Source organism: Lathyrus oleraceus, chromosome 1, assembly GCF_024323335.1.
Source record: "Lathyrus oleraceus cultivar Zhongwan6 chromosome 1, CAAS_Psat_ZW6_1.0, whole genome shotgun sequence".
In the NCBI taxonomy this organism is placed as follows: domain Eukaryota; kingdom Viridiplantae; phylum Streptophyta; class Magnoliopsida; order Fabales; family Fabaceae; genus Lathyrus; species Lathyrus oleraceus.
This window is the reverse complement of record NC_066579.1, coordinates 289091508-289163596: the sequence shown is the minus strand read 5'-3', so window position 1 is coordinate 289163596 and position 72089 is coordinate 289091508. Positions and strand designations below refer to the sequence as shown.

General features: G+C 36.1%; 2 protein-coding genes and 1 long non-coding RNA gene across 3 annotated transcripts; all 3 read left to right on the top strand.

The window, feature by feature from the left end:
* Nucleotides 1-35762: 35762 nt before the first annotated feature.
* On the top strand, nt 35763-36336 carry LOC127130931 (uncharacterized). The gene is made up of 3 exons (XR_007806496.1): nt 35763-35914; nt 36001-36121; nt 36215-36336. It is a non-coding gene; the product is annotated as an uncharacterized LOC127130931 (long non-coding RNA).
* A 24709-nt stretch (nt 36337-61045) lies between these two features.
* Nucleotides 61046-64205, top strand: LOC127130922 (ATP-dependent Clp protease ATP-binding subunit CLPT1, chloroplastic). Its single transcript, XM_051059879.1, has 6 exons — nt 61046-61366; nt 61447-61488; nt 62274-62383; nt 62799-62978; nt 63080-63210; nt 63923-64205. The coding sequence occupies exons 1-6, from the start codon at nt 61122-61124 to the stop codon at nt 63962-63964; spliced, it is 750 nt and encodes a 249-aa protein (XP_050915836.1). The 5' UTR covers nt 61046-61121; the 3' UTR covers nt 63965-64205.
* Nucleotides 64206-71157: 6952 nt separating this feature from the next.
* Nucleotides 71158-71745, top strand: LOC127103672 (uncharacterized). The gene has a single exon (XM_051040917.1). It carries the CDS (start codon nt 71158-71160, stop codon nt 71743-71745), a length of 588 nt encoding a protein of 195 aa, XP_050896874.1.
* The last annotated feature ends 344 nt before the right edge of the window (nt 71746-72089 follow it).

Below are 72089 nucleotides of genomic sequence, written 5' to 3'. Positions count from 1 at the left end.
CATATACTGAATAATAGGCAGGTTGGTTGTCTGCTACAGTTCAGTATATTTCTCAGTCTGCTTATCAAGAGGATAACAGACCTAACGTAAGGCTCATTGTGTAAATGTCAAATTGGATGCTTTGACATTTATGAATGTACGTTGTTACTGAAGTATGGACAGATTGGTCCTGTACAGTACAGCAAATTTGTACAGTCTGTTTTCAGGAAGATAACAGACTTAGCATATGGTTTATGCTTTGGATGTCAAACTAAATGTTGTGACATTCACTCCTGGCAACATATGCTAAATTGTAGGTTGTTTAGTTTTTCTGTTTCAGCATTTTTCTCAGGCTATTCTTCAGGAAGTCAACAGCTGAGCTAAAATCCAGGAAACCAACAACTAAGCTACAATTAATGAACCTAACAAATAGCCTATTTGTTAGTAACCTAGTTGTGGAATTTAGGTTAACTCGCTTGACCTTAAATTCAGGAAATACAAGTACAAGGCCCAAGTACTGCAATATAAAAGGATGACAATCTTTCTTTCAGAACTCGGGGATTTTAGGCGTGAAGATTGTGTGTGTCCATCATACTTCACTGCTGTATTTTTGTGTGTCCTGTATTAGGTGTATCTTGTGAGCCAAGCTATTATCACTGAGATGATTGCATTGGTATAGGGTGTTCATTGAGTTGTAAGTGTTGTGTCACTCTAAGCTTTTAAGCGTGAGTGCTGTGTATCTTGATTAAAGCTGTTAAGCACAATCAAGAGTTGTTTGAAGTGTGACTTCAAAATTGTTTTTAATCTTAATTAAAGGTTGTAATCACTGAGGTGATTGAGGGGGAGTGAGTAGGAACTCTGATCTTAGTGTAAGATTGAAATTGCATTGGGTAGGTATTAAGTGATAGGGTTAAACAGTTGGTTTAAGGTCCGAATTAATACTACTAATAGTGGATTTCCTCCCTGGCTTGGTAGCCCCCAGACGTAGGTCATGTTGGACTGAACTGGGTAAACAATTCCTCGTGTTATTTACTGCACTTACTTTTTAAGTTCTGCATAATTCTTGTCTGCGCAGAATTGGATGTCATAACAACCCGTGTGACATCGAAAGTCTGTTAACTAGAATTTCAAAAAAAAATATAATTTGTTTTTAAAGAAAGTGAACATTCACAATGACGAAAGGATACTTAGGAGATCCTCAGTGCTCTCCCAAGGGTGGTACGATCCCCAACAGGGTAAGATTTTTGTCCATATTCCTGGCATGACTGTATCTCCTCCCTCCGGAACCCCTTGTGGTGTATCCTACCAAGTGGATTACTTGTTGAGAGTCACCTCTCTTCCCTTCAGTAGAGTAGCAATCTTTCTTCCTCAGCAGCTTGGATCTCTTTGGGCAGGAGCGGTATTTGGTGGTTGATCCCGATAAATCCTTTATCTCCTCGGATAGATTCCCCAGTAGAGTTGTTGGTATGGTGGACCTTGTCTGTGATAACTCTCGTCCCTAGCTGGAATGATTGATGATTCATCCCTTGCAGAGTTCTTTGCTTCCTGGTATCTCTGATCCCCAGCAGATTGGATACTCCCCGGTGAACTTGGCTTTCTCTCTTGAGATGTAGTACCGGGTGGTTGATTCCTGGACCTGGTTGTGTTAGATATATCTGTTTGTCAGCATACATCATACATAAACCACGCACATACATGCATAATTATAACATTCAGATATTCATGTTGCATTCTTTGCCATATATCGTTGTTTGCTGTCTCCTGCTATTTGGTGATATACTTCCCCAAGCAGACGTGTGTGTCTGATCTCTCCATATAGAGTCAGCTCCATAGGCAGAAAGCGTCTATCCTTTCTTCCATATTCCCCACCGAGTAATATCCTCGTGGATGTCGATTGTTTTTGTTCCTTCCTAACACATATATTGGGATGGTTTTCCCCATTGAGTTATATCCTCACCGGGACAAGTCTTGATTTGGTGTGCCTATCTAGTTTGATCCTAGATCGGTCTCTTGAGACTCTTTTCCTGTTTCCCCGTGGTAAATGAATAATTGCTCAATAATTAGTAATTATTATCCCCGACGGAGTCTGTGTTTCTCTACCCTCATACCGGTAGTTGTAAACCCTATTTCTTCCCTTTTTGCAGAGTAACTATTTTTGCTCATCTTTAATTGGTGACAGTTATCTTCATCCAATATTCGGTGATGATATCCCCTCATCTGCTTGGATAATTGCCCTGATTACGCAATTTATCCCCAGCGGGTCATCTCTCGTCTACCTTGTTGTTGTTGGTAACGATTGTTTCTCCCCTGAATTGGTCATCATTATATACCTAGTTTCGGTATCCCGATGCCTTTTCTTTTCGGTCGATTTATCCTTTATTAACCCAGTAACCGGTTGTGGATAATCGTCCATGCGATTATATTATCTACGTTCTGACGGTAATAGATAGTATATCTCATGCACTCTCGGGTGTGAAGCCTTTTGTTCTTCCCTAGTTGAGTAAGATTCGTATCCCCTTTGTGGAGTCGAATATCCATCCTGTAATCGATTTTGCTTTTAGCCCTCTTTTCGATGATGAGTGTTTTGGGAATATTCCCCAATTCACGCCTTGGTTGGTCACCTATTATATGCCCAGTAACCGGTATCCCTAGTGTTCCTTCCTCTCTGCTCCCTATTATGACTTTTTGTCCCCTGTGGAGTCAAAATCCCTGAGTTGAAGTATAACTTTTAGGTTTTCCTCAGACGTTTTGAAGTTTTGATATCTCCCACCCTTATGCCGGTCTTGGATATTCATCTCTTCCTGAGCATGTTGTATCTCTCACCCTCATACCTGGCGTTCAGATCACATGTCTCCTTGACCTTATTACCCAGTAACTGGTAATACCTCGTCCCGCTGCTTCCCCAGGAGAGTCTTTTTAGACATCCCCAGCGAAGTCCCTTAGTGGATTGTTTTCATCCAGATTTTATCCGAAGTATCCGCTGTGGATAGTTTTTGCTGTATTGGCATATTCCCCAATACATGCACCTTCGAGTCAGCTCGAGTCTTTCCATTGGATCTTTTCCCTTTGGAATTCTGTTCGCCACGCTTTGAGTCGTGACCTGCTCGCGCATTTTTATCCCTTTTCTATCCCCAAGAGAGTCCCCAGGGTCTTGGTCCCATGGAGTGAATTGCTCATATGGATTATCAGTGGCTTCTGATTTCTTTGCTTTTGTTGACACATATCTCCACAGAGTGCTACCATTTTTTATACCTACATTTGCATCATGAGGTCTCTTAGGGACCAAAATTCGTCTCTTTGTTATTATTTAAGCCCATTCTACCCCGTCGAGATGAAGATTTTAACCTTCACTTCTTCGGCTAGATTGACCTTAAATAGGGGCATCTATAAGACCCCAATTTTGACCCTAAGATCCCTCATGGCATCATAACATTGCATTTGCATTGCCTCAAGGATCTTTAGTATCTTGGTTCCCTTTGCCTTTGGGTGGGACTCCTTGTGATTGGTTTGAGATCACCAAGCATGCTTGAATTATACATCATTGTTTCTCTTACTTTTGTTTACTAACCAAAAGCACAAAAATGTGTCACTAACATCTTTTGTTTGAAGCTTAAGTATCATCCAAGACACTTTGTGGGTTCTATTTAGATGATCAGTCAACACAAGGGAATGGCTTGAGATACTTCCAACAGGTTCAAATGGGGTCTATTCGTCAGTCAAAACGTTAATCGTGAAGGAGCAAAAGTTTGTTCATGAGCTGTCATGCTCGCTAGGCGAGCAGAATGGGTCGCCTAGCGAGTCCCAAGAAAAGCCACTAGAATCACCTACGCTTAGAGGAATTTCTTGAACTGTCATGCTCGCTAGGCGAAGCCCACGTATTTAAAAAAACAAAAAAACGAATAAAAATAAAAATAAATAAATAAATAAATAAAAATAATTAAATAAATAAATAAAATATAACAGAAAAATTTTGGACTTGGGCCTCTCTCATTTGAGTCCACAAGTCCATAAAAATTAGGTTATAAATTCAGAGTTTCAGTGAAACAAAATTATATTATATTCCTATTACCCTGGCAGGGAAAAAGATAGTGAGAGAAGAGCTAACAGAGTTCAGAGCAACCTCCTGAGACTGAAGGGAACTCATCGGCAAAGAACCAATTCCCTCTCATATAAACCCTCAGATTGCTTTGCAAACCCAACCGGGCAATTCAATTTCATTCGATCTCTCCAGTCAGGTTTGCCCTTATCCCCATTACTCTACGCTTTTAATTTGAATGCTCTGAATTTATGAGGTATTATGGGTGAATTTGATACCCTTTTGATGCATGTGTTTGACAAGAGGTTTAGGCCTCCTACCCTTGGTTGCTTTTTGTGAGCTTTTTGTGAATTTTAATGGCATGATTCATGTGGTTACATTTTGATTTGGGGGCAACTCTGGATTACCCTATCTTGTTTCTCTAACCTGTTTGTTGAGTTTTTTTTTGTGAGGGCTCACATGACTCTTGCAGAGATGGCTTGCCTGGTGTTCCACTTTATTTGTGGGAGACCACCTGGAGGTTTATTCCGATTACCTGTACTGACTCACTTTCTTTGATGGTGCTAGCTTGAGAGATCTCTGGGTTTCTTATTCCTTTATTTGTTGTTGCTTCGGATCTTTATCTGTGTGGTTGATCTCTTAACCCCTTTTTCTTTCCCGCATTTTACTACTTTTTGCCTAAAGACCTCCATGAAGAGGCAATTGACGGATAAAAGGGATCAATAATCAATTCCCCGTTATTCAGTGCGTCATTCTTTAAGATCACACTACATGTCGATGCTTCAGAACAAAAACCCCAGATCTTTTGTCCGGTCAGTCAGTGGAGAGGGTTCCACCTTTCTGAACCCCCACTTTTTGTCATGAGCTCACCCTGTCCAAGGTTAAGAGCTATGAGGTCTTATCCTCATTACCCCTTTTGCATGAGCGTTCCTAAAACCCTAAACAACTCATTGATTTTTCTTCTCCTAAGAACACGTTATCTCCTTCTACTACAGGTGAGTAAGTCTCCAAAGGTCGAGCATCCGGTAGATTGCGTAGTAACGTCGTTCACCCCAAAACACAACCCTTACCCCATAGGTGGTCGAACTACGTTTTGCTCTGATTTTCATCCCAGATGAGATACGTAGGCATAAGAAGTGATGTCTTAGCGAGCACACTCCTCTTTAACCCATAGGTAGCCGAGCTACGAAGACTCTGATTCTTAGATTCAGATGAGATACGTATGCAGTGGATGCGACGTCCGTGCGAGTCATTTTCTTTTGACCCTTCTTTTAGTAAGTAGTACATTAGATAAACATACACGCTTTTCTCATCCCTTCAATCATGTTTGCACAAATAATTTTTCACAAAAACAACAACCTTTGCAACAAATGTGAAAAGGGCTCCCTAGGAGTACCTAGGATGCTTTGGGTGCCTAATACCTTCCCATTGCATAACCAACCCCCTTACCCAGATCTCTGACATTTTTTACTAGTTTTTGATTCGATAAAACTTCTAGGTTTTTATTCGCTTTCTAACCATTCCTTTGGATAAATAGAAGTGCGGTGGCGACTCGACTTGTATGATTTACCTTGGATTTAGTTAATATCTCTAATGGTAACGAATACCCCGCTACAGGGACAAACGATGTTATTCTTGCCCAAAATAAAATCATTTCACAACAAGTTGAACTCTTAACTCAACAAATAAAAGAGTTGAGAGAGCCTTCAAAAGCTAAACAAATCGCTTGTTGTGAGCTTTGCAAGGGTGATCATGACACCGGGTTTTGTCCACCTCCCGGGTTCGAAGAGGTAAATTACATGGCGAACCAACGAGACTACCAACCGAGGCAACAACAACAACAACCGTATCAACAACATCCTCAAAATCAACAACAACACTTTCAAGGGAATCAAGGGTTCCAACCAAGGGCTAACTATCACCATAACCAAGGTTATGGGGGTGGTACTTCTAGCCGTCAAAATCCTTACCAACCTCAACAACCGCCGGTCGTGACTTCAAAGTTAGATGAGACATTGACACAATTTATGCAATTGTCGATGGCTAATCAAAAGAGCAACAATGCGGCAATCAAAAATCTCGAAACTCAAGTCGGTCAACTTGCTAAACAACTAGCAGAACAACAACCCGGCCCATCTTTTTCGGTGAACACGCAAACGAATCCAAAAGAGCATTGTAAAGCGATAACGACGAGAAGTGGAAGGGAGTTGATTAGTGAGAGTGAAAAAAGAGAGGATGATAAAAAAGATGAGGAGAAAAAAAGAGAGGATAGCATTGATGTTGAAGTTGGGGAGTGGAGTGAGGAAGAAGTTGAAAAGAATGAAAAAAATGGTGAAGTAGAAAATAAAGAAAGTGTGGAAGTTGAAAAAAATAAGAGTGATGAAGTGAAGGTGGAGGGAGTAAAAAAGAAAAGAAAGAGGAATTCTAGAGTTTCTAAAGGAAAGGAGGTAGTGGGCGCTACTCCAATCCAAAACCTTTTGTATCCACATGCTCCATCTAAGAGGGAGAATGAACGACATTATGCCCGGTTCATGGATATATTCAAACAACTTCAAGTGAACATTCCGTTTTCCGAAGCATCGGAGCAAATGCCTAAGTATACGAAATTCATGAAAGACATACTTACTAAAAAGCGGAGGTACACGGAATCGGAGACAATTGTCCTAGATGCTAGTTATAGTGCAATCATTCAACGGATGCTTCCGAGAAAAGAGGTTGACCCGGGACGAGTTATTTTGTCGGTTACAATTGGTGATGTCTATGTCGAAAAAGGGCTAATTGATTTGGGGTCAAGCATTAATCTAATACCATTGTCTATTGTGAAGAGGCTTGGCAACATTGAAATGAAGGCCATCCGGATGACTTTGCAATTGGTCGATAAGTCGACTACCCATCCTCATGGGTTAGCCCAAGATGTATTGGTCAAAGTTGACAAATTCTTCTTCCCGGTTGATTTCATTGTGATTGATATGGAAGAGGATGATGATGCTCCGCTTATTCTTGGCCGACCGTTCATGAAAACTGCACGCATGATGATTGACGTTGATGACGGTTTGATGAAAGTAAGGGTCCAAAATGAAGAAGTTACTTTTGATCTATTCGAAGCCATGAAGCATTCAAAGGATAGTCGTGATAGCTTTCGCATTGATATGATCGAAGAGGCAACTTTTCGTGATAGCCCCGGAAAACTGAAATCTAAATGGTCCAGGCCATTTCGTATCAAAGAAGTCAAAGAGAATGGAGCTGTTGTCATTGAGGACTTGGAGAAGAAAGATAGTTGGACGGTTAACGGCCAACCTTTGAAGATTTATCTTGGCGGTCTTGTGGGTCGCAAGAGCTATGCAATCTGCTTGGATGCTCCTCTGTGGGCATCTCGAACCGTCGAGCTTATCCGATGTTAAACAAGCGCTTGTTGGGAGGCACCCCAACATTGTAAGTATTTACAGCTTTGTGTTTAATGGTATTGGTGTTCAAAGTGGTGGAACCTTGCTGAATTGTGCTGTGCAGTGCTGTTTTGAAAAAAACAAGATCCTGTCATGTTCGCTAGCTGCTCGCTAGGCGAAGACAGTAGCGAGCCGTTCGCTAGCTCTTCGCTAAGCGAACGTTACGTGACAGAACTTTATTTTATTTTTCAGAGGGCCACTCATTTGGGCCCAAAACCCATTTATTTTGTTTTAGTTTGAACATAGGGTCACGAACTCACTCTCACTTTCACACTTTTCACTTCCATCTCACACAAAAACTTTGAGAATCATCCTTGTGCAAACCCTAACTGTTGCATTTCAGAATCAATCAACCTCTTCAATCAGGTTTGTTATGTCTCCATTCCTTTGTGCTTTCAATGTTGTAAATTCTGAAGAATGAGTCATTAGGGTTGAATTTGGGAGATTGGGTTTAATTTGTTTGGGTTTGCATGTATGTTTAGAACGATTTCAAGCATGTTAAATTACTTTGTTTCTGGAATGGGTATCATTAGACTTTGGGTTTTCTAAAATTGGATTGTTAACAGTGGAGAACTCAGAATCCCGTAACATTCGCTAGCATCTTCGCTAGGCGAATCTGTGGCGAGCATTCGCTGTCACTTCGCTAAGCGAACCCGTAGCGAATCTTCGTTGGGTCCTCGCTAAGCGAAGCTGTAGCGACCATGACAGTATCTGGTTTTTCTGTTTTGATCTTTAATCTGTTTTATGGTTGTGTGTTGTTTCTTTTCTATGATTTTACAGATGGCATCCAGGTCAAGTGCTGCAAAAAAGAGAAAGGTCGGGAGCACTTCCCGCACTGTGCCCATTCAATTTGACAATGATAAATTCGTTGGGGCGAAGTAAGCCGCACGTTATGTAGCATTGGAGAAAAGGAAAATCTTACCTGAGAAGAGGTTTTAGATCAACGAACAAGGCGATTATCGGACATTTGCAGGGTTGATAAATAGCAAGAAATGGGACAAGTTGATCTCTCCACCTGAAAGCTATGATATTGATATAGTGCGCGAGTTCTATGCGAACGCGCTGCCAAATGACGACGAGCCTTTCACTTGGACTACAAGAGTGTCAAGACGTCGGGTCGCTTTTGATATGGATGTTATTAACCGGGTGCTTGGTGAACCGCTCCATCTGGGAGTTAATGAGAGGGATGCATGCCACAGAGATCTGAGGCTCCACAGGAACACTGATACTATTTCTGCGGCCCTATTGTTTGAGGGAAAGTCGGTTGAGGTGAACCCATCTGGGGTTCCTGTGAGATACCATCGGGAGGATATGATTCCCTTGGCTCAGCTGATCTTGATGCTAGTTCTGACTAACATTAAGCCCAAGTCACACACGTCGACCGTGCTGATCCCAGTGGCACACTTGGTCCACTGTATTCTAACTAATGTACAGATCGATGTGGCGCGAATCATTGTGATTGAGATGAAGTCCGTGGTTGAGAGCAGGATGAAGTCGGGGGCGCGAGTTAACTGCCCCCTTGCTTTTCCTTGTCTCATCATGGCTTTGTGCCTACAGTCGAGGGTGAAGCTACCCTCCCGCAGTCAGGTAAGGATTTCGTCCGCAATCGACGATCGATATATGGACAAGTACTGTAAGCCGAAGAACTTCCGAGGTAGTACAGCTGCTGATGATACCGGGGCTGCTGATGGTCCTGGTGCTTTTTCTCAGGGGTTTGATCCTTTCCAGCAAGCTGTTTGCAATTACAATTGGGATTGGATGGCGGCGACTTAGCGCGCCATGATTGATATACATGACTCTATGCACGTATTACAGTTGCAGGTATGTGACCCTTCTAGAGAGCATCCTATGATGACGCGTGAGCACTTCCTGCAACATGCTAGCTGGCCTGAGGACATGCCTGTTTTCGGAGAGGGGGAGGGTGCTGGTGCTTCTGGTTCTGGTGGCGCTGATGATGCTAATGATGATGATGATGATGATGGTGATGATGATGGTTCCGGTTCTGAGGCCGGTAGTAGTGAAGAGGGTTCTGAGTCCTATGAGGACTAAGTTTTTTTTTATGTTATGTTTTATTTTCTTGTATTTTCAGATATTTGGTATTTTGGTTATGTACTTTTTGGGGTGTTTTGTCCCCCACGCACATTTTAACATTTTGAAGTGATGGTTGTTGTTTATGTTTTAAATTATTGTGTTTGGTTTGAATTTATTTTGTTTAATAAATTTTTGGTTGTTGAGGGTCAAACCTTCTAGATTGGTTGCTCCTCAAAGAAGTATACAATGAAGGTGCATCCGAGCTTGGATGGCGATGATAAAAATAAACAAGCGAATAATGCTAAGGTACATGGTTACCTCCGGTTAGAATTTTAGAATGCATTAAGAACTTTACTCTTTTCGTAATTGAATATTGTTCTTTTTGCAACATAATTGAATGAATGATTCACCTAGGGCTTAGAACCACAAATTGTGAGGAAACCTCCATTGTACACTAAAATGCTGGATTCTAATAAACTGTGTTGATTCATTTGATTCATGCTTTGTCTTTTATTATTGTGAATTTGTGGAAGCAATTAGAAATGATCAAGGCGCATGTTTTCTTTCGAGCACAACCAGTTCCAAATACAACTTACCCGTGAGCAGAGAGTATTCGTGAATCCCTTTGAGCTTAAACAGTTGAATCTCAGCTTGAAATAAGGCGAGATGTCAAAATCTTTTTTCTTGAAACCCTGAAATTTTTGATAATTGTTCTTTTGCCGTAAAAAGTCAAGAGCATTCACTTGGGGTGAGTAAAAGATAAGTTGGGGAGAACGAAAATGAGAATCGGTAGGTGCCATAACTCTTGAATAACCGAGCAAGCATTGAAAAAAAAATTAGAAAAGAGAAACATTTGTTTTGTGAATACGATGTGAAAAAAAATATGAAAATGAATGCTTGCTTGGAAGAAAAATAGTGAAAAACAAAATTGAGTTGTGAAATAAGAGTTGTGAAGGTTTCAAATGAGAAACAAGTGGAATGAAGTTGAGATGTGTGAATAGCTTGTACAATGAATGTCTCTTTTGCGTCGGCAAGTTCATTTTTAATGGCCTTAGATATGACCCTTGTTTGTAAACCTGACCAAGCTACAACCGGAAAAGACCTTAGTGATCTTCGTACTTCCGCATTTTCATTTATAATTGTTAGACATTATATGAATTGAATTGACTTTTGCATTGTTTGTTGGAGAGTGAAATTGTCCCCGCGGTTGCAAACGCGTAATTTCTTCAATCCTTATTCGAAGAGGAGAGATAGGGTGATTCATTCAGGATAACATTGTTGTGGATTGATACATGTTTTGCATTGCTATAAGGCTTTAGTTCTTGTGTATTGTGTTATTCTAACCATTGGGAACTTGTGTCTGGTTGATTCTCTTGTGTTTGAGCCATTTTATTCGATTTCGGAGAAATCTTTTTCTTTAAGCAAATCCTCTTGTCCTTCAAGAGGCATACTTTGCTTAAGGGAAAGCAAGAATCTAGTTGGGGAGAGTTGTTAGATGCCCAAGTTTGCTTATTTGAGCTATCAAATGTGGGCATCTTTCACTCCTTTTTGTTGAAAAAGTGTTCGAAACCGCCCTTGCTTTTGTTGATTTGTAATACTATGTGAAATGATCTTGGTACCTTTAATTTGTGTGTTATTGTGCAGGAATTAGGCATGAAAGAGTAGAAAACTAAGGCACAAGAAAGATGGAAAAGGAACCAAGAAAGAAAGCAAACATAAGCAAGCTCGCTAGGCGAGTGAGGTAGCGAAGTATTTGCTAGGCGAGCACGCAGCGAGATGCCAGCAAACACTCCCAGACTTGGACAGAACCAAAAAGATCAAAACTCGCAGTGGCGAGGGAAGTAGCGAAGTATTCGCTAGGCGAGCATCCAGCGAGCAAGTAGCAAACACTTCCAGTAGCAAAAAGATCAAAACTCGTTGTGGCGAGGGAAGTAGCGAAGTATTCGCTAGGCGAGCATCCAGCGAGCAAGTAGCGAACACTTCCAATAGCAAAAACATCAAGACTCGCTGGAGAATGAGAGAAGCGAGGGCTTCGCCTAGCGAAGGATTGTTCGCCTAGCGAGCATGACAGCTCAACAACCATTTCTATAAGTAGTATGGGCTACTTTTTGGAACATCTCTCCAAGATCTTTTATCATCTTTTTACTTGTTTTTTGCCAAGAGGTGATTTTTGTGCCCTAGAAACCCAATTTCTCATTCTTCTTCTTCTCTTGACAATATTTTACAAAAAGAAGGTGGATTCCTATCCAATCTCGATTCTTCGACTCGGATGTTGATCAACCTTCTTCCAAAACTTGTTGTTCAAGCTACCATGAAAATGAGTAGCTAAGTCTTTCATTTTGTCAAGGTTAGATGTAGATGATCATAAGCTTTGTATGTATATGGGTTGATCTTCATTTGTAAACTCTTTGATGATGAATGTATGGTGAAAACCTTGTTTTATTGATAACTCTTTGTGTTGGTTTATTATTGAAAGGTGTTTTCCAACTCTTGACCTAGGTTTTCATCCATCCTTGTTCTTTAGCTAGAGATAGTTTAGAATGAGTTTGTTCACTAAAAAGTTAAACCTAAACGTTGTCATTTTGATAGATTGTGTGAGAAATCAACAATGGATCAAAATGGGAAAACCCACAATGTGTGTTAGAAATAAACACATTGGGAGGATTTTATGAATGTGTTTATCATCTAATGGAGTTTATGAGTTTTGTTTGATCGAACATATGCATGCAAAGTGATCGTCGAACCCTAACTTTGACAATCTTTCTCAAATCGTAAAACCAAAACTTTTACCGCAATTTCTTACTTTTTATGCAAGCTACCGTAAGCGAAAACTAAAACCCCCTTGTTACTACAAGTTAAGAACTTAACAACTGTCGAACGGCGACAATATCACATAATTCCTGTGGAGACGATAACAAATCCCTATACTCTATCCCTGTTCCAACAATGCATAATAATAGGAATGTCAACAACAGTCCAATTATCGCAATTCTTTCCATGCGTCACAAAATTAGTGCAGTCTTCCTCTTCGTCATCCTCTAGCACAACAACTAAGTGTTGTTCATTGCCATGAATGAACCCTCCTCTACATAAGCTAAGTTGCATATCGTCTGATCTAGCAGCCGACGATCCTTGCTGAAAACCCAGACCGGATCTATTCTTGTTATCGGAGACCTCTACCACTCGCCCCCACTGATCAAAAATTCCTTCTTCAACAATCTTCCTTGCATCTTTCAATGAGGACATAGGTGCCCCAATTCTCTTTTCATTAGCAATTGACAAAGCTTGGAACGGAGTTCTAACCTCATCCTCAGCTTCAACATAAGAGAAAGATGACAGGTGGCTAACCAACAACGCCTTCTCCCCGCCAACAATGACTAATTTTCCGTTCTTAACAAATTTGAGTTTCTGATGCAATGTGGAGGTAACAGCTCCCGCCTCATGAATCCATGGCCTTCCCAACAGACAACTATAGGCCGGGTGGATATTTATTACTTGAAAAGTAATCTGGAAGTCACTCGGACCTATTTTCACTAGAAGGTCTACTTCACATATCACTGTTTTGCGTGAACCGTCAAAAGCTTTGACGATTACACCACTATACCTCATAGACGCTCCTTGATATGACAGCTTTGATAATGTTGACTTTGACAACACATTTAACGATGATCCGGTGTCAACAAGAACATTGGATAAAGTGTCATCTTTGCAGTTAATCGAGATATGCAAAGCCAAATTATGATTTCTACCCTCCTTAAGGAGTTCTTCATCACAGAAGCTGAGATTGTTATAGGAAGTGATGTTGGCCACAATATGATCAAACTGATCCACTGTAACATCATGTTCCACGAACGCTTGCTCTAGAGCTCTTTGCAATGCTTCTCTGTGCGCTTTTGAATTCATAAGCAGAGACAATACTAAAATTTTTGAGGGGGTTTGGAGCAGTTGTTCCACCACATTAAACTCACTTTTCTTTATTAACTAAAGTATCTCATCATCATCATTAGTCTTCAAATTGCTGGATTCACCAGACTGACGCTTCTAAGCACTAACTGGATCTGCTGCAGGCACTTCCACTTTCTTATTGACTATTGAATCTTCCACATCTTTTAGGAACACCGGCCCAAACACTCGACCATTGCGGGTCACTTTAGTAACATCATCAATGCTCACGACAGAATTGGTGTAGGTAATGGAACCTCTTGGCCATCCTTCACCATAGTTGCATTATACTGATAATGAACAACCTTATCAGATGCGTACGGGACTGGACCCGCTAACCGTATAACTAACGGTGATATCGATCTTCGGTTGATGCTGTTACTATTGTTGCTATCATATTGGATTACCACCCTCTCTGGGTTCTTAAACACGGGAACAATCACATTCACATTGTCATCTATATGACGGGATTGAACAATCTGGATCATACCTTCATCCATCAACCTGGATGTCTCTTTTCACAATCTCACGACCTCTTGGATTAACACTGCAGATAGCACAACCATCATGGTCATGCTCACATTTACTAACCAAGCAAATATCCTTATGCATCGTCACCAAGGACCATCGAATAAAATGGACATCAAACACTTTGAACTCCTCAGGGTAGCCGTCTACCGTGTTAACAGATGAATTTCCATGAGCGGGCAGTGGGTTAGCTTTCACGTTAGGTGCACGGTCCTCAAAGGACACCATCCCAATCTTCACTAGCTTTTGGACTTCATATTTGAGAGGGTAGCAGTTCTCAATGTCATGTATGGGTGCTCCTTGATGAAAAGCACATCGGAGATCAGGCTTGTACCACCATGGAAGTGGTTCAGGAATTTGTGGCGGATTTCTTGGTTGTAATAGGTTCTTGAGAACCAGTGATGGATAGAGCTCTGCATATGTCATAGGAATCGGGTCAAAAGATACCTTCTTCCTCTCGAAAGTTTATTGTGGTGGTTGTTGTTGTTGACATTGTTGTTGCTGAATTGGTATTGATTGACTAGCTAAAAAAACGGGGATTACGGAAGATACTTGATAATGATGTTGATGGGATGGTTGACCTCTTCTGATTGGAGGCCTCCTCTGCCTTCCACTAGAAATTGAGTTGGCTTCATTGTCCTTCTTCTTACTGAAATTGCTGCCATATCTTTTGCTGGACGGTACCTCCTTTTTTGACAACCGTCCTTCTCGGACACCTTCTTCTAGCCCCATCACCATGTTTACCATTTTGGTAAAATCACAGGGGGCCCTGACGATCATCTTCTCATAGTAAAATGAGCTAAGGGTCTTCAGAAAAATCTTGGTCATCTCCTTTTCCTCTAAAGGAGGGTTAATTTGAGCAGCGAGTTCTCTCCACCTCTACGCATACTCCTTAAATGTTTCCTTGTCCTTCTGAGATAGTGATCTCAACTGATCTCGGTCGGGAGCCATATCAATATTGTACTTGTACTTCTTTACAAATGCTTCACCCAAATCGTTGAAAGTGCGGATGCTCGCACTATCCAACCCCATATACCATCTTAGCACAACGCCGGTCAGACTATCTTGGAAGTAGTGGATTAACAGTTGATCGTTGTTTGTTTGGGTAGCCATCTTGCGAGCATACATCACCAAATGACTGAGCAGACATGTGTTCTCTTTGTATTTTTCAAAGTCAGGCACTTTGAACTTCACCAGAATCTTCACATTCGGCACCAGACATAATTCCGTAACACTTTTCCCAAAAAGGTCCTTTCCTCTCAACGTTTTCAACTCCTTGTGCAGCTCAAGAAATTGATCTTTCATTTCATCCATTTTCTCATATACGTTCGGGCTCTCCGATGGATCAGAATGATAAATGGTATCTTCCACATGAGGTAAGGTATGCACTACAGGCGGTGGCACAGATATGATCGGGCTAGATGCAGATATGGAAGCAAATGTCGGCACAAAGCCCTCAGGCATGAAGTTTGGAGGCATTCCTCGCGGGAATCCGGCAGGCATGGCAGGCGCGAAATGAGCGGTAGCAGCAGGCATGGTAGAGGTAGCCACCTCTGAAATAACAGTCCTCTAAGGAGGAGGAGTTGCAGGTGTTGGAGAAGACTGACTCTGCGCGGCTAGAACTGACTCCATCATGGCAGTCAGGCGGGCGGTCTCCTCTTTCAGGTCTCTATTCTCTTTCTCAAGATGTTCCATGATTCTGGAGTGATTGGCGCGAGTATTGTACCGATGAGTCAGCTTGGCTGAAGCACATAAAAAACACCAATGAGACATCTGGCGAAAGAGAAACCTGCTTATGCAAATGATGCATGAAATGCAATGCTTGATTGTTTTTATTTTCAAAGAACTTACTATATTATTTGCAATATATATATATATATATATATATTATATATATATATATATATATATATATATAATATATATATATATATATATATATATATATATATATATATATATATATATATATATATATATATATATATATATATATATATATATATATATATATATATATATAATAACAATTACAACAATTTGATATGACCATAAAAATCTCTTTTATTTATATAATTGAAAGGATTACACTGAGTACAATTTCAGAAACCAAATGAAAAATACAAGAGAAAAGGAGACTAGTCATCCTAAGGATCCCTAACAACAACGTCAGAAGATCTGGCCGCAGGTGCGTACTTCCTTCGAATGCGTCGAATCTCGGTCTCAAAAGAAGCCTTCATCCGAGTCTTCTTGAGGACAAGCTGATCAACAATCTTCTTCCAAGCAACAAAAGGTTGAGTCATGCTAGAAGATGAAACCTCTGGCTCTCTCTGTCTCTTTGTCACTCGATCTTCAAGTAGATCAATAAGTGCATCCTTGTCCTTAGACTCCAATTGCAAATCCTCATGCTTTTGGCTCAAAGCACGGAAATGCTCTTCCCACATATCCTTCTTTTGCTTCATCTTAGTGAGTGCGTCTTCCAACTCCTCTATATCTTGGTTAGGGAGAGTTAATGGCTCAACCACAACCATAGACATAGGTCTCTCATAAGGATAAGGCATCTTCAACTCCAAAGCTCTCTTCTTCACCCAAAGAGTGTAAGCTTCCAAACTTACACAATTGCGCGGACCAAGCTCGGATCTTCCTTTCCTATGCCAATCATGCATTATCTTCTGCTTCAAATGTTGGGGATCTTTACCCTCTTGATAGAAAAGACCTTCTAACAACATGTTATTAGGTTTGTCTCTCAAGGGGAACCCAAGTTGACGACGAGCCAAAGCAGGGTTGTAGTTGATTCCTCCTTGTGTACCAATGAGAGGCATATTAGAGAATTCACCACAACTATCAATAATATCCAAACTGCTCAAAGAAGGATCATACCAAACTATATCATCATTAGTGAGAGACATAAGTCTCTAAGACCACCGTAGACATTGTTTGTTCTCCATAAAAGTAGGTGTCTGAGGCAAGTGCGAAATAAACCACTTGTACAGAAGAGGGACGCAACAGACAATCGTTCCACCACCCTTAGAATTCCTTAGATGCAAAGAAAAGTACATATCATCCAACAAAGTAGGCACATGATTCCCAATCAAGAAAATTCTAATAGCGTTAACATCAACAAAATCGTCAATATTAGGGAACAAAGCTAATCCATAGATGAGTAACACAAAGATAGCTTCAAAAGCATCAACACTACCAGCTTGAGCAAAGGCGATAGCTTCCTTGATGAGGAAATCAGATGGAAACCCAAACAATCCTCCTTTCTTCACCCAATGAGCCTCTATTTCAGACTTCTTCAAGTGAAGAGCTTCAGCAATAAGATGAGATCTGGGAATCTCTTCCAATCCACTAAATAGAACCTTGTTAGAAATAGGTATTTCCAAGAGATGGACATACTTCTCCAACGTAGGTACAAGCTGATAATCAGGAAAAGTGAAGCAAAGGTAGAGAGGATCATAGAACTGAACCAACACACTCAGAAGTCCTTCAACCACATTAGCAGACAAGATAGACAGAAGCTTCCCATGATGTTGTTTGAAGTCCAAGGGATCTAATATAAAAGATGCTAGCTTCCTTACCTCTTTCAAGTCAGGACATCTGAAACTGTACTTCTTAGTGTTCCTTCGCCCACAATCCATGGTCTGAAAATATTTGCAAATAATACCTCAGTTCCTTGAAATTTTCGTGTGATGAATGTTATGATGCGCATGAATGCATGAATGCAACAATCACAAAAAAGGGATCACACACAAGGTACACAAACAAAGGCCAAGTGATGAATCAAGTCATTGTCAAGATCAATCATCAATTTTGGTGGATTGTGGTTTTCACCTTATCAACACCCAAGTTCCATTGATATTGACAAGACTTGATTAGATCAACCAAGAATCAAGGGTTTGTTGTAAATCACGAGCATGGAGTATGGGTAAGAACCATCCCAAGGGAGTGAACTAAGGATAAAAACCTGTAAATCATGTTCTAAAAAGTTCCCAGAGTCTTAATTCCATCTATCGGATATTATAGGTTAAGATGACTGACTCATCGACCCATAATATTCTCAAGAGAAACTCGTCTGAGTGTAGTATCGCGTAACAACTATTATCAAGTATACACTTGAACAGTCTCTGCACTACGTCCTAAATAGGCCAAGAGGGGTTAAATGTGCTACGGTCCTCAGCTTTTCGGACCCCAAATTAGAGATAGTAATTCCTAACCACAAATACTTGTGTGAGATTTCCAAATCCAAAAGGGTCTCCACTGAGCAGATGGATCTCAAGCCAACTTGTTAAGGACTACTCCACACAAGTCGAACATAACTATACCATCCTCCTATCTTAATTGCACTCAAGTTTGGGTTAGAACTTATCTCACCACTCAGAGATCACCAAGCACAACAAGCAGATTATATCATACAAACAAATATACATACATCAAACATACAATTATATACACACACAAAAGTAGGCTAAACCCACTGGAGACTACTCCCCAACAAAGTCGCCACTTAATTTTTGTAGCGGTAAATTCATGATCATCAAGCTATGGATAAGCAAGACATCAAATAACAAGAGTCGCCACCGCGCTTTTATTGTTTCCAAGGGAAAAGGGAAAATTATGAACAAAACCCAAAAATAAGAAGTTTTCAAATCAAAACTAAAAAAATGCCAGAGATTACAGGTAAGGGGGTTGGTTACACAAAGGGAAGGTGTTAGCACCAAAGTGTCATAGGTACTCCTAGGGAGCCCTTTGTATGTGCATATGTACTTTGTACAAATGATGTTTGCAAGCAAATAGAATGGGGGGATGAGAAAAGAATTCATTAATTATATTTTTGTGTTTGACAAGACCTTCGGACTTGTGCCTACGTACCAACATAAAAATGAGGGATAAAAACCTCGTAGTTCGTGATACAAATTTCAAAGTGGATGCATTACTTTAAACAAAAATTAGGTTTAAAAGGCACAAAGGCCTAGAAAATGGTTTGAATTAGTTAGTTCTTTTTGGCTTTTGAAAATTTTAAGTCAAGTATAATTAAGTTTATTTACATGTTTATTTAAGAAAAGAAGTTTAAAATGCAATGGCATAAGGCCAAAGTTTCTAGTTTGCAAAAGGGTCTAAGTTTATAAAAAAAACAAGTAGAAACAAAGAAGTTTTTAAAAGGAGGGAAAGATTTTGAAATTAAAGAGATGGGGAGGAGATGAAGAGACTAATCCTAAGCATAAATTTAAAAGTTAAGAGTTGAAAAGATCTAACCAATGGGATGCAATCCAATAGACAAGAATGTCATATAGAAACCCAAATTCTCTTGGACATTAGAATCAAGCAACAAACAAGACACACAATATTAACTTAAAGAGCAAGGCATCAAATAAAGATAGCCACATCCAAGCTTAGCCATTTCATAATCTTCTTCAAATTTTCCCATTTAGCAGATGAATTCCATAATGCCATAAGTCACATGTTCAAAATAACAACTTCATAATGATCATGTTGTAGATGAGCTCAAATGGATCTTTAAAGGATGTATCAGATGAAGCACTTGGTTACATGAAAGTTGGCATTGGCCAAGTTCTTTGCATATGAAGTGTTGTCTAAATTCTAAGTCCAATTGTCTCAAATCAAACCAACAACCCACACAAGATGTTTTTTTAGGGTTTTTGTTCTTATTATGTACATTAATGGCCAAAGACCACACAAACACACACAATATACACAAATAAAATATATCACAAAATATGGTCCAAATGGACAAAGTGAAAATGACATTAACTAAAACAATTAGAATGGTATGAATAATGGCAAATGAATAGGGCTTAAAAATAAAGTGCCTTAAAGTAAATAACTTGAAAGTAAATTTTAGTTGTTAATGAGTTAGAAGTTAGTATTGCTTTTGCTTTTTCTTTTAAGTCATTCTTTGGAGAACACTCAACCTACTTATCACAATCATGGATCCTTGAACCAAGACATCTTCCAAAGGAAGGAAAAAAGGCCAAATTTCCACACAATACCATGAAAGAGGGGAGACTTAGAATCTCACTAACTAGAATGTTATGCCTTTTGTGTCAAAAATTTAGCGCTATGTTAAGCAATCGTAATTGGACTTATGTAGAAGTCATAACTATTTGAGGTCGGGCAATAGAATTTTGGTGTTAATGCATGTTAGAGACATAATATAATTGACTATGCTCACGAAACATACCACACACAAAAAGAATATGCAAAAGAGGTGGCCTAATCTCATCCATACTTATGTTGATTTTCAATCAACTAGCCTTAGGACATTGAGATATCATAGGACCATGGCATGAATGTATAAAGAAAGGGAATAAGATGAAGAGGGAGGGGAAATAGATAAAACTCAAATTGTACAAAGGAGTACTTTTTACCAAATTAAGATCATTCATTCATTTTGGGAGACGGAATGTACATTCCATCAATCCCCTAAATCCAATGATCTTAATCTAGCAAAGTTAAATCAACTTTGACCAAGGCCCAACAACACAAGTTAAACTCATACAAACAATCAAAATGGCTCAAGACAATTATTTGGCATTTATTCAATTTAAAAAATACTAAAAATAATGCATTAAATTAGATATGGTTTGTCAAATTCCTAAAACCTCATCAAAACACCAAATAAATGGCCATGAGATTTATCATAGGTCAAACAAGGTCAAAGGACCTTGGAGAAAAAATTTCAGAATTTTTAGAGACTTAAAAGTATTTTTAAACAATTAAAAATATTCACAAAATCAATTAAGTCATGAAAAATATTAATAATGATCCAAAAAATAATTTTAATTCAAAATATGAAAGAGGATTTTATTTAAATTTTTTTGGTGAAATTCTCATATTTTTTGGATCAATATTAAAATTAATATGAATTAATAAAAATAAAACAAATAAAATGAAATTCAAATATTCATAAAAAAAACGTGGACCACTTGATCTCCCGCATTAATTAAGGTGGCAGATCAAGTGGCCATCAGCGCGCTTTCCACCATAGTCACTAGTCAACGCGTAACACAAGTGGTAATTACAAGCAACGCGTGAGATTAAAACATTTTGAACAAGATCAATGGCTATGAACCTATCCAGCATATCACCGGCGCTAAACCTCCGGTCACTTTCTCAGGTGAGCCTGGTCCAGTCATCACCATTACATAAATGAAAAAGGAGGACATGATCTGAAAGAAAAAATGGCGTATAGCACGAATCTGACCTCAATTTTAACCAACTCCAAATATATAGAAAGATATGAGGAGTTGAATTTTGAGGTGTGTCAACTGAGTTGCTTCGATTTGACCTCAAAGCAACTCAATCTTCTTGCCTACATTGGTAGGACTTTAGACAACCAAAGATCCAAGAGAATTGATGAGAATTTAGTGAGAATCGAAGAGAAGAAAATTTCTGGAAAACACCTTCAATGTTATGCAGAACTTAATCTTGCTTGCTTCAATCCTTGCTTGATCACACTCAGGGAGCTTACATAAGTGGTTTGGAAATGGAATAAAGCTTTGGATCCTGGATTTTCTGAAACCATGCGCAGCCCTAGCAAACCTTGTCCAAAATGAATGAAATAGGACTCTTTGGAAAGCTTAGACCAAAGGGAACAACTCTTATGTTTAACACTTTTCCATTTGGAACTTGGATCAAGGTGAATCTTGAGGTGGAAGTTTGGAAATTTCAACATGTTGAAAAAATTTCTAAGTGTCAAACCATATACCTCAATGTTCCACCTTACTAAACGTTTTATGTGAGCTCCAAATAAGAAAAGTGTCTTCATCAAAGTTGTATCTCTTTAAACGACCTAAAAAATGGTCACAAATTTGACATCATTTGGATTTAGAATGAGAGAGTTATGCATTTTTGAAGTTGAGGAAAATCACTTGTTCAATGGTATTTGTCCAAAATGACCTATAATATATACTCATATCACATGCTCATAAAAGTTGATTTAGCTCTCACTCCAAACATCAAAGTTGAAGTAGACATCTTTAATTTTATTGTGAAACTTGGAAATATTTCATATAATAAAAATTGATCAAGTTATGGCCTTGGGAAGTTGACTTTCATATTAGGGTTTAGACAAAATGACCTATAATGTTTCAACATAGAAAATGACTTTCCAAGAAAAATTAGCTCTAGACTTCAACATTAAAGTTGTTTGTAATGTCATTTAGAGTAACTTTACTCTTGGAATAATTTTCATATGGTGAAAATTGTAGGAGATAGGGTCTAGGGGGACCCATTTTTTATCAGATGAATTCATCTGGCCAACCACCATCAACCAACTTGCTAACTTGCAATTCTCTTGACTTTTTAGGCTCATGGTAGATCATATATGCATAAGATGATGAATTTTGAAGTTCCCCTTGATAAATTTGATCAATTGATGAGGAAGCTTGTTGAAGAAGTTACTCAAGATACCCACACAAACTAGGGTTTCCAAGGCAAACCAACTCCAAACTCTTGAAGAAATATTGATCAAAATAACATGAAAAGATCATTGGGACTCATATATGATGCTCAGAGACATTGTGGATCATTTATTGGTTGTGCTCTTAGCTATGAGGGTCTCAAACCCTAGATGTGAACTTGATAGATCAATGGTGATCATGCCCTTCCTACAAAAGAGTTAGGCAAATACAAAGACATATTTTTGGCGTTTTGGTTAGTGAAATGATAATATACAAGTATGATACAATCACATGTTGCTTGGTGATCTTTCCTAAAACAAACCCAATGAAAGAGGGGTAAGGAGGATGCCAAGGTATGATCCCAATGCTAATGCATATGATGAGATTGTATGAGGGGTCTTAGGGTCAAAATTGGGGTCTTACAGTATGCCACTAGCTCTCATGAAAGTAAAAAAGGTCAAGTCTCCATATAATACCATGAAGAATGAGAGACTTACAATCTCACTTACTAGAATGTTATGCCTTCTTGATCAAATTTAGCTTTATGTTAAGCAATCGTAATTGGACTTATGTAGAAGTCACAACTATATGAGGTCGGGCAATAAAAATATAGGTGTTAATGCATGTTAGAGATTTGGTACCAATAACCAAACTCCTAAAACATACCACACACTAAAAGAAATGGGGTAAAGACCTATCTCAGTCTGGCTCATGTTAATTCATCTGACACAAGGTCATTGATGAATCAACTAGCATTAGACATGAAGAGATTCCATTGGTCAATGATGGATTGAGGAAAAATAAGGATGAAGATGAATAGGGAAGGGGAAATAGAAACACAAATCAATCATGAGAGGAATTTCATCTGATCAATACCTTCATTTATTTTGGGAGATGAAATGTACATTTCATCAATCCCCTAAATCCAATAGTTTTGATCAAACAAAAGTCAAATCAACCATGACCAACGCCCAAATAGAAAGTCAAACATTACAAGACCATAAAAATGGCTCAACATAACTTTTAAACATTTAATCAATTAAAAATCACATTTTAAAATGAATTAAAATGCACTTTAATTTGGACAAAACCTCAAATCCCTTCAAAACATCAAATAAATGGCCAAGGGATTTATCCTAGGTCAAACAAGGTCAAAGGACCTTAGACAAAAAATTTCACAAGTTTTAGAAAGTCAAAAGTATTTTAAAACAATTAAAAATATGCACAAAAACATTTAATTCATGAAAAATACCAAAATTAATACAAAAAATAATTTTAATTTAAATATGAAAGAGAAAAATATTTAAAGATTTTTGGTGAAAGTCCCATATTTTTTGGATTAGAAATGAAATTTCTATGAATAAAATAAAATAAGTGGATTAAATGAAAATTCAGAAAATACAAAAAAACAAGGGTCATTAGATCTCCCTCATTAATTAAGGTAACGGATTTGATGGCCAAGCGCGCGCTTCTCACCATACACCTCAGTTAACGTGTCATAGGGATGGTAATCACAAGGAGCGGACAAGATTAAAACATTTCAAATGGATCAGAAGGTTGGGAGAGTGCCAACACACCACCGGAGCCCTAGCTCCGGTCTTCTTCTCCGGTGGACCTCACCGGATGGGTCCACCACCAACCTTCACCAAAATAAAAAGTGTGGAAATGATTTTAAAGGAAAAATTCTCAAGACCTCGAATCTTACCTCCATTTCATCCAATTCCAAGTATATTGAAAGATACATGGATTTGAAATTTGAGGTTCATGATTTGAGTTACTTCGATTTGACATCAAAGTAACTCAATCTTGTTACCTACATCGGTAGGATTTCAGACAACCAATAATAATAAAAAATAGTTGAGAAATGAGGGAGAATCAAAGAAGATAAATTTTAGGAAAATCACATTCGGGTAGCTTCAATTCAACTTGATCTTGCTTCCAGTTTTCCTTGAAGGAGAATTGCCATCCAAGGCGCAGCGGAATTTAAAAATTTCTCCATTTAGTGATCCTTACGAATGGGCATGATCAGTGATAGAATCGTTACCTCTTGTGGCGATTCAAACCTTTGGTGCAGATCTCTTGAAACGACCAAAACCTTGGATACAAATCCACGGGGCGATCACGAACGTTGAACGATGACAACGTCTCTACTCAGTCCACACGAACGGATTCCTTCAATCGCAGTGCTAGCTGTTATGAATGAAGGCTTTGAGTGAGAGAAAGAGGGAAACAAAATTCCAAGTCTCTACTTGAATTTCTGTCTGAGTGGAGTGGAGTGACTATGCTTCTACCTAAGGGGTTCTATTTATAGAACCACTTGTGTGGGCTTCAAGCTAAAAAGCCCACTTAAGTGTATTTTGGCCCATATCTTATAATATGCCCAAAATCACTTAAGTATTTGGTACCTTACCATATTTCGTCTCCCACTTAAGTGCACCGTACCTTACGGTGTTCCTTAGTTACTCTATCTCTCATCAATCCGTCCTTTATGTGTGACCCTATAGGTTTTCACGGCGTTGGCAATTATATTAAATCACGCATTTAACATAATAAACAGTGAGCGGTATCTAGCAGCACATCACTGCTACCCAAGTCACGAAAATGTCATGTGATCTGACAAAACCTCATGTGATAATAATTATGTGTATAATTACCCCTTTGCCCTTATGTCTATATTGAACACAAGGTATAGACCGTGTCACCCTTGTCCAGTTCAATATTGGGCCCATAGACATTTATCCTGTTACGCGGGATTGGAAAATTCCATCTAGGACACTCATGTCCCTCAGCATGCTTCGTGGAGTACCCATCAACTGTCTTTATGGTTATCTAGTTACGGACAATGTTGGATCAGCAATAAAGCACTCGACTCTACATCTAGGATCCATAGTGGTTTCAGGTCGAAGAGTGGTATACACTATTATCACCATGAGAATAACTTATGACACTTTGCATAACTTTCTATATAGTATTCTCATAGCGGGTCAATCCGGTATAAATATTACTCCTAATATTCATACCTATGTTTAAGACTTGATAACTCTTTATCCATGATCCATGAGATGTGATCATCAAGCTACAAATATAATAGTCTTAATGCTTTAATGTTATCCCACTTCACATTAAAGCTCGACTACGGATACTTTAAGAACAATGCCCTTATGTTTAATGTGTTCTCATGATTAAGTCACACTTAATACATTAAACGGACTATCTATTCTAGGGACTTTATTAATCAACCATAATAAAGAAAATGCCTTTTATTATTAATAAATAATTCGATACAAGTACCAAAAGTATTGGCCTCTAGGGCTTACACCAACATTCCTTGGCTCGACTCTAGAAGCTTGCAGGAAGTGAAATGGATCAATGAGAGGCTTGGATTCTTGGAGTTTCAATCTCAAAATAGAAGGAGAAATGAAACTCAATTTCAAGTGAAATATTCAAGTTTATCCTTTAATGGAGGCTAGGGATGCAAGAGTTCCAAGCTTGGGCAAAAGGGATCCTCATTCTGATCACAATGGACCTGTATTTATAGGGTTATGCATTGCTTTTCACACACTTGGAAACTTTTCCAAATTTAGCAACACTGGTGCATGGATGCATGGGCAATGATTTAGGCCCAATTCATGACTTGATCTCACTCCAATTAGTGCATAATGGATCTTGAAACAATAACATGTAAGCATGCAAAAGGAAATGGTCGATTGAATTCAAATCTTGCCAAAACAAACCTATGAAAAGAAACATACGCAAGTCCCTCAATCTTTGTCCAAATGAGGTAATTTTAGACTTTTTGGAAAGTTGACATAAAGGGGAATAACTTTGATGTTAAACACTTTTCAATTTGAAGCTTGTATCATGATTAATTTTGAGGTGTAAGTTTGAGAAATCAAACATGATTGAAAATTTTTCTAAGTACCAAGTCAAATGGCCACTTCTTCCACCTTGAATAACTTTTTCTATGAGCTACAAATGAAAATGTTTTCTTCACCAAAGTTGTACATATTTCATCCATCTTAAATTTGGTCACAAATTTTACATAATTTGGATTTGGAATGAGGGAGTTATGCATTTTAGAAGTTGAGGAAAATTGCTTGTTCAATGGTGATGGCCCAAAATGATCTATAATGTTTCCTCTTGGCACATGCCCTTGCAAGTTGAATTTGACATTTCTAAAAGAATAAAAGTTGTAAAATACATCTTGAATTTGACCATGAAACTTAGATGGCCTTAATATCATAAAAATTGAGCAAGGTATGGTCCTTGGAAGATAACCTCATAACTAGGGCACATACAAAGTGACCTATAATGTTTCACCATAAAAAATGACTTTCCAAGCAAAACTATCTCTTGATGTCAACATGAAAGTTGTTTGGAATGTAATAATAAGTAATGTTTCACTTGGAATCATTTTCATATGACAAGAATTGTAGGAGATATGGTCTAGGAAACCCTAGTTTTAACCAGTTGACTTTCTCTGGTCAACTTCTTTGAACCAACTTGCAAACTTGAATTTCTCTTGATATTTGGGACTTATGGAGGATAATATATGAATAATATTATGTATTATTAAGTATCACTTGATATATTTGACCAATATTTGAAGAAACTTGCTGAGGAAGTCACACAAGATACCCAGATGAATTAGGGTTTCCAAGGCAAACAAGCTTCAAACTCTTGATGAATTCTTGATCAAATGGGAAAATTAAGAACATGGGGATACACATATGATGTATAGAACCATTGTGAAACATCTCTTGATTTATCTCCTTGCACTGAGGGTCTCAAACCCTAGTTGTGAGCTTGAAAGGGCATTGGTGGATGCACACACTACCTATAAAAGAAACAAAGCTATTCATAGACATATTTTTGTATTTTGGTTAGTAGACAAAGAAGAATGAAGTATAATATAATAAAATGTTCTTGGTGATTTCTCCAAATGCAAACCTAATGAATAATGGGTAAGGAGGATGCCAAGGTGTAATCCCAAAGCCAATGCAAATGCTGAGATAACATGAGGGATCTTAGGGTCAAAATTGGGGTCTTACAGTTGGATGTTTATAAGTTATCAGAACTTCAGAAGCGGGTGGTATAGAAGATGATCCAACCTCTAAATCTCATCCAGATGAAAAAGATTCTAAAGAAGCTCAAGATGGCTCTTCAGAAGCATCACAATCCAAGAAGACCTTCAAGTACGAGTTTTCACATCTAGAATATTTAATTATTAGAAATAAAGTTAGCCCTAGAAAGACAATGTCTGATTTCAGATAAGAACATTCAATCTTAGTATTGCTCTCCATGATTAAACCTACTTCTTTGGATGAAGCATTTTCTGATGATGGCTGGATTGTGGCAATGCAAGAAGAGCTGGATTAGTTCCAAAGGAATGATGTCTGGTATCTGGTACCCAAACCTTATCAGAAGAACATAATTGGAACAAAATGGATATTCATAAACAAGTTTAATGAGCAAGGATAAATGGTAAGAAACAAATCTAGACTTGTAGCTCAAGGCTATAGATAGCAAGAAGGTATAGATTTCTCTAAAACCTTTGCACCTATTGCAAGGTTAGAGGCATTTAAGTTACTTTTCTCTTATGTTATTAATCATAATATTATTTTATACCAAATGGATGTTAAGAGTGATTTTTTAAATGAAGTTATATTTGAAGATGTGTATGTCAAATAATCACCTGGATTTGAGGATTCAGTCTACCCAAATCATGTTTTCAAACTCAAGAAATCACTTAATGGACTCAAACAAGCTCCCTAAGCTTGGTATGAGAGACTAGGTAATTTTCTTTTACAAAATGGTTTTCAAAAAGGGAAATTAGACACTACATCTTTATAAAGACAGTTAAAAGTGACATCTTTGATTCTACTAATGCTTTCCTTTGCAAAGAATTTTCAAAGTCAATGGAGGCTGAGCTTGAGATAAGTATGATGGGAGAGTTAAAGTTCTTCCTTGGAATTAAAATCAACAAATACAAGGATGAAGTCTATGTTCATCAGACAAAATACATAAAAGAGCTTCTGAAGATTTGGACAAATGGTTTTATAGTGTCCCAATTTACCATATTCGTAACACATGATATCACTGTATTCTTTCTTGTGATCTTTCTTGGATGGATGAGTATTTCTAAAATTCACTAGACCTTTGTCAGTATGCTTGAGCTTTTTTCTCTTAAGATATCTATTGTAGCGTCTGACGAATAAACCCATTTCTTCCTTTTTCGGAAACTTCTTCGTCATAGTTGTCACTTTCTTCCTTTGACTTCTTCTCTCTAGAAGATGAATCTTTGAAAGAAATATCTTGTTTCTCTTCTTTATCTTTCTCTTTATTTTTCGAATTTACTTCACTATCGGTGAGTCGTTTCATCTCATTATCATGCTCGACTAACTTTACAAGCAGTTTTGTAATGTCCAACTTGATTAAATGGAGGAATCTAGTTTGCATGGAATGCACAAATTCTTTGGGTTCCATACGAAATAATTCAAACTCCTCTGTAAACATATTAATTTTAGAATCTTTAACATCTTTTGTTCCCTCGTAAAGAGTTTGGAGAGCATCCCACATTCCTTTAGCACTCATAGGATGTGAAATTAAATAGAACACTTTAGCACTAAGTGCATAAATACGTATGTTCCTCGCTTTCAAATCATATGAATCCTTTTTTGTTTCAGCATCATCCAAATCTTTAAGATGTTTAACAACGTCATTAACGCCCTTGGGAATATATGGTCCCTCAGTGACGGTACACCATAAATATTTTTCAACCGATAACAAATGTACATACATAACCAATTTCCAATAAGTATAATTTTCTCCTTTAAAAACAGGTGCTCAATGATACGCTCCCTTAGGATTGTCATCTTCCGACTTATTCACAAACTTTTGGATGTCGATTAGACATAATCAAAATACCAACTCTTAATGCCAAATGTTGGGTGCGAATATGGAAGTAGAAAAACATTCTAGAATGGGGTGAATAAACCCAATTTAAAAATCAACCATCATTTTCAAAATTAGAGTGTTTTCAAAAATAATTTGCGAGCAGAAGATTTGATGCGAAGATAAAAATTATACAGTTTGAATTTTGATTAAGTTAACACGTATCATTTCACAAATATCAAAGATAAATATAATGAAACACTATGTGTGGATTGATTCAATTGTGTAATTCACAAGAAGTGTTTACGCAATGATTCAATGAATGGAATTCTAATGTCAATTTGTTTTAGATTATTAATCACCAATCTAGCTTAACAAGTTATCCAATTCCAACAAAATCAAATGCTTACGTAATAAACCGCTACTAATGAACAAATGATATAATACAATGGAATTGAAGAACCTAAGCATGCAAATACTAAGAAATAAAATGCAAGAGTAAGAGAGAGATATGACATCGAGTTTATAGTGTTTTAGCGTTCATCCTCACTTTGCTTATGTTCACTCTTCAATGGTTTCCCATTGAAACCTGCATAGTTCCTTATTATTTGACAAATATTTCCAAGAGTTAATACAATAACCAATCTAGAATACAACAAATAAAATAAATCTCTCGTTTAGTTCTTGACTTGTATATAACATACTTGCCAAACTCTTCTATGTAATCTTTACTCAGATTACATTTTCTGAATCTTCCAATATCACCAATTCTGCTCCAAGCCTTCGTTTGTAGCAATCAACCCTTTGATCCTACCGATTCCTTGAGCGGTGTATTGTCTGAAGATTTGAGAAGAACTCTACCTGATTCGTAGCCTTACACACAGTCAATACTAAGACTATTTTGGAGAGAAAAACCTACTTATTTTCAATGGAATTTTTCACCACCATTGACAATCACCCCAATCTTGCTAACAACCTGAAAAACTCAACAGGATCTCCAAGAACAGTTAGTTTCAAGGACACACCTCCTTCAATCAATTACAAATCTCTGGTTATCTAGATCTGAACCAAAAGAAGTTCAAGATGCAAGAATTTCGTTGTAAGACTTTGAACACTCAAAACAGAGGAAATTGATTTTTCACTAAAATCACACTGAAAAATTATGATCAAAATGATAAATGTTATGTGAGAAATAATGACAAAAAGGTTTTATATGTGCTTGAGATTAAGCACAAAAAATGGTTGAAAAGTCAGTTAGATCCGAATCAAGAGCAATCTATGATTTGAACCAAATGAGCAAGTGAAGTGGAATAAAAGGAAAATAGAATTTTAAAAAAGTATCAGTTGATTCAAATCATAGAAAAAAGTTATTCGAATTATGAGCCACGTGATTCGAATCATGTACAAAAAAATGATTCTGTTCAAATTCCACAACCCTAAAAAGGTGGGTGATTCGAATCATGTTCAAAATTTGATTTCAATCAAATAAAACAGAACTGGACATCGGGAAATGATTAGAATTAACTGTAAAAAATGATTCAAATCAAATGACCCAGTTTTTCCTCTGTCCAATTTGATCAGATAAAATGTGTGTAAACTCCATGATTCGAATCAAACGTGTAAAATCTCAAATTTTCATGGTTTCAAAAGCACTTTGATATTTTACTTTGAATGAAACTCAAATAAAAAACAAAAAATATTTTAATTCCACTTACTCGTGCAATTGTAAAAAAAATCACATGATCAAGATCAAATCTTACTAAAGCTCTATGCGTGCTAAAAACGAATATTTTAAAACTTGATTCCGAGAAGTGAAATCATGAAGGAGATTCAACAAATCAAAATAAAATCAAATATGAAAGTTATAAGACAAGCAACAAAATAATAAGATATAGATTCTCCCCCTGAATGAATCAGGGACATGCAACTACAAAAGTTATTCTGAGCAGTTCCATCTTTCACACTGCCAATGTGCATGCCTGGTTTTAGGGGCTCAAACACATCGAGTAGAACTTTAACTTTGATGATGGTGACTTTCTTAGGGTATTGAAACCATTCAGATTCAAGGAATTCTCCTAGTTTATAGCCAATTTTTATTCTCATGTTCTTGGATTTTATTTTAAGGGGGTGACCCCAAATTTGAATCCAAGTAGGGACAAAGTTAACAGGGATTTGGGTGGGTTGATATCAGGGTTCCAAGGCTTGACAACTAGCCAAGTATTTTAAAACAACCATAGATTACCTTTAAGTATATGTTTAACATTCATGGGGTTAGACACGATGATTATGAATAAAGCTTGATCAATTTCAGTAATTTTGAGACCTAAGGGATCGCACCGAATTCCTACTAGGCCCAATATAAGAGAATTTATGTGTATTAGTTTGTTTGAAAGAAACTTTTCTAACACTGCTTATTGACATTCTTTGAATTCTTAGTTGACGTCATCATCACCCACACACAAAAATATGGGGTTTCCCCAGTTTGAAGTTCAGGTTATTGATCTTGATTTTGTTGATAAATCAATAAATAGTTGGTAAATGCTATCAATTTTTATTATATTCGTCATCATCTTTTAAAGTAAAGTAATCACAATTTATAATGAAATTATGGTTGTTAATGAGCCGAACAAACTTGAATATAGTTCAAAATTTGATTCGACAACTAAATTGTGAAATTTGGTTTATGAACCAAATAGGTTGAGTATGACCAAAAAAATTAAATTCAATAACTAAATTAACTGAATTTGAACTATATATAGTTCGATTGAGCCAACTCGATTATATATATATATATATATATATATATATATATATATATATATATATATATTATATATATATATATATATATATATATATATATATATATATATATATATATATATATATATATATATATATATAATCGAATATATATATATATATATATATATATATATATATATATAATATATTATATATATATATATATATATATATATATATCCAAGAGTAGGTTTTAAAGACTTTCTCTAAATCTTAACCCACTATTTTCTTTCAATTTTGTAACATTTATTTCATTTCAATATTTTTATTTTAAAAAATTAGGAAAAATTACACCAAAGGTTCTTTAAGTTATTTTTGTATAACATGTTGATCTTTTAAGTCTTTTTGTAACAACTTGATTCTTTAAGCTACCAAAAATATGCACCGTTACCCTTTTTAACATAGTGAATATACTAATTGAAGATGCAATTATTTTTAATGATATTAAAATAATGAAGTGCAATCAGAAATATAATCGTCAGACATTTCTAAATTTACAAAATGTGAGAAAAAAATATAGAAATACCCCTCAAAGACAAAATTGTTACAAAAAATTTTTTAAAAATTATTCTATTACAAACAAATAACTACCGATATAATTTTGTCAAAAAATTATTAATCTAAAATATCAATTCTACTTTTAATATATAAAAGTTAATTACCACCATAATTACTTAATTACCCTAATTACAATCCATAATACAGCTACTTTCATGTTCCTATAAGTAATTTTGTACTAAACTCTATTTATACTACTAAAAAATATTACCGTTATTTTATTGTTGTTGCAATCTTATCATTCCAAAATGAAATCAATATTCTGAAATCAAATTAATTATTATTGTAGTTTTTTTGCCAAATATTATCGTTACTTGATTTTCTTTAAATGACAAAATGAATATTTAATTATATAATTATATGTTATTAAATTATAACTTTAAAATTAAAAATAACTATATAATATAGTTGATTAATATTAATTGAGTAATTTAATATTATTGTTAATTTACCTACCAATTAATTATTATTATTGTTATTATTATTATTATTGATATTTACCCGCCATATATGATAAGAATATTTTTAAAATTTAAATAGTATATTTATTATTTGATTTGATTTGATTTAATTGAGATCCAAACTCTATAAATTAAAATCGGTTACTTATTATGAACAATAATATAGGGTCATTCCAATGTCAATCTATTATTAATTGAATTTTACATAGATGTAATTTTGCAATAACACGCTGACATATTGAATCTTATACCGCTATTATCTTTGCACTAACATATTTTATCCTTTCAACAGAATAATTATAGTAAATACGTACATTCTGTATACCGAATTATAATAAAAATGTATTAAAATCAAAAGCAATAAAACTGTTTACAGTAAATAAAAATATAGAATAACATCTTAAAATTCTATTTTATTTGATTATTCATTTACTTATTACTAATTTATTTATTATATAAAAATATATCAAATAAAATTTTAAATATATGTTGTGTCATTAGCATTTATTTCAACTTTTGATTTATTATTGATTTTTTATTTCAATGAATTTTTCTTTAAATATTTATGATCATGAAAAAATTAGACTATATTTTTATTTACTGTAAACAGTTTTATTGCTTTTGATTTTAATACATTTTTATTATAATTCGGTATACAGAATGTACGTATTTACTATAATTATTCTGTTGAAAGGATAAAATATGTTAGTGCAAAGATAATAGCGGTATAAGATTCAATATGTCAGCGTGTTATTGCAAAATTACATCTATGTAAAATTCAATTAATAATAGATTGACATTGGAATGACCCTATATTATTGTTCATAATAAGTAACCGATTTTAATTTGTAGAGTTTGGATCTCAATTAAATCAAATCAAATCAAATAATAAATATACTATTTAAATTTTAAAAATATTCTTATCATATATGGCGGGTAAATATCAATAATAATAATAACAATAATAATAATTAATTGGTAGGTAAATTAACAATAATATTAAATTACTCAATTAATATTAATCAACTATATTAAATAGTTATTTTTAATTTAAAGTTATAATTTAATAACATATAATTATACAATCAAAACGATGTTATATATGTGTAACATCAAATGTTGGATCCTTTTCAGCATTTTGCCACACACCTCTATCAAATTTATATACTCTCTTTTTTTCCAGGTTATTAGGTTTGTAATTTTATAGTCATCTAAATTTGCAGTTACATTAATTTTTGAATTTTTTTTCAGTGAAAATGAGTAGAAAGGTTGATTCTGTGAAAGACATCAATGACTCAAAAGAAACTTGGCGTCTTGCTGTTCGAATAATGGATGTTTGGAGTGTTGTGAATAATAAGGGTATTGAACATTTGGAGATGATTGTTATGGATTCCTTGGTAAATTGCTTTTCTTTTTTTAAGTATAGATTTTTGTATGATAGTTAGTAATTACAACAAAATGCTTTTTTGTATAACATATAAAAAGAAGATTATTTTCATTTTGTTAGGGTGATCGGATTCAGGTCCTTATTCGTCATGACCATTTACTGAAATGGAAAGAGGTTATTAAGGAGAATATGACCTGCATTATAAACAATGGCAGTGTCTATAACAATGATTTTCAGTGGAAGGTATGTGATCATTAAAAAAAAATTGTGTTTCTTGGTGGTACCACAATGAAGGCAATCGAACTTCAAAATATTCCACCTAAAGGATATTTCTTTAAAGATTTTGGTGAGATACTTCAAGGCAAATGCAAAACCGATAGACTGGAAGGTAATTTAAATTCTATTATAACTTATATAACTTATATATTTGCAAACACATTCAACAATGAACCTTACTTTAATGTAGATATTATTGGTGCTGTTAGTGAGATAAACCATATCCAATCCAACACTCCGGGGAAGAAAGTTATTGTTTCTGTTGTGCTGAAAGATTTGAAGTAATGCGCATTGTTTTCATAACTTATGTGTTTGATAAATTTATATATTTTGCATCACTGAATCCCATCATATAATATTGTTTATTTATATTGCAAAATAGGGGTAATTGCATAAATTGCAATTTATGGGAAATCTATGGATCAAAATTTTTGGCTTACTACAATGATCCTAAAAACAATGGAGCTATTGTAATTTTGCTCACTCATGCAATGGTAAAAGATGCCCAAGGTATTACACTATCAGACTTTATAAATACATAGCTGATTTGTATTTTTCATTATACGTTCAATAATTTTTATATTAATTATACAATTTACAGTGTCAAATGCATGGAGTGGTTCCAAATTGTTGATAAATGAAGACATCCCTGAAATTCAAGATTTTATGTCTAAGTATGGATTTTATTTATTTATTTATATTCAGATTATTATACATAATTTTTAATTTCAAAAACAATCTTATTTCTATAGGTTGCCTACTAATGAACAGAAGGAGAAGCCTACTCAATCTGCAAAATCTCTTTCTAATTGGTCTGGTGGTTCTCAGTATTCGCCAGTAGAAAGGTTTGTTCATAATGCGAAATGTATGTCCTTAAGTCAGTTCTGCAAAATCAAATATGTAAGTTGAATACTATAGAGCCGAATTTATCTTTACTATTACAATTATATTGTTTGCTTTTTGAAATTAATATCATTTTTGATTTGCTTTTAGGAAACTTTATGTGTTACTGTAGCAACCACATTGAAATTTGCTGTCTCAAAGTATGAATGGTTTTATTATGGCTGCACAAGGTGTTCTTCGAAGGCACCTAATCCTGAAAAAGCTTATGAATGTTCATGTGGGCAAAAAGTCGAACAGCCTATACCAAGGTACATATAATCTAGATGAATTGCAAATAAATTTGGTAATGGATTTGTTATTAATCATATTATTTTCTTCGTTTAAAATACTATAGGTACAAGATTGAGATATATGTTAGCAATGGTGAATCAAAATATTGATTTGTATTCTGGGATTTCGAATGTGCTGCTATACTTGGAATGACTGCTGAATTTATGCATAACTCTATGGTGGAGGTACATTGTTATACATAAGTTAAAATGTTAATAGTTTATCGAGTTATAAAGTTCAGATTATCACTCATGGTTGATATTTTATTTTTCCATTAGAATGGAGAAGATGATCCAATGGTTTATCCTGATGAGCTTGAAATGTTGTTGAATAAGAAAATGGCTTTTAGAGTTAAGGTGCAACCAACGTTTTCCCAAGCGTCTGTTTGGAAGCTTTGTGATGATGAAGCCTTTGTTAAAGATATTGAAAATGACTACATAGTAGAAGACGTATAATATTCACTTAATTCATGTATTATTTAAACATTTAACAAGTATAATAAATATTCGATGTTTCAATGTGCAGAATCAGTCTAAAACTGAATATGCAAAGTTGGTCCCTAACAAAGAAAATTTGGAAACTTCCGCAGTAAGTATCTTCGTTTGTTAACATAATAATTTTCTATGATAAATATTGTATTATTATAATTCATTTTATATCTGACAATTAATTTTTTATATTGCAAGCAAACATTATCTGCATCTGGTGAAAATGATCCAGAATCAATCATTCTAATGACTCCGGCTAAGGATGTTGTAATTGCTGACAAGGGTGAAGAAGTTGATTTTGAAGCGTCTGGCGCTACGCAATTATCAGGCACCAAACCATCCAAGAAATTAAAGATAGAACCATCTTCTTAATTATAATTTTTGGAAATTTGATATTGAAATATATTTTATGAACTTTTTAGCACCAGAATGAGTTTAAGTATGAAGTTGTTAAGAACATGATATGTTTTGGTTGTAGGATGTGTTCTTACTTTTTTGAAGTGTTTATTTTGTGGGATTACAATTGACATTTATATTTCATGTATGATTTAAAGGATGATAATGAGTATTTAAGTCATGTGTGTGAAATTATTCAAAATCCTATGTTGTTATGTTGAACATTGTGTTTTGTGTGTTCTTTCAACTACAAAATTTATATGAGTATCATATCTTCAAATGTTAATAAGTATTTTAGATTGATAACAAAATACGTTGTCATCTTATGAAATATGTGTATACGACTAAATTATAAATAGATTATTGCATGTCATGTTTGGTTTCAGCATGCCTAATGGTGTTAGAAATTAAAAAAACAATTACATAAAAATTTATTATGAAATCCTTCAAAACTAATTATAGAAAACACATAGAAACACATTTTTTTACAATTTTTTTCAAAGTCTAATACATATGTTAAAATTGCAGGTAGTTCAGAAATGTTGGAGCAATGTTTGAATCTTGCATTCAACTGAATTAAGGAATTATAAAAAAAACAAGGTATAATTATCATATACAGTGAATTGTCTTTTGATTGGTAATGGAAAATCTACATTGTTTGTTTGAAATGATTAAGTTAAGCATGCAACTATACTTTTTACCAATCTCACGTCATCATATATAGTATTATAACTCAACATATTTAAATTATTTATTTGCCAAAATATAGTTGGGGGTTGAAATGAATAATTATGTCCACTGCCTCCTTTCTATTGACTAGGTCAGTGGAGTATTAAAATAATTCAGCCGTAAGATAATTAATGTTATGCATGATTTGTAATAAATCAATAAGAATATCAATTCTTTATACATTTAGTTGTACAAGAAAATGATTGTAAATAATTAAAGTGGGCTAAGAAAATGGGCCCCACTAAATCCCACTATATATTATATAAAATATAATTAAAAAATTGATTCAAATATATCAAATACATTAAAAGAGAGTTTTTCATTGGGTAACGTGATGTATGATATGAGTAATTTCCAATGAGTGAATTATTTTATGGATTTGGGATAAAAAGAGAATTTTGAAATCTTGAATTATGGTGTGGATTTGGAATAAGAGGTGGATTTCCAAAATATGAGGTATTTTGTTGATTTGGGATACAAAGAGGACTTCCATCATTTTGCATAAAATTGGAGCATGTGTTATGTTGATTGAGGTTCATTTTCAAATGAAATGTGTACACAAAAAAATTAAAATTAAATAAAATAAATTGGTCAAATTTAGATGTGAGTGAAAAATGTGATAAAATAAATTACCTATTTATACTAAAAAATATTACCGTTATTTTATTGTTGTTGCAATCTTATCATTCCAAAATAAAATCAATATCCTGAAATCAAATTAGTTATTATTGTAGTTTTTTAAGGTTGCGGACAGGTTTTGAATCATCACTTCCTAAAAGGTTGCAGGCAGGTTTTGTATAAACCCAGTTTTTTAAGGACCAAATAATTGTACGAAGTTAAATCATTTTTGTTGTTGGACTTATTTCTCACAATTTTAACTAAAATTGTGAATCTTTTGTTTCAATATCTTTTGTTGCATTAAACCTTACTGTATCAATTGCAATTAATTTCAACATTTTGTAGTATTCATTACTATATTTTAAAACAAATGAGGTTCTGGTATTTCTTTTACATGGTTTATGTATTTTGGTTAAATAATCATTTATTATGAAGGTTAATATTTGCGCTTTTATACCTCAAATTAGTAACAGATTGGAAAATTTTATCCATTACTAAATAAATATATTTTTATTTCTTATGTTCAAAATCTCAATGATAAATGGAATGTTTATTCATAACATTAACAATGGAATGTTTATTATATATCAATATATCAATAAATTGTAAAATATTTTTGTATTATATTTTTTGATTATTTCCTTAATATAGTATACAAAAAATTAAGCAAATTATATTACTATAAATTAATAATGTTTTACTTTATTATGTCCCAAACTGGAAAAAGTTATTTGTGGAAATTTTTTGAACTCATTTATTGATCATTTAACATCCATTACATTAAAAAAAACTCTTATGCAATAAATTTGTGTACGTTGATCTAACTATATATATATATATATATATATATATATATATATATATATATATATATATATATATATATATATATATATATATATATATATATATATATATATATATATATATATATATATATATATATATATATATAATATATATATATATATATATATATATATATATAATATATATATATATATATATAAACAAAAAAATATATTTTATTTTATTTTTTTAAAAATAAATTATTGCACTTGCGCGACCCGTGCGAACGCACGGGTCCTTTACTAGTATATATAAAATAAAAAAACTATTCATAAATCCGAGAAGCAGACGAGCTGAATCTAATGAATTGAATTGAGTTTTTCGTAAATTTAAAACAAATTGAGTTTTTATTTTTTCTTGATATTTTTAAACTAAAAAATTGTGTCTAGTCATATTCTGAGTTGAATCAATTCTTATCAAATTAAACTAAGAAGAGTTCGATTCTCACTCATTTACAAAATTTATCTTATTTTAAAGCCATTAAGGATTGAAAAATAAAAAATTACTTTCTTTTTATCTTTGTAAATTCTTTGTAAATTTCAAAATACTCAATTGTGATTTTTTTTAAATAACCACATTTTTCAATTTAAATTCTAAAATAACCTATTTTTAAAATTAATTATGGAAATAACCACCTTTCATTACCTACGCATGAGTTGAACTGACGCATCTATTATCCAATCAAAGGAGGCGCCCTAGCCATTAGCGCATGCATTATGTCATGCATGTGAAGGCGTCACATGCAATGACGCATACATGTGAAGGCGGCACATGCATTGGTGCATGCATGTAGGCATGTGAGTGTGCGCCACATGCATTAGAGCATGCATGTAGCCATGTGTGTGTGTCAAAGGCAATGGCGCATACATGTGTGTTGATCTATAAATACACAATGTTTCTCCCATTATTTTTTACACAACTTCTTACCCTTCTTCCATTTTTCTTCAATCTCCTTCAATTTTCTTTTCTTTAAAATGTCTGAATATTCATATATTCACAAGATAAATGTTGATTAATCTTTTCATCAGTGCAACCTTCAATAAAGATCTGACTTTGGAATATAGAAACGTTCAGACGTCTTAATAAGACCTTGAACCGTTGGTTAGATAGAGATTTTGTAGAGGGTGAAAGGATCAGAAGAATTCAATGGCTTGATACCACGCTCAACCAAAATGGAGAAGTTCGTGTATGTGTGGATATTAAGACTGACATAGAGGTTCACAGGATGATGTATACTATGTACAAAATTGTTTTGATAGTTGTAATCGCATAGTTATGTTGTTGTAATCGCATAATTATGTTGTTTATGTGTTAAATTTGTTAGTGATGATATTTTATTTGTTATAGTTTGTTGTGTTGTTGTTTATGTGTTGCTTATGTGTTGTATTTGTTTGTGATGGTATTTTCTCACAAAGTTATGATATGAAATAAATGTTGTTTTTAATATAAAGAAAAGGAGTTACAATTAAAGTTATCTTATTATGCTTGTTCCAACACTGGGACAGTTAGTACGATTATGATCGGACTGATGACGTGAACTACATAATCTAACTATTTTGTTTGTCGTATCCATTTCGACTCGAAAACGGGTGTTGTTTGAATGACCCTTTTTCTTTCTTCACATTATTTCATTGTGCCAGAGAATGTCCCCTTGATATGTAGGCAAGTAATCCTCTTTTGCTACCACTGAAAAGCTAATTTTGTAAACAATGCAAAGGCTTATGACTTTGTAAACATCAGATAGTACGTTGGATGGATCCCGTCGAACCTTTGAACATGTCGCTATGACATGGGAGCAGGGCATACAAAAGGCTTGGAACTTTCCACTGTCGCACCAACCTCTATCTAGTTCCGCTCGATAGTGTCCCCTCGGCATGCCTTCATTGTGATTCATGGACTCAGCAACACTGTACCAACCTTTAGTACGGTCAAACACCGTGACCATATGTGTGTTAGCTTTCGCAGCTTCCTCTTTAATGAATTTCATTGAAACATCACTAAACAACTGCCCAGATTGTAACGCTGAACTCCATTTGGAATGTCTGGTCTCAAAAAGTGCCCCTAGCCTAAAATAGGTTACTTGTACTAAAATGGTTATAGGTAGGTTTCAGATGCCTTTGAATACAAAGTTCATTAATTTCACAAGATTTGTTGTCATGTGACCCCAATGTTGACCATTATCGTATGCCCTAGTCCACTTCTTCAGTAGAATATTATCGATCCACCTTACTGCATATGCATTTAACAATCTGATGTCTTCGCGATAGTGTTTGAAAAAGGTTATGCTAATGCATACCCTACATTGACAACCTTCTTCCGCAACGTTTTGTCTTTGATCTCTCGCATGAGATTTTGAGCGATATGTCTAATGCAGTAGACTTGCATCGATGGAGGATCCTACCAGCCATTATCAATGTTTTTGTAGGCACTCACTATTGAAGGGTGTTGGTCTGAGATCAAACATAAGTTAGACTGAGGAGCAATGTGCAATCGTAGATTTTTTAGGGAAAAAATCCATGCCCCAACAATCTCCCCTTCATCTAGGGAAATGGCGATTGGAAAAATGTTGTTGTTTCCATCTTGTGCCATTGCCATCGGTAGCGTTCCTTTATATTTTTCGTACAACCATGTACCATCAATTTGTATAATAGGTTTACATAAAGTAAAACCTTTGAAGCATGGTTCATACGCCCAGAAGAGTCAGTGAAAAATTCCATTACCAATAGCACAAGTCCCGTATGGGGTATACGCCGATAATGTTTCCAAATTGACAATAGTCCTGGGAGCATAATGTTCAAGAGCCACCAAGTATTTTGGAAGTTGTTTGTATGACTCCTCCCAATTTCCAAACATTTTTTCAACTTCCTTAGTCCTAATTATCCATGCCTTCATGTATGATAGAGTATATTTGTATTGTGTTATAATATGCGAGATTATTTTACTCACCTTTAACAACGAATTGTCACTAATGATAGACAAAATTTCATCACATATTAAATAAGAGTTGAGTTTGCGATGGTCTTGCATTGGGTTCGTGATTAAGCATGTGTGAACTGGACCCATAGGACCAATCTCCCAAGAATCACTCCTCTTATGTTGACAATCGGAACATGCAAAGCTCATTTCGACAATATATCTTATACCTCGTTGCATTAGTTCGATCAACCCTATAATCAGTTGATAATTCCATGTGATACTTTTTAATGGCTATGACACAATCTTCTTTTGTGCGAAATGTGTCTCCTTCTTTAAATGATCATTGAATTTGCACATAAGGATTGTAAAATATATCTGACAAAGGTTCATCTGCACCCAAATTCAAGCTTGTCATGTGTTGAGGTGGACAATATAAATAACTAGCTGGTAATGGCTCTTCTTCTTCTTCATCATTCACCATTTCATCAACCAATAACTCGACTTTTTCTTCTTTCTCATCAACAACATCGACTTCAGTTTGTTCCTCGTCATCAGTTTCACAAAACACTTGTGACAGATCAACAAACTGAGACACTTGATTTTGTTGTGTTAATATACATAACTCTATATCATTGTACCCAAATTGTTCATGACTGAGAAACATATGGTGAACATCGTCATCATCTTGAATATTCAACTGATAAAGTTTTACTTGGTTGTCTGCAAAGAACACCCGATTTTTGTAGATGATTTGTCCAACCTGAATACACTGCAATTTCTTTTCCATTCTTTGTTTCAAATGTGAAAATTTTGACTGTCTATTTATTATAAACTGAGTTACTTCTGTGTTGAAAAAACAAAAACTGAATAAGTGACACTCAAATATTTCACCATCAGTATGAGCACTGATCATGTAAGATGGTGATGAAGACTTTTTTTTAAGATGTAAGTTTAATGTTTGGTGGTGAGTGAATTGATCATATATTAGCATGCAGTTAAATAGGGTAGATGATGAAGGCAACGCATGCAGAAGATAAGGCAAGTACACTGATCACGTGTCAACTTTTTTAAGAATCTGCAGGGTTTCATGCAGAGACAAGACAATGCAAGTGCCCTTACCAATGTCGCCTGCAAGATTCTTCTGCCTTAATAAGCCAAGGCACGCGCCTGCATGATTCTCTACAAAGATGCTTCTGCCCTAACAAGATAAGGCATTCACCCTTATCAATGGCGCGTGACCACATGCATAAAGCAACTTGATCGGAAAAATAGCAAGTGTACTATTTTTACCGATGTAGTAATAAGGGGTTTTATTTCCAAGTATCGATCTCAGGGATTGTGTAGGAAATACTTATTTAACTTTGATTCTATCAGAACAAAAATATAATGGTTTGGTTGTTTTAGGAATTTCAGCAATAAACACAAAAGACAATAAAAATGTAATTGATTAAGTTAAAACATGCGAGGGTGAGTGGTTGATTTAACCAGTTATGAATTCAGTCAAGATTTCCTTAATACATATGAAACATTCAATTACCTAACCTCATAATGTTCTTCCTTAAGTCCTTAAGGAAGAAACTATTAAACTACCAATTCTTGCTCAAATGTCCATTCAATCAATCATTGGTTTTAATCATAAACAATATCAAGGTTTACGGTGATTTATAAAAGTTCCTAGTCCTAGGTGATGCAATTATAAACCCAATTGTGTGAAAACCCTAACAATCATAGTCCTGTTATTGATAGTCATAGATCAATTTGTATTTGTCCGATACAAAAGCATAATAACATCACACAATTGAATTAAAATAAGTAACAGAGTAATAAGGAAATCAATAGTGAGAATTCATAACATCAGATCAAATCAGGACCACCCCCCTAGCATTGGGGGGTTTAGCCTCTCATAGTATTAAACGAAATCATAGTATGAAAATTAAACATTACAAAGAACTAGGAGATTTTGATCTTCAATGGTCGGAACCCTTGAATCTCGTCGTCTTCGAATCCTCCGTAGTAGCTCTCTTCTCAATGCAGTGTTTTCTTTCGTACGTCAAAAAGTGTCTTCTCCTTTCTCTCCGAAGCCTTCTAATAGTTTCAGATGGATTTTCCCAAAGCAAAAAGTCCAAACTACCCTTAATGAGCAGAATAGATTCACATGGCAAAAGTTGAAGTTTTAAAGCCGCGCCCATCAACACGGGCCGTGTGTGCTTTCCAACATGATTATTTTCAGATTAAGTTACAGGGGCATCAACACGGGTCGTGTTCCTACACACGGGTGCCCGTGTTAACTCTCTGTTTTTTTCCTCTCCAAGCTTGCTCTGCCTGACCAACAACACGGGCAGTGTTGTGGCATACGGGTGCCCGTGTTGAACTGCTGTATTTTCATATTTTTGCCTTTCTGAGTATCCCTAACTCCATTATTAGTGCTTTTAAACCTGTGCAACGACCTGTAACAATAACACTACCAAAATGAAGCGTAAAAGAGACCTTTTTGACATAAACATGTAATAAAATGAATTGCGATACCAAACTAACAAAACATGATAAATGACTCTGAAACAACTATAAACAAACAAAAATCTTACCAAAGTGATGAAAATACGTCGGATTAATGGTGGGAATTCAATGGAATGGTGACCGATCACAACCCCAAACTTGTCTCATTGCTTGTCCTCAAGTGATGTATTGAGTTCAAACAAAGGTCACCCACGAATTCATTTCCCACAATGCAACCTTGTCATTCACAATTTGTGTTCTTCCTTTCCAATCAAGTCTCCGGTATCTGCGACTCAGACAATTCGCCATATTTCCACATCAGAAGCCTCGTTACCTGCAAGCTTTTCACACACTCACAACATCTCTCATGGTTAGGGTGTGTACACTCTCAGCATAGTATGCAATACCAAACTCTTAAATTTGAATACATTCTAATTTCACGACAATAGCAGATTTCACACACTTTACGAGATCTTTTAGGTTGTAACGGGGCTTGGGTACGGTGGGATAAACACAAAAATGGATAACAAAAGGTTTAGAACTCGGCATTCATGTTGTTTGCTTTTCTCTTTTTCTTTTTGTGCTTAACTCATAGCTCTGGGGGTTTATTCACTTTTGACTCTTTTTACTCAATTCTCTGTGAGCATTTTACAGGTGTTAGAGTCTTCAGTCTTGGCAAGTGCATTTTTCTCTTTTGTTTTTTTTTATTTGGACATACACAAATCTCTTCTTTTTGTATGATCTCTTATTATGCACTTGCCCTATCTTTCAAGATTACCACCCCAAACTTAGCTTTATGCACATCTTGTAACTTACAACAATCATGCTGAGTGATGGAAGAAATGAATGACGAGTGATGGAAGAAATGAATGATTAGTGGTTAACATGGGGTTTATTATGAATAAAATGGCTAAGGCTCAACGGGGTTCACGAAGGGAAAACATACAGATAGGGATGGCTAGAAAGGCCCTGGCTAAACAAACAACTTGCCTCAGTGTGTGTTGTCATGCTGTGAAGTGTCAAAAGGACATACGCAAAATCAGAGTGGTAGAGTCATACCTGGATGAACTCTCATGTTAATGTTTAGTGTCTAGCTTTTTGTGATCTCACCATGTTGGTTAGCCTTACAAGCTCTGAAGCCTCCTCGTGTCATGTGGTTTCTTTTCTGATTCGGTTCTACCATACCGCTCTCTTGGTCCAGTGTCACCAAATTGTGTCCGACTTTACTTTCTCATGGTTGCATCAACTTCCGGGGTGCCTTATCAGAATAAGTATGAGGGGTGTCTTTCATCCACTACCATTGATCCCGGATTCGTCCACAATTTCTCATCACTCTGTACACACAGGTAAACAGTAAAAACACAATACTACGACAACAGAAGCAAAAACGATGAAGGAAAATGAAAACATGATAAAACATGAAAGGAACCCCCCCCCCACACACACACCTGAACTAAACATTGACCTCAATGTTTAAATCCAGATACAAAGGGGACTCACAGCGGCTACTGTTGTTTTATTGCACTTGTGTGGTTTCCTTCCATTTTGAGGTGTTTGTGACTTTGCTCTTCTAATTCTCCTTTTCCCCTACAACAAAATTTTAGCACACACAAAGAAAAAGAAAAACGAAATAAATTAGAAATCAAACACGTGGGTTGCCTCCCACGAAGCGCTTCGTTTAACGTCGCATGGCTCGACGGTTCATTTCCCTTATCATGGGGGGTATTTCAGGTTCAAAACCTTGTTGCACCTCTTGTCTACAACTCGGACGTTGTCTCTTTTGTCAGTGTAGACTCCTTTGTGCCACGATTCCTTTTTAACTTTCCTTTCGGTGTTAGGAATCTTTCCGTTTAGGGTGGCTACTAGCAGTGGTGAGACTTTGATAGTATTCAATGTCCTGATTAAGCCTACTTGATACTGAGATTCTGTATCTTCCTCTATCTCCTGGTCTTCGATAGCATTCAATGTTACTTCCTTGTTGTGAACTTTCAAGGTTAACGTGCACTCATCCATGTCGAGCTTGCATCGACTCGTCTTCATGAAAGGTCGACCCAGAATGATGGGTGCCTCATTGTCTTCAGGTATGTCTAGGATTACAAAATCGACTGGGAAAGTCAAGTCCGCTATTGTTACCAGCACATCTTCAGCTATACCATATGCATCTTTTCTTGAGTGATCCGCAAACTTCATATTGGTCTTTATATCACTGATATTTTTAATACCCATCCTGTGATAGACCGATAATGACATCAGATTCACACTAGCTCCCGAATCTATTAGTACCTTTTTGAAGGTTCTTTCTTTGATTGTGCATGGTACTGTGACGGTTCCTGGATCCTTTTGTTTGTTAGGAATGTTCTGCTCCAGGGAGTTTGCATTATATTGTTCCTTACCGGATACTTGTTCTTCAGTGGTTGGTTTCTTTTCAGCCATTACCTCTTCCACGAATTTCTTGTACATGGGCATCCTTTCAAGTGCTTCAAACAAATCCATATGACCCTCAATCCTTTTAAACATTGTCATGAATTTCTCCAAGTCTGACTCACTAGGTTCCTTCTTTGTCATTCTCTGAGGATAGGGCAACTTAATCACCGGTTTAGTTCCTTTGGTAGTTTCTTCTTTAGTCGGCTCGCTTGGTGATGTGATTTTTTTCTTTTTAGCTGCCTTTTTCTCCGTCGTCGTGACAATATTAACATTCTCCTGACCTCTCGGATTTTGAACTGTTTCACTTGGTAGGGAACCTGGTGTTCGAGAACTTGCCAGTTGCTGGGCTATCTGTGTAACACCCCGAATAAAATAAGAGAATTATTTAAATTAAGTTAATAATATATCTATTAATTTAATTAAATAAATTGAATTATTGGATTATTATTATTATTATTATTTGGAATAATAATTAGTGGAAAATATATAAGTTGGAATAAGAGAAAAGGGTTTTCATTTTTTGGTAAAGAGTTTTCACGTGAAACAGAGAAGCGGCTGAAAAGTGGAAAGTGGAGAAAGGGCAAAGAGGAAGAGCTAGAGAGCAAAGGTTGAAGAACGGAAAAGCTTGAAGCTTAGAGATTGCCGGATTATCTCAGGTAAGGGGGGTTTATCGTCGTTTAATGGGTATTATAGATTAACATGTCATGGGTAGTGGTAAACCGTTGAAGTGACCCTAATTGGGATGTTGAATGCTGAAATATTGTGATGAATAAGTTGTATTAAAGCTGTAATTGAGTCCGTAATTGTGTGAGTCGTGTTCCCCCGAACGTATAGCTTTTTACGGAAATTGAATCGGAGGTCCGGAAGTCCTCCAACGGCGGAAAATGCGGAGAACTCTGCATTCTGCCTTGTGTTAGCGCAGGAACTGCTGTTTTGTCTGCGTTAACCGGTTAACCCAGGGCGTTAACCGGTTAACACTGTTATATTTTGTGGAAATGTGCTGTTTTGCCTGCGTTAACCGGTTAACCCAGGGCGTTAACCGGTTAACCCAGGGCGTTAACCGGTTAACACTGTTGCGTTTTGCCAGAAAGTGTGTTTTGTCCTGCGTTAACCGGTTAACCCAGGGCGTTAACCGGTTAACACTGTTGGAAATTAGAAAAATTGATATTTTTAATGTTGTGAACCTAATTGGTGATTGACCTATTATAGTTAATTGTGATGAGTAATTTTGTTGGATTTATGTTATGAAGTGTTGATACAAGTATGTTGCTGAGTTGTTCTGTGTACGGAAAGTTGTTGAAAATACTGAGTTGTAGGCTTGGTGAGCCAAAGTTGATTATAAGTTGATGTTGTTGAAAACATTGTTGTATTGCTATTATTATTATGTTGTCGACAGTTTAAAGTCGTGTATGCCATGTACATTCATATGCATTAAGTCGGAGCTTTGCTCACACCACGTTGGCCTGGATTGGCAAATTTTAAGTTGAAAGTTGAAGGCTTATGCCTTGATGCCCAATAAAATGGCAATGATTTTAAGTTGGGAGTTTTACTCCGAATGGTACCACATGCATGACGAGTCGAGTCTCATTAGAGTTGCATTTTGTTGGCTTGTTGTATGGATATTTAATTTAATTGAGGAGTGGAATTGTGTTGATATTAAGTATGATGTTTGAGTTGATGTGCCGTTACTGGATGTATGTTACGATTAGGGTGATGAAATGTGTGAATTTACTTAGCATTTCATGATGATTTATAATGCTTATTATATCGATTGAGGAACTCACCCTTACAACTATTTTTCAGGTAACGAACAAATGAGTTGAGTGGAAGCTAATGCTTGGAGTCTAGTGTAGTCTCCTAAGTGGGTCATGCTCTGATAGATGTAACATCGGGAGGGAACATTTTTAATATTGTTGTTGATGATTGTTGAACCAGTTTACATGTAGTATGTTGCATGTTTTGAATGATCGATTTGATCTCTATCCGCTGCGTATTGTGCAAATGTTTTATGTTTTGAGTTAATGAAAGAGCATGACAGTTATTATGGTGTGAAATGTTGTGTGACACCCTTGATTGCATATTTACTCTGATTGATATGTGTTATTTTAATTATATACTCGGGGTATTTTAGAAGGGTGTTACATTAGTGGTATCAGAGCAGGTCGGTCTGTCCGGCCAGTTGTCGTGTCGTTACTGTCTAACAATTGTGTATTGTTACTAATCTAACTTTTAAGTTGTGTTGTATTGATAAGTTGAAATGGCTGGAAGGAATGACGCTGCAATGGCTGCCGCAATGCAAGCGATGACACAAGCTGTGCAGAACTTGCCAAATGCTGGTGGTGATGCTGGATCACGTAGCTTGGCGACTTTTCAGAGAGAGAATCTGCCGGTGTTTAAAGGGAAGCATGATCCAGATGCAGCCTTGGGATGGTTGAAAGAGATTGAGAGAATCTTCCGTGTTATGGATTGCACTCCAGCTCAGAAGGTTCGGTATGGTACTCACATGCTAGCAGTCGAAGCTGATGACTGGTGGCTAGAGACTCACGAGAGGTTGACCGTGGCAGGTGAAGTCATTACTTGGGATGTATTCCGTAGGGAATTCATGAGAAAGTATTATCCGGAAGATGTCCGTGGTAAGAAGGAAATTGAGTTCCTTGAGCTGAAGCAAGGAAACATGTCTGTCACTGATTATGCTGCGAAATTTGTGGAGCTGTCCAAATTTTATCCTCATTACACTGGTGCTGGTGCTGAATTTTCAAAGTGCATCAAGTTTGAAAATGGACTGCGCTCTGAAATTAAGAAGGCTGTTGGGTATCAGAAGATACGCATTTTTACTGAATTGGTTGATAGCTGCAGGATATTTGAAGAAGACAATAATGCTCATTACAAGATTGTCAGTGACCGCAGGGGCAAGCAACATCAAAACCGTGGAAAGCCGTATGATGCTCCAGTGGGAAGAGGGAAACAAGGAGCTGCTCCGGCTCAGAGGACCAGTAGGGGAGGTGCTCCTGCTGGTATAGTTTGCTTCAAATGTGGTCAGGCTGGTCATAAGAGTAATGTATGCACTGCTGAAGTAAAGAGATGTTTTCGTTGTGGTAAGACTGGTCATGCAATAGCTGATTGCAAGCACAAGGAAATGATTTGTTTTAATTGTGGCGAAGAAGGGCATATTGGAAGTCAGTGTCAGAAGCCAAAGAAATCTCAGACGGGGAAGGTGTTCGCATTGACCGGAACTCAAACCTCCAGTGAGGACATACTTATCCGAGGTACGTGTTATATTAATGGCTTTCCTCTTGTAGCTATTATTGACACAGGTGCGACTCATTCCTTTATATCTTTGGATTGTGCTGTGAAACTTAAGTTAGAGATATCTGAGATGTTTGGTAGTATGGTAATTGATACTCCTGCGAAGGGTTCAGTGACTACTACTTCGGTTTGTTTAAATTGTCCTTTGAGTATTTTTGGTAGAGACTTTGGGATGGACCTAGTGTGTCTTCCACTAGTGCAGATTGATGTTATTCTGGGTATGAACTGGTTGGTGTTTAACCGAGTTGCTATCAACTGTTTTGATAAGACGGTGGTCTTTCCTGAGATTGAGGAGGGAAAGAGTTTGTTTCTATCAGCAAGGCAAGTGAATGAGGAAGTAGCTGATGGGGCAGAGTTGTTTATGCTGTTAGCGACTTTGGAGGCTAAAGATAAACTGGTGATTGGCGATCTAGCCGTGGTGTGTGATTTTCCTGATGTGTTTCTGGAAGAGGTGAATGAATTACCGCCAGAGCGCGAAGTGGAGTTCTCGATTGATTTGGTACCTGGTACTAGGCCGATATCGATGGCTCCGTACCGTATGTCTGCTGTTGAGTTAACTGAATTGAAGAGTCAGTTGGAAGATCTGTTGGATAAGAAATTTATTCGTCCGAGTGTGTCACCGTGGGGTGCACCAGTGCTATTGGTTAAGAAGAAAGAAGGTACTATGAGGTTGTGTGTGGACTACAGGCAACTGAATAAAGTGACGATCAAGAATCGGTATCCTTTGCCGAGGATTGATGATTTGATGGATCAGTTGGTTGGTGCAAGTGTGTTCAGCAAAATAGATTTGAGATCTGGGTATCATCAGATCCGTGTGAAAACCGAAGATATTCAGAAGACTGCTTTCAGAACAAGGTATGGACATTATGAGTATTCTGTAATGCCTTTTGGTGTGACTAATGCGCCTGGAGTATTTATGGAGTATATGAATAGGATTTTCCATCCGTACCTAGACAAGTTTGTTGTGGTGTTTATTGATGATATTTTGGTGTATTCGAAATCTGAAGAAGAGCATGCTGAACATTTGAGAGTGGTTTTGGGAGTTCTACGAGAAAAGAAGTTATTTGCTAAATTGTCCAAGTGTGAATTTTGGTTAGGAGAGGTAAGTTTTCTGGGTCATGTGATTTCAAGAGGTGGTGTTGCTGTTGATCCTTCTAAGATAGAAGCGGTATCTAAGTGGGAAGCTCCGAAGTCTGTTGCTGAGATTCGAAGTTTCCTTGGTTTGGCTGGTTATTATAGGAAGTTCATTGAGGGATTTTCTAAGTTGGCGTTACCATTGACGATGTTGACTAGGAAGGGGCAAGCGTTTGTTTGGGACTCAAAATGTGAAGGAGGTTTCCAAGAGTTAAAGAGAAGGTTAACTACTGCTCCTATTCTGATATTACCGAGTTCGTCGGAATCATTTGAAGTTTACTGTGATGCTTCATTGTTGGGTTTGGGTGGCGTGTTGATGCAGAATAAACAGGTTATAGCTTATGCTTCAAGACAGCTGAGGGTTCATGAGAGGAACTACCCGACGCACGATTTAGAGTTGGCGGCTGTGGTGTTTGTTCTGAAGTTATGGAGGCATTACTTGTACGGGTCAAGATTTGAGGTTTTCAGTGACCATAAAAGTTTAAAGTATTTGTTTGATCAGAAAGAGCTGAATATGAGACAGAGAAGATGGTTAGAGTTTCTGAAGGATTATGACTTTGGTTTGAATTACCATCCGGGTAAAGCAAACGTAGTGGCTGATGCATTGAGTCGGAAATCATTACATATGTCTATGCTAATGGTTAAGGAATTGGATTTAATTGAGCAGTTTAGAGACTTGAGTTTGGTGTGTGAGAGTACTCACAATAGTGTTAAATTGGGAATGTTGAAGTTAACAAGTGGTATTCTGGATGAGATCAGAGAGGGTCAGAAATCCGATGTGCTTTTGGTTGATAAGTTGACTCTAGTGAATCAAGGTCAAGGTGGCGAATTCAGAGTTGATGAGAATGGTGTTGTGAGATTTGGTAGTCGGGTGTGTATTCCGAATGTTACCGAACTTAAGAAGAGTATTCTTGAAGAAGGGCATCGTAGTGGGTTGAGTATTCATCCTGGAGCTACGAAGATGTATCATGATTTGAAAAAGTTATTTTGGTGGCCGGGAATGAAAAGAGAAATTGCGAGTTTTGTTTATTCTTGTTTGACTTGTCAGAAGTCAAAGGTTGAGCATCAAAAGCCGTCTGGGCTAATGCAACCGTTGGCTATTCCAGAGTGGAAGTGGGATAGTGTCAGTATGGATTTTGTTTCTGGTTTACCGAGGACAATTAAGAATTTTGAAGCTATTTGGGTGATTGTTGACAGATTGACAAAGTTGGCTCATTTCATTCCGATCAGAATGGACTATCCGTTAGAGAAATTAGCTGAGTTGTATATTGAGAAAATTGTAAGTTTGCATGGTATTCCGTCGAGTATTGTTTCGGACAGAGATCCTAGATTTACATCGAAATTCTGGGAAGGTTTGCAGAAGGCTTTGGGAACTAAACTGAGATTGAGCTCTGCATATCACCCGCAGACTGATGGTCAGACTGAGAGGACGATTCAGTCACTAGAGGATCTGTTGAGGGCTTGTGTTTTGGAAAAGGGAGGTGCTTGGGATTGTTAGTTACCTTTGATTGAGTTTACCTACAACAATAGTTTTCATTCGAGTATTGGTATGGCACCGTTTGAAGCTTTGTATGGTAGGAGATGCCGGACACCTTTATGTTGGTATGAGTCCGGTGAGAGTGCTGTGGTTGGACCGGAAATTGTTCAACAAACTACGGAAAAGATTAAGATGATTCAGGAGAAGATGAGAATTGCTCAGAGTCGTCAGAAGAGTTATCATGACAAGAGGAGGAAATCACTTGAGTTCCGAGAGGGAGATCACGTGTTTCTTCGTGTTACTCCGATAACTGGGGTTGGTCGAGCTTTGAAGTCAAAGAAGTTGACACCTCGATTTATTGGTCCTTATCAGATTTTGGAGAGGATAGGAGAGGTAGCCTATCGTATCGCTTTACCGCCGTCACTTGCGAATTTGCATGAGGTTTTTCATGTGTCTCAGTTGAGGAGGTACGTTCATGATCCGTCGCATGTGATCCAAGTAGATGATGTACAGGTGAGAGATAACCTGACTGTTGAAATATCGCCTATGAGGATTGAGGATCGAGAGTTGAAGCAGTTGCGGGGTAAAGAGATTGCCTTAGTGAAAGTAGCTTGGGGAGGACCAGCAGGTGGCAATGTGACTTGGGAACTGGAGAGTCAGATGAAAGAGTCTTATCCAGAGTTATTTGCTTGAGGTATGTTTTCGAGGACGAAAACTCTTTTAGTGGGGGAGAGTTGTAACACCCCGAATAAAATAAGAGAATTATTTAAATTAAGTTAATAATATATCTATTAATTTAATTAAATAAATTGAATTATTGGATTATTATTATTATTATTTGGAATAATAATTAGTGGAAAATATATAAGTTGGAATAAGAGAAAAGGGTTTTCATCTTTTGGTAAAGAGTTTTCACGTGAAACAGAGAAGCGGCTGAAAAGTGGAAAGTGGAGAAAGGGCAAAGAGGAAGAGCTAGAGAGCAAAGGTTGAAGAACGGAAAAGCTTGAAGCTTAGAGATTGCCGGATTATCTCAGGTAAGGGGGGTTTATCGTCGTTTAATGGGTATTATAGATTAACATGTCATGGGTAGTGGTAAACCGTTGAAGTGACCCTAATTGGGATGTTGAATGCTGAAATATTGTGATGAATAAGTTGTATTAAAGCTGTAATTGAGTCCGTAATTGTGTGAGTCTTGTTCCCCCGAACGTATAGCTTTTTACGGAAATTGAATCGGAGGTCCGGAAGTCCTCCAACGGCGGAAAATGCGGAGAACTCTGCATTCTGCCTTGTGTTAGCGCAGGAACTGCTGTTTTGTCTGCGTTAACCGGTTAACCCAGGGCGTTAACCGGTTAACACTGTTATATTTTGTGGAAATGTGCTGTTTTGCCTGCGTTAACCGGTTAACCCAGGGCGTTAACCGGTTAACACTGTTGCGTTTTGCCAGAAAGTGTGTTTTGTCCTGCGTTAACCGGTTAACCCAGGGCATTAACCGGTTAACACTGTTGGAAATTAGAAAAATTGATATTTTTAATGTTGTGAACCTAATTGGTGATTGACCTATTATAGTTAATTGTGATGAGTAATTTTGTTGGATTTATGTTATGAAGTGTTGATACAAGTATGTTGCTGAGTTGTTCCGTGTACGGAAAGTTGTTGAAAATACTGAGTTGTAGGCTTGGTGAGCCAAAGTTGATTATAAGTTGATGTTGTTGAAAACATTGTTGTATTGCTATTATTATTATGTTGTCGACAGTTTAAAGTCGTGTATGCCATGTACATTCATATGCATTAAGTCGGAGCTTTGCTCACACCACGTTGGCCTGGATTGGCAAATTTTAAGTTGAAAGTTGAAGGCTTATGCCTTGATGCCCAATAAAATGGCAATGATTTTAAGTTGGGAGTTTTACTCCGAATGGTACCACATGCATGACGAGTCGAGTCTCATTAGAGTTGCATTTTGTTGGCTTGTTGTATGGATATTTAATTTAATTGAGGAGTGGAATTGTGTTGATATTAAGTATGATGTTTGAGTTGATGTGCCGTTACTGGATGTATGTTACGATTAGGGTGATGAAATGTGTGAATTTACTTAGCATTTCATGATGATTTATAATGCTTATTATATCGATTGAGGAACTCACCCTTACAACTATTTTTCAGGTAACGAACAAATGAGTTGAGTGGAAGCTAATGCTTGGAGTCTAGTGTAGTCTCCTAAGTGGGTCATGCTCTGATAGATGTAACATCGGGAGGGAACATTTTTAATATTGTTGTTGATGATTGTTGAACCAGTTTACATGTAGTATGTTGCATGTTTTGAATGATCGATTTGATCTCTATCCGCTGCGTATTGTGCAAATGTTTTATGTTTTGAGTTAATGAAAGAGCATGACAGTTATTATGGTGTGAAATGTTGTGTGACACCCTTGATTGCATATTTACTCTGATTGATATGTGTTATTTTAATTATATACTCGGGGTATTTTAGAAGGGTGTTACAATCTGCCCCAGCCGAACTTCGAGATTCTTTAGGGATGCGGCGGTGTGTTTCTGATGGTTTCTAGTCTCTTCTTCAAATTGCCTATTTTGAGCTGCCATCTTTTCAATTGCAATCTCCCAATCTTCCTTTTTTGGGACTTGTTGTTGTTGTTGCTGATATTGGTTTTGATATTGACCTTGTACCCGCTGTTACACATTCCCGTTCTGATCCTTCCATGCAAAGTTGTGATGATTCTTCCACCCCGGGTTGTAAGTGTTGGAGTAGGGATTGTTTTGCTTTAAAAACTTGATATCTTCTATCTGCTGTGGTGTTGCAAAACAATGAACAGTATTGTGTGGTCCATTACAAATGCCACACACATCGTTTGGTGCCTGTTGTACTTGAGACACTTTCTGAGCACCTATGTTTAGTGCCTTTAACCTTTTCTCCACCTCTGCAGCAACTGCTTCTTCAATTTTTACCTGTTTGTTTGTTTCAAGCTTCAAATCAATTACTGCAGATTTGCTTGACACCCTATCATACAACTTCAGATGCTCATTTGAGGCAATTGCTTCAATTATCTTCTTCATACCGGTGGTTGTTGCAAAGTTAGCTGAGCCACCAGCTGCTGAATCAAGGATTTGCCTCGTTTGAATTCGAAGACCATTAACAAACATTTGCATCTGCTCAGTTTCATCCATGTTGTGAGTAGGACAAACCAATAGAATTCTCTTGAATCTTTTATAGGCATCTCCTAGTGACTCACCCTCCTTCTGCTTGAAGTTTAGGATCTCGTATCTTTTTCTCAGTGACACTGATGCAGGAAAATATTCATGCAAGAATGCTGTTTCCATCTCCTCCCATGTAGTGATACTGCCAGCAGGTAAGGAATAGAACCACTCTTCGGCTTCATCTGCTAAAGTGAATGGGAACATACGAAGCCTTATTGCTTCTTCGTTATGTCCATGCATTTTCAGCGTTGTGCTCATAGTTAAAAATCTTTGGAGATGCTTGTTGGCATCTTCATTCACTCTTCCAGAAAAGGACCGCCTTTCGAGTTGATTAATTGTGCTGGGATGCAGCTGAAATTGGTCTACATTTACCGGTTGGTTTACAATTGTCATACGACCACCCGGAGTGTTGTTTCCCCCATATTCACCGAGAAGTCTCTCTGGTGGTGGTGGTTGTGCAGCCATGGCCTCAGGAACTGTTTCTGCGTCTGAATCTGAATTCTCTGAGTGCACTGAAACAACTTTCTCCTCTGCTTTCTCTGCTAATTCCAGTTTTTCTCGCCTAGCTTGTCTCAGTCTAGCGCAAAGAGTTCTTTCTGGATCTGCGTCAAAAGAAAAATTCGCTGAGGACTTACCTCGCATAAACAAGTTAGACAAATATTAGAATTGAATAACAAGGTCGTCACAGATAAAATTTTGGTTGACGAGCAACAAAATTTCAATAGAATAAAAATTAAAATAGGTATTTTGGCATTCCCCGGCAACGGCGCCAAAAACTTGATCGGAAAAATAGCAAGTGTACTATTTTTACCGATGTAGTAATAAGGGGTTTTATTTCCAAGTATCGGTCTCAGGGATTGCGTAGGAAGTACTTATTTAACTTTGATTCTATCAGAACAAAAATATAATGGTTTGGTTGTTTAAGGAATTTCAGCAATAAACACAAAAGACAGTAAAAATGTAATTGATTAAGTTAAAACATGCTAGGGTGAGTGGTTGATTTAACCAGTTATGAATTCAGTCAAGATTTCCTTAATACATATGAAACATTCAATTACCTAACCTCAAAATGTTCTTCCTTAAGTCCTTAAGGAAGAAACTATTAAACTACCAATTCTTGCTCAAATGTCCATTCAATCAATCATTGGTTTTAATCATAAATAATATCAAGGTTTACGGTGATTTATAAAAGTTCCTAGTCCTAGGTGATGCAATTATAAACCCAATTGTGTGAAAACCCTAACAATCACAGTCCTGTTATTGATAGTCATAGATCAATTTGTATTTGTCCGATACAAAAGCATAATAACATCATACAATTGAATTGAAATAAGTAACAAAGTAATAAGGAAATCAATAGTGAGAATTCATAACATCAGATCAAATCAGGACCACCCCCTAGCATTGGGGGGTTTAGCCTCTCATAGTATTAAACGAAATCATAGTATGAAAATTAGACATTACAAAGAACTAGGAGATTTTGATCTTCAATGGTCGGAACCCTTGAATCTCGCCGTCTTCGAATTCTCCGTAGTAGCTCTCTTCTCAATGCAGTGTTTTCTTTCGTACGTCAAAAAGTGTCTTCTCCTTTCTCTCCCAAGCCTGCTAATAGTTTCAGATGGATTTTCCCAAAGCAAAAAGTCCAAACTACCCTTAATGAGCAGGATAGATTCACATGGCAAAAGTTGAAGTTTCAAAGCCGCGCCCATCAACACGGGCCGTGTGTGTACACACGGGTGCCCGTGTGTGCTTTCCAACATGATTATTTTCAGATTAAGTTACAGGGGCATCAACACGGGTCGTGTTCCTACACACGGGTGCCCGTGTTAACTCTCTATTTTTTTCCTCTCCAAGCTTGCTCTGCCTGACCAACAACACGGGCAGTGTTGTGGCACACGGGTGCCCGTGTTGAACTGTTGTATTTTCATATTTTTGCCTTTCTGAGTATCCCCAACTCCATTATTAGTGCTTTTAAACCTGTGCAACGGCCTGTAACAATAACACTACCAAAACGAAGCGTAAAAGAGACCTTTTTGACATAAACATGTAATAAAATGAATTGTGATACCAAACTAACAAAACATGATAAATGACTCTGAAACAACTATAAACAAACATAAATCTTACCAAAGTGATGAAAATACGTCGGATTAGTGGTGGGAATTCAATGGAAATGGTGACCGATCACAACTCACGTATCCTCTTCTATGGCGTTTACTCAAATGTATGCATAAACACAAGGCATGCACCCTGACCAGTGGCGCATACTCATATGCATGCAAAAATACAAGGCATGCACCCTTACCAATAGCGTCTTCCCATATACATCACATGCAAAGCAACTTACCACCAAACCTACTTTCTCATCTATAAATACTGCAACACTCAACATCTCAACATCTCTGCAACACTCAACCTTTCTGCAACACTCAACCTCTCTATAACACTTAACCTCTCTGCAACATGCAACCTATCTACAACACTCAACCTCTCTGCAACAATATGTCTCTATTGACTATGAGTGATGAGCATCGATGAACAATCAATAATATTGCGATATTTTTATGTTATTACTTAATCTATGTTGTTTATTACTTATTCTTATTTCCTAACAAAATGTCTCTATTTTTTATTACTTCTTCTTACTTATGTCTTATTAGGACCCAAAGAGATTTCGTTGTCGTGTACATGAATATGTATCACACGATCCTTTGATAGAATCATATATTCGATGATGCGGTTTTGGAAATCTACTCAACATAGTCTCATACTCAGTTGACTACAAATTTATTCTTGCTTTGTTAGAAAGATGGAGACCCGAGACCCACACATTTATCCTTCATTTCGGTGAGTGTACCGTCACACTTGAGGACGTCTATATGTTGTTAGGTCTACATATCAATGGTAAGGCCGTAAATGGTAGAGTTAACCAAGATAACTCTATATGCGGTGAATTGTTGGGTGCTCCTTTGTGTGAAGACACAACTACGAGAGAGACTTCTAGTCAACCTAGGGGTTAAAGTATTAATTTAAAATATCTTAAACAATATTATTCAAGTATAACATTAAACGAAGAATCTACCGAGTATGAAAAGATAATTAAAGCTCAATGTTATATTATGATTTTATTTGATAATTTTTTATTTTCCAAAAGTACTGGTAATACGGTAAATATTATGTATTTGTCGTTGTTACGAAGCATAAATAAGGTAAGCACATATAGTTGAGCTTCAACTGTTTTGTCCCATCTATATAGTTCGTTGTGTAAAAATGCCAAAAAAAATACTTGTACATTTTATTCTTGCGCCTATTTGCTACAAGTATGAGGTTGGTCAAGACTGCCGTCACTTGCCCTGGTCAACGACAAGCCATTCACATTCCCTTATGCAACAAAGTAAGTTTATATTTAATCTTCTAATTTATTAGACTTTATACTACAATTAACTGACTAATATATTTTCAATCTTTTCGATCTAGATGGTCAGTTAAAGGGATAAACTACAACAGGTGTCCCAAACACGATGTAGTAGTCTATCACAATCTTTTAGACCACATTGGACCAGACAATGTATTACTACTAAACAACTCTATATTTGATTTTAAAAAAATTATCCAATTAGATATCGTCTAATCATGTCATATTCTTGTACAATTTATCTGGACGCCATATCTGGGTCTTGATCATCAGGTTAACCATGATGATGCATGCAGGTTGGACAACAAAAACACCAATTATCTGGTTCACTACTGTGGAAATGCACCAGAGTGTTCGTGTAAAACCGCAGTTCGGCATACAACAACAAATTCCAAAACCTCCAACGTGTTTGGGAGATTGGCATTAATAAAGAGTCGATGGCCAATGGGATTATTCCGATTGGAGAGACTTCGCAAAAGAGATGTGTCGTCATTGGAGGAATCGACGACAACACATCTTAAACAAACCAATCATACATGGTGCTAGACCAACTCAACATTATATGGCATGATTTAGGTCAGTTGCAACGCCATCGTTTGTGTTTGAGCCAAGGTATTTGATTGATCCACGCCAACGAGCTTCGTCATCAAACACCCAACAACAAATCCCCGCCCAAGAACAATGTCAACCCACCCAAACCCAACGACCAACCTCACACAATCACCCTACCATATACACCAAACCACCAAACACCCAACCTCGCAACCAATTCATGCCACCCACCCAAACTCAAAATCAGAAATCAAACCCTAACCACCAACAACTATACGCAACCACCACAATAGTCTATAGTCTAGATAATTCATACGATTCAGCGTCATGCCATCGTAACCCCCACCAATAAACACCCAAACATCCAATCGCCGCAACACCTAACCATTGTTTGACTTTAGTACACCACAAGAACCATTGCTTCATTTCCAAAACGATTCAATGTCTCAATTAGGGCAACCATATCGTCAACAATCTACCCAACTACAATGATCCAACTATGACAACATGGGCACCGAACTTAATTACGGAAGCGCTGTTGGCGACCCCAGCTATTGGAGAGAAATGATGACAAATTTATCAAATATCGTTGAACCTTCCACTCAAACTTCACACCAGTCATCATTACATCATGTCAGCACTCAAAGACCCCTAACACCTCAGGAAAATCGTGGGAGACCTCAAAGACAGACTAACGCACCTGAATGTGGAACATGAGGGTGTTTCAATCGGACGGGTCATTGATTTTCTTGTCAATTGTTATGTATTTTAACTTTATATTATAGTATTATTTTTCATTTAAGTATTTTTCATTGGCGCACACATTGATGTATGCATGCGCCAATGCATGTGGGTTCAAGCCATGCATGCGTCCATCCATATGACGTCTATGCTCATTTGCAATGCATGCATGCGCTAATAGTTAGAGCACCTCCTCTGATTGACAATTAGATGCGTCAATTCAACTGACACATAAGTAATGAAATGTAGTTATTTTCGTAATTAATTTGAAAATTTTGAAAAATAGATTATTTTAGAATTTAAATTAAAAAAAAGAAGTTATTTTAATTAATTTTTTTCCAATTGTCTTTTTCAATTGAACTAAACTAGAAAAGATGAGAGTGTTGTGCACATAACAAATTCATCCAAACCCACCCAACAGTTCTCTCTCTCCAATGGCTTCCATTCCAACTTTCTCTTCTTCTTCTCTTCTACTCAAATCCAACACCAACACACTCTTTCCCCATTCAAACTTATCACATTCACACCTCAACAACAACCAATCATGCACTCTCTCTTTCACTTCTCTCTTTCCAACAAAGCTCGTCCTTCAACGACCCATTTCCTCAACTCGTTCAATTTCCATCACCAACTGCCGTGCTTCCTCGGCAACGGTGCCGTTTAGTCCCCCCACCGACCCGTAAGTTCTTGGGTTTGTTGAATTTTCTTCTGGGTCGGTTCTAATTGATTAAAGTTTCTACCTTTGTGTTTGTTTTGCAGGAATCCACAATCCGGTGAACCGAAGAAAACCCCAAATCCAAAGTGAGTTTTTTTTTGTTTGTTCATATTGCTCATAACTCAATCATGTATGAAACTTCAATTTGGTCCCTACTATTTGTTATTTGTTAAACTATTGTCAATTCCTTCGTTAGTTATCTTCTTACGGTAGAAGAGAGATATAGAGAGGGATAGTTCAGAGATTAACTCGATTGACCTAGGATGGTTTCAAAACTATTTATTAAGTTTCTATAGTTTTGGGATTAAATAGGAGAGATAGTGATAGCTTAGGATAATGGTTTGAGGCTTACTCTTCAATAGTTCATGTAATCTATGAAGCACAGCCACTACATGTCGCGGTGTCCGACACGGACAGAAAAGTTAGTTAAGTGTTGGAAAAGTTAGACAAGTATCCCAAAAAAATAGCTTTTTTATTTGATTCAAAACTCTTTGAATCAGTGTCCAACACTCTTAGGGTTTTAAAAAACGGTCTGAGACTGCGAAAACGACCGCGACAAAACGGTATTGGCAGATGTCAATTCAGATATCAATATTACCATTTTATATGTTAAAGAGGAAATTGTGGTTAATTCACACCGCGACGACTGCAATTAATGTCGCGACACCTGTATCGACCGAAATCACAAAAGCCTTAACGCGACCGCGACCGTTTTTTAAAACCTTGTGGTGTCATGTCCTATAATTTTTTACATTATCAGTGTTATAGTGTTAGAGTGTCAGTGTCCATGGGAGGGTCTGTGGTTCATAGCGTGTAATTGGGTTGCTTGGTTATATTGATGAGTTTTTCCCTTCAATTTGTTTTGTTTAAGGTGGTCTGCGAGGGCTATAAAATCATATGCAATGGCAGAGTTGGAAACAAGGAAGCTGAAGTATCCTAAAGTAGGGACTGAGACTCTTCTCATGGGGATTTTGGTTGAAGGTTTGTTGCAATGCCCAATTATTGGTTTCTTTTCACTTTTCAATAATAATAGCAAAATGTATTTCTTGTTTGGCATGAAATAAGCTATAAAGCAAAGACATCGACACACAGACACTGATCCGTAGGCATTGGTAATAATTTGGAAAAAATAGATGTGGTAATAATTTGGAAAAAATAGATGTGATTGAATGTAACTACTTGTGTGAATGATGGTGGCGCCATGGCATTTTATGGCAGATATGGCGGTGCCATATGGCGGATTTTTGGCTTTCCGCCAGGGTCCACCATCCGCCATCAATGACACCGGTCTTAATTAGTTTGAGTCAGGAGTTTAATAAATCTGTTCTCTTGTTTCTCGTTGGATACCTTATATATATGCTGTTGAGCATTTGATTAATTTTTGTTGTTCTTTCAGGAACAAGTAAAGCTGCAAAATTCTTAAGAGCTAACGGAATTACGTATTTGAAAGTACGCAAACAAACATTAGAGCTACTTGGGAAATCTGACTTTCACTTCTCCAGCCCAATAATTCCTTCTTTAACCAAACCACTTCAGAAAGCCCTCGATTGGGCAATTAACGAGAAATTGAAGTCAGGTATGCATCGTATACGTGATGATAAAACTAGTTGAAACTATCCTTCAATTTTTGATGTTTTCTGTTTTCCTTTTCTAAAGTTCTTATGATATAAAATGTAGGTGAAGAAGGAGAAACAAACGTGACTCATTTACTTATTGGAATTTGGTCACAAGAAGAATCGGCAGGTCGAAAGGTCTTGTCTGCGTTGGGTTTCAACGATGAAAAGGCCGAAGAAATTGCTAAAACAGCAGTAAGTTTCAAAATCTATTACAATAATACGGTATTTTAAAGAATCATATGGAGATCTAACCTGGAGACCTCTGGCTCATGGTTCAATCGGTTCAACATTGGTTCAATCGGTTCAATGATAACCATCGTTGAACCAAATAACAAATAAATAAATGAATAGAAAAGTTAAGAAAAATAATGCAAAAATGAAAACAAGTTGAACCATTGGTGGTTCAAACCAGTTAAACCAAACCGCATGATAACTGGAACCAAACCAACTAGTGAACTGTCTGGTTCAATGTAGTCAAGCACAAGATCTTAAGTAGGATTTGTTGGCTTGTGAAAGATCGTAAAACTCGGATAATTAGCTCTCTCATATAATGAATCAAAGAAAGATCGTAAAAGTCGGACAATATATATATATATATATATATATATATATATATATATATAATATATTATATATATATATATATATATATATATATATATATATATATGACAAAAAGCTCAATCCTGACTATGGCGGCAGCGAAAACGATCTTTCTTTGATTGTAGCACTCTCAGGCATCACGGAAGATCTTGCAATTTTACGATCTTGAGTATGCCGGCCACGAAAATGATAACATTCGATCTTGACTACATTTTGAACTGACCTGTTTTGTCAGACTTTTGAATGAAGCATTATTATAATATTTTTGTTGACAATACAATATGGTTTGTGTTTCTTGTAGGCTAGTGGAGATATTGATTGGAATTTCAAGAAGCAAGCTTAGGAATTTTCTTGGCAAAAAGGGTTGATTGATTGATTGATCCCTGTTGAATTCTGGTGTTACAAGTTCCTCTAGAGAAAATTGACTATACATTCCCTCAACCAGTGGCTAGTACATTAATGTCCTTTAGACTTCCATGTCAAATACTGTTGTATGTACAATGATTAGAGATTATAAATTTCTCATTCTTTTTTTATACAAATATTTTGAAACTCAGTTTTAAACTAGTTGTGTGATTGTGGAATTGCAGTCTCTTCTCTCCTTTGCATCAACCTTTTTTGTTACCATGAGTTTTTATGATAAAAGAAACAAGTGTAATATAAATTATTTGAAGTTATGATAAACACTTAAATATGTAATTACATAATTTGATAAAATTCATTCACTACATAATTTGTAACCATAATGTATTACAAACATATTTTTCAACATGACTTTTAATGTAAAAAATAAATATTTTTTCAACCTACTCGCTTATATTTGTTAAAATTCCATTATTATTTTAATGGATGGTTAAATATATTTGATTTTTTTTAAAATAATTAGTTTTTTCAAAAAAAATCGAAAATAACAAATAATTCAAAATAAATAAATCAAAATAACCAGTTTTACAAGAGGATGCGCCAGAAGAATTGGCGCATCCTCCTAAATATGAGGAGGAGGCGCCAATAGCATTGACGCATGCATTGGACTCCTCATGAGGAGGCGTCAATGCTATTGGTGCATGCATTGACCCTCATAAGGAGGCGCCAATACTTCTGACGCCTTAGTGCAATTTGTAGTGTGGAGCATCACATGCAGGCGTCATAGGGATTGACGCCCACACTACAAATTACACTAAGATGACGGGAGCATTGACGCCTCCTCATGAGGGCAAATGCATACACCAATAGCATTGGCGCCTCCTTTTCATGGTTAGAGGATGCGCCAATTCATCTGACGCATCCTCTTGTAAAACTGGTTATTTTGGTATTTTTTTGAATTGTTGATTATTTTTTAATTTTAAAAAAAGAATGATTATTTTAAAAAAAAAATCAATATATTCACTTGTATCTATAATATAAGAAAATTAGATGACGTAGAAAATTTATTTTTGTCATTTTTTCTAATTATGCTATCTCATCCAAAAGAGAGTAATTTTGTTCCAAAATTTATTTTTTGCAACCAAACTAACACGGTTAACCAATTTGGTTGGTAATGTTTCTACTATACGCCCTTTTAATTGGGTTTTTCTCATATTGGCTAAAATCTAACTATTTCATTTTAATTTTTTCTTCTTTTTCTCTTTTTCCAAGGTCTTTTCACATCATTTGTACTTTGAATTACTCTTTGTGTTCATGTTTCTGATATTGTGTTTGTTTATAGTTGTTTTTGTGTTTGTGCTAATCTTTTTTAGTGTGTTTGTGTTTATATTTATGTTCAACTTTGTGTTTTTATTTTCAAACTATGTTTATATTTGTGTTTATGTTTATGTATGTATATGTTTGTATATAATATAGTGTACGAAAAAGTTTCCGTTTTTACGTTTCAGTTTGTGTTACTCTTTGTGGTCATCTTTATGTTTGTGTTTGTCTTTATGTTTTTGTTTATGTTCCATTTAGTCCTTATATTTCTGTTTGTGTTTGTGACTATGTTTGTGTTTGTAGTGGCGGAATTGAGGGGGGGACGTGGGAAGGCCACGACCACCCCTCAACTTTTTATTTTTTTTAATTTATATATATTAAATTACTAAAACATCCTTATTTTAAATTAAAATTAATTTTTATTTTTTATTTTTCATTCAAAGTTAGGTTAAAATACAGATAAGGTAAAAAGCTCATACCTTTCCTTTCTTTCTCATATGGGTTTGCTACCGACACCGGAATCGGAACAGATTACAGTGATCGGCATCTAACAGGTAAAAAACTTTATTCATTCTTCTTTTATAAAAAGTAACAAATTAAAGTGATTGTTTGATTTGTGTTTTTGAGATTTTTAGGGTTCTTCTTTCTTGATGTGTTAAAATAATCTATATGAGGTTTATTAATCCAATTCATAACACTGTAATTTACAAATATAGTTATACACTGTAATAAGGTTTATTTAATCATCGTTGCTGCTAATTTCTAATAGTGAAGTTACCGGTATTTGAAAACGGATTAAAGTTGATTAATTAAGTTTATTAATTTTTTTCTCTTTTAATTTTTATGTTCTCTAAATTGATTTTTGGATCTGATATGATATTATAGGAAGAGTAAAGATGAATAATAGGATAATTGATTCTTTTTTCAAAAGGAAAACATGTGAAATTGAAAGAGAAGAGAGAGATGAAGAAATTATAATCCCGACATCCGAATCTGAAACAGTTCTTGAGAATCCAACAATTGAAGAGCATCATGGTTTTGAAAATTCTTTGGAACGCGATCCTGGAAAGCGTCCTCCGATTTGGCAATATCCACCAAATCAAGTGGATGCAATACGAAGAGCTTATCTAAAATGGGGTCCATATCAAATTCATTTAGAAAACTATCTTTTGTCCAGTAACGAGGATCATTCGAGAAGGTTTCAACATACTTGGTTTAACATATTTCCATCATGATTAGAATGTTTACCATCTGAAGATGCCACATATTGCTTACCATGTTACCTTTTTAGCAAAAAAACTAAGTGGACGTCCCGGATCACTTGTCTTTATTTCTATGGGTTTTAGAAATTGGAAGAAAGTTAGGAATGGAAAACATTGTTCCTTTCTTAAACACATAGGGAAAGATCCTTGCTCACCACTCAACAATGCAATGAAATTGTCAAGACTTGTTGAATCAAGATGGTCATATTAGAAATGTTATTCAAGTGCAAAGTTCAAGTCAAAGAATGAATAATCGGTTACGACTCAAGACTTCAATTGACACTGTTCGTTGGTTAACACTACAAGCTTGTGCTTTTAGGGGTCACGACGAAAGTAGCAAATCAAGAAATCAAGGTAATTTTCTTAAGTTATTGAAACTTTTAGCATCCTATAATGATGAAGTTGCAAAAGTTGTGTTGGAAAATGCTCCACAAAATTGCAATTATACTTCACATCAAATTCAAAAAGAGCTCTTGCAAATTCTTTCTAGTAGGGTAAAAAAGAGTATTCGTGAGGAAATTGGTGATTCCAAATTTTGCATCGTTGTTGATGAAGCTCGTGATGAGTAAAAAAAGGAACAAATTGCTCTTGTATTAAGATTTGTTGATAAAGTTGGTTTAATACAAGAGAGATTTTTTGATGTGGCACATGTTAAAGACACCACATCCTTAACTCTTAAGGAAGCAATATGTGATATACTTTATCGACATAACCTTGATGTTTCTAACATTCGTGGACAAGGGTATGATGGTGCTAGCAATATGAGAGGAGAATGGAATGGTTTACAAGCCCTCTTTATGAAGGATTGTCCTTATGCATACTATGTTCATTGTTTTGCTCATCGATTGCAACTTGCATTAGTTACATCATCAAGAGAAGTCAAACATATTCATAAATTTTTTGAGAAGCTGATCTTTGTTGTGAATGTTGTTTGTTCTTCTACGAAGTGTCATGATGAGTTACAAGCTGCCCAATTAGAAGAAATTGCTTATTTGTTAGAGATTGATGAGATTGTAACTGGTAAAGGTGCAAATCAAGTTGGTACATTGGAACGAGCTGGAGATACTCGTTGGGGATCACATTACGATTCAATTTCTAGCTTGATAAACATGTATGAAGCAAATTGTTTAGTTTTAAATTTTTTTGCAAAAGATAGAGGGAGTTATGCTACACGTGGGGATGCAGATAGTTGTTACAATTACTTGAAGGCATTTGATTTTATATTTATTTTGCACTTGATGAAAGAAATCATGGGAACAACAGATATGCTTTGTCAAGCCTTACAAAAAAAATCAAGATGTAGTTAATGATATGAACTTGGTTCGTTCAACAAAACATCTTATTCAAGGTTTGAGAGAAAATGGTTGGGATATATTGTTTACTAAAGTGGTATCTTTTTGTGAAAAGCATGGTATTGAGATTCCTGATCTTAATGATGTTCATTCAACAACAAGATTTGATGTAAAATTGATGTAAGATTTCATCACAAATGATCCGTCCTTACCAACAGCAAGGAGCACTTGAAAATCGTATTTGTTGATGCAAATGTAAATTTTAAAGTTCTGCTATAAGTTTTAGAGTGCCTCTGTAAAAATTATGCTAATGTTTATTCTTATTATTATTTTTAAAGTTTTTCAGTTAGTTTATGGTTTAGTTATGTTAATGATAACACACATATACTCTTTTATTTTCAAGGGACCGATATTCATATTGTAATACAAACTACGTTGAAAGCTACGTTCGATACAATTTTATCCATAAACAATACATACATTATTACAAACTTTCTTCCTCAACCAAATGACCTGATGTGCAAAACTACCGAACCGATGTTTCTGATCACATTTACTGGTGGAATATCCAAACATAAAATCCCTGGAAAAAAAGAGATAAATTTTATTTTTTTTTGCTGATATTATATTTAAAAAATAGAAGAAATATTTTTTAATAGGTTATATATATTATGAATAATAGTATTGTATCTTTTATATATATATATATATATATATATATATATATATATATATATATATGCATTGAATTTCATTAATTACAACCAACAGAGGAAGGATGAAGGACTAACAATCGTATTATTACAGTATGCGAAGGTAAAAGAGGAAGGTGGCTTTATAATATGTTTAATATTAATCATTGAACTCATCCCTTTGAATTTTTATATACTCATAAAGGGAAATATCCTCTACTCGTGTCCAATATATACAGTATAATAAATATGATCATAAACAAACATATCTCTTAAATTGTTGAATTTCGAAAAAGGCATCCTTTGCGTCAACTAACATCTTTACTTTATATTCCTGTATTTTTGATCAACTAACCCTGAGTATACCATATTAACATGTTATTATTCTAATATAGCATATCTAAAGACTCCCGAGTTGGAACCTCAAGTCAACTTATGAGTACCCAATCTAATATGTTGTCACAAAACTCTACTAGTTCTCAAATTAGGTTCATGATAAATTTATGTCACAACTTATACCTCTTTATCTTAGTAAACTATCTTTATGGGTCTCTTTGTTTTACAAGTGATATTAATTGCAGTTTATGTCCTTCATACTAAAAGCAACTTTTGTGTTTTAACCTTATATATTTTGCAATTGATATGGTGTGTTACTATTGCTATTATCGATAAGCTGAAAGCATATCACAATGGTTGGTATTATCATGCCTACTAAAAGTGTCCAAGAATTGCCAAAGCAAATTGTCCATCTCATACATGCAATGATGGACATTCAATTGAAACTGAAATTTTTAGGTATTAGTTGTTCTTCAAGTTGTACTGTTAACTCATTGCAGCTTATCTGAAATTAATATGCATGCATTTGTAGGTATAAAATCCACATTGAAGTTGTCCATGATGGTTTTCCTTCTACTTTTGTGTTTTGGGACCGTGAGTGTTCCGAAATGTTAGAAGTTTATGTTGCTCAACTCCGTGATACAATGCTTCAGGTCTAGTCCTATATAATTTTTCATTTCAACTATCATCTCATGACAATTGTTGAATTTATTATAGACTCTCTCATTGAACATAGGATGTTGTTAATTATCCACTAGAATTTTCATTGGTCCTTGATAAAATGTTTGGTAAGAAAATTGCCTTCAAAGTCAAATGACAACCCATGTGGGATAATGCAAGTGTTATGATAATCAACCTGTTACAACAAGAAATTTATAAGGTATGTTGAAGGCGCAATCAATGAAAGTGCCTTATGAATTTAAGGTTTATACCCCACCAAGGGGTGGTTTGAAAGAAATTTGTGCCTAAGATAAGCAAGAGCTGAGAAAACCATAAGTCACCAGGAGATGAAACCGACAGAAGAATCGTGTTTGGTCGAAATCCATTGTGTCAAATACATAGGAGACGGGGTCGATCTAAATACCTGAGCGGGAGAAGTTTGAAATTGAAAATGACTAGCAGTTACAAGGAGAATAAGTGCCAAAATATGGAGTAGTTTATAGATCGTGTATGAAGCAGTTTGTAGATCGTGTGGCACGACGTCTGTTATTTTTAGAAGTTTTTGCCTGTAGGCAGTTTCTTTAGTTTATTATAAATAGGAGATCCCACAAAGGGCTCGGGGTGTTCACTTTGTACCAAAATCACTTGTAAAAAACTTCTCATTCCCAGCGTGAGGAAGCAAGAATTTTTAAGAGTGCTATGTGCGTGAATCACCATATTTATTTCAATGCAACTTCCTTATTTTTCAATTGTTCCCGTTGAACACTTTATTTTAATTTCATTTACTTTTGAGTTATCATTTTACGTTATCGTCTACGCTGTCGACACTAATTCTATTACGATAATAGAATTCACCAAAAGCGTGTTCGTCGTGTACATCTTTTGAAGGTTGTAGTACTGTCGGTCACGAGTCACCCATAGGCTATAGCATCATTATCATTTCGTGTGGAAAAAACATGTGCTTATTCAATACTTTGTCAGAAGCCGTTTCTCACAACGTTAACTGTCTGTCGAATTGAATAAGTCACACTGTCACACTAGCACATGTCTTAGGATCAACTGGTCGATCCTGCAAGTAACCCTTAGTTTTAAGGCCTAGGGAGGACGAGCAGTTGTTTACCAATTTTCACAATAAACAAAATGGCACGCCCAGGGGGACCAGTGCTAGTGTAGTTACGCTATTGCATGAAACTTAGAAGCGGCAAACTATATAGTAGGCCCTAAGAAACTGTGAAAATGTCAAACTCCAATACAGATGAAGTGCCACAAGGGACTTTATCCACTACGAAAACAGTGATCTCACAGGTTGCAACCTTGCCTCCGATGACAAGTGCAACCTCAACGATGTCGACTACGGGTGCGGTTGGAGCATCAATTCCTTTACCTTCATCGGGAGGTTCAGGATCAACGATAACGACGTTCAGACCTTATGTGCCTCGCTTTGGCACCATAGGTCCTCTTTATGGAATGCCGTATTCCTTAATGTCAGGATATCAGTCTACATCAAGTGCATCATTGTTTTCAGACAACGCTCAAAATATAAATCCCCCTTTATAAGGATCAGCGCAAGGGGGCAATGCTCAGAATAGGAGTAACACTCAGAATAGAACCATGCCGCTATCGAACACTTCAATAACGGTGTTGAGGCAGCAAATGGATGATAGTAACCATGAGTTGGTTAATATGTTAACTAATCAAATGGGTACAGTTTTTAATCTTGTGATACAGGAATCTACTGAAACAAATAGGCAGGTGGCGAATCAATTGACGCGCTTGTGTAATTTTCTGGGGGCACCGGCTCGACAGATGGCACAAGTGGTCAGGCAAACCGTTCCTGTTCAAATGGAGATAGGGGCAGCAGAAGATGAGACAGTCCATGAGGGACAAATCCTTAGACCCCAACAAAATCAAGGCGTTGAATCAGGAGTAGCAGGACGTAACCAGATGGTGTTGGTTAACCGACACCAAGATGTTGATCAAATTATCGACCAACATCGACAAGAAGAGTTAGCAGTAGAAAATAATTTGACAACTATTGTCGACATGATTATGGCTAGGAATGGTATGATTGCCACATTGCAAAGGCCATTATATGCTTCCCCATTGGCCGAATTTATTCTCCAAACTGAGGCACCTAGGGGAATGAAAGTGCCTAAGTACACTAAGTTTGGGGGAGAATCTGGTGAGTCGACAATATAACATATTGCCAGATATCTAATAGAGTCAGGAGATTTAGCCCATAATGAGTGTTTGAGAGTAAAAAACTTTCCTTCCTCTCTGACCAAGGCTGCCTTCACATGGTTCACTTCTTTGGCCCCAAGTTCGATTGATTCGTGGGCCAAGTTAGAAAAGAAGTTCCATGAACAGTTTTATGAAGGACACTCCAAAATTAGTTTGGCAGAATTGTCTAGTATTAAGAGAAGGTTTGCTGAGAGTATTGACGATTATCTGAATAGATCCAGATCATTAAAGGCCAGGTGCTTTACGCAAGTACCAGAACATGAACATGTTCAAATGGCTACTGAGGGGTTAGATTATTCCAT

Bases quoted from the DNA above. Each gene is read 5' to 3' on its own strand.
- LOC127130922 (XM_051059879.1), top strand. From the start codon at position 61,122: ATGGCTTCCATTCCAACTTTCTCTTCTTCTTCTCTTCTACTCAAATCC. The intron at 61,489-62,273 runs GTGAGTTTTTTT...GTTTTGTTTAAG, and splicing joins AAGAAAACCCCAAATCCAAA to GTGGTCTGCGAGGGCTATAA. The intron at 63,211-63,922 runs GTAAGTTTCAAA...TGTTTCTTGTAG, and splicing joins AAGAAATTGCTAAAACAGCA to GCTAGTGGAGATATTGATTG.
- LOC127103672 (XM_051040917.1), top strand. From the start codon at position 71,158: ATGCCGCTATCGAACACTTCAATAACGGTGTTGAGGCAGCAAATGGAT.